At 38.3% G+C, this 70,133-nt stretch overlaps 5 protein-coding genes across 6 annotated transcripts in view; 4 read left to right on the top strand and 1 right to left on the bottom strand.

Annotated features, from left to right (window-relative positions):
- alpk3b (alpha-kinase 3b) overlaps window positions 1-4,753 on the top strand; it is a 10,290-nt gene extending 5,537 nt beyond the window's left edge. The window contains exons 5-13 of the mRNA XM_030722027.1: window positions 1-1,258; window positions 1,660-1,807; window positions 1,928-2,055; window positions 2,176-2,211; window positions 2,302-2,576; window positions 2,779-2,867; window positions 2,982-3,199; window positions 3,654-3,702; window positions 3,831-4,753. The exon at window positions 1-1,258 is cut by the window's left edge and continues 819 nt beyond it. Of these exons, the coding sequence (XP_030577887.1) occupies window positions 1-1,258; window positions 1,660-1,807; window positions 1,928-2,055; window positions 2,176-2,211; window positions 2,302-2,576; window positions 2,779-2,867; window positions 2,982-3,199; window positions 3,654-3,702; window positions 3,831-4,137 (2,508 nt within the window). The 3' untranslated portion in view covers window positions 4,138-4,753. The remainder of the gene's footprint in view (window positions 1,259-1,659; window positions 1,808-1,927; window positions 2,056-2,175; window positions 2,212-2,301; window positions 2,577-2,778; window positions 2,868-2,981; window positions 3,200-3,653; window positions 3,703-3,830) is intronic.
- Window positions 4,754-10,497: 5,744 nt separating this feature from the next.
- sec11a (SEC11 homolog A, signal peptidase complex subunit) lies at window positions 10,498-16,065 on the top strand. Its single transcript, XM_030721885.1, has 6 exons — window positions 10,498-10,688; window positions 11,097-11,206; window positions 12,483-12,632; window positions 13,288-13,407; window positions 15,464-15,521; window positions 15,635-16,065. Exons 1-6 carry the CDS (start codon window positions 10,638-10,640, stop codon window positions 15,683-15,685), a joined length of 540 nt encoding a protein of 179 aa, XP_030577745.1. The 5' UTR covers window positions 10,498-10,637; the 3' UTR covers window positions 15,686-16,065.
- A 1,983-nt stretch (window positions 16,066-18,048) lies between these two features.
- Window positions 18,049-18,937, top strand: nmbb (neuromedin Bb). The gene is made up of 3 exons (XM_030726364.1): window positions 18,049-18,256; window positions 18,436-18,623; window positions 18,722-18,937. Exons 1-3 carry the CDS (start codon window positions 18,091-18,093, stop codon window positions 18,773-18,775), a joined length of 408 nt encoding a protein of 135 aa, XP_030582224.1. The 5' UTR covers window positions 18,049-18,090; the 3' UTR covers window positions 18,776-18,937.
- An 8,483-nt stretch (window positions 18,938-27,420) lies between these two features.
- Window positions 27,421-32,830, top strand: LOC115775180 (tetraspanin-3-like). Of its 2 annotated transcripts, none has more exons than XM_030722732.1 (7): window positions 27,421-27,579; window positions 29,193-29,288; window positions 30,382-30,456; window positions 30,896-30,997; window positions 31,132-31,284; window positions 31,408-31,491; window positions 31,660-32,830. In XM_030722732.1, exons 1-7 carry the CDS (start codon window positions 27,517-27,519, stop codon window positions 31,750-31,752), a joined length of 666 nt encoding a protein of 221 aa, XP_030578592.1. In that variant the 5' UTR covers window positions 27,421-27,516; the 3' UTR covers window positions 31,753-32,830. The 2 variants fall into 2 exon arrangements, with proteins under 2 accessions (XP_030578592.1, XP_030578583.1); XM_030722723.1 differs by having other exon boundaries at window positions 27,424-27,579; window positions 29,097-29,288.
- Window positions 32,831-35,477: 2,647 nt separating this feature from the next.
- Window positions 35,478-42,702, bottom strand: pstpip1b (proline-serine-threonine phosphatase interacting protein 1b). Its single transcript, XM_030722712.1, has 15 exons — window positions 42,564-42,702; window positions 41,853-41,953; window positions 41,153-41,227; window positions 40,131-40,165; window positions 39,933-40,039; window positions 39,320-39,382; window positions 38,984-39,076; window positions 38,600-38,645; window positions 38,354-38,433; window positions 37,915-38,013; window positions 37,167-37,263; window positions 36,846-36,936; window positions 36,549-36,637; window positions 35,763-35,878; window positions 35,478-35,609 (listed from the first exon to the last, which is right to left on the bottom strand). Exons 1-15 carry the CDS (start codon window positions 42,594-42,596, stop codon window positions 35,478-35,480), a joined length of 1,257 nt encoding a protein of 418 aa, XP_030578572.1. The 5' UTR covers window positions 42,597-42,702.
- Between the last annotated feature and the right edge of the window lie 27,431 nt (window positions 42,703-70,133).

Below are 70,133 nucleotides of genomic sequence, written 5' to 3'. Positions count from 1 at the left end.
CTACACAATCAGAGTACAGCAACAGGGGCATGCCAGGAATTAGTGCACGACAGAAATCTGGAGGTGAAAAAGTCAATGCCTGACAGAGAAAATAAGAAGGGTATTGATGAAACTCCCCCCACAACCATAAAGGCAACACTTATGGAGGTTTATCATCAGCTTTATAAAACTGACCAGGAGCGATCTAAGACTCAAAGTGCAACATCACCACCTGTTCAGGTTTTGCAAAAGCCTCTTTTGATCCCACCCATTGCTATTATTGACAGTGGCACAAATGACGTCATAACAGGACTTCCCAGAAGTGATGAAAAATATAATGAATGTGTCATGGACATTGGCCAGGAAACCCAACCATCAACTCTGGCTCATCCAAAAAATTCCTCTGTTGTTGTTTCCCAACAAACAACCCCAAAACAAAATTTTCCCTCTTTGACTTCTGAAGGTGAAATGACCGATAGACTTTTAAATCTATCTGGAACTGCCAGTCAGGAATCTGGGCCTCCACTTACAACGACAGATATGAAGAATGGTGTTCAAGAGCCACAAATTGCTATTTTGGAGCGTTCCAAAGATGAACCTGTTCAAGGCAAAGGCATGCAATTCATGCAGAAGTCAACTCCAGAAATTAAACTCAGCAGCACAAATGAAAGGGATTTGACAACCATTTCTGATCAGTGCAAAATGGAAGATCAGTATATAAATACAAGTTCTTTGCAGAGTACAGGAACGCTTCCTCCTGAAACCGGATCTAACACACCAGGGAATAATCGTCCACTTACTCAAAAGGAGAGTTATATGGTTAAGGAAGGTTTGACATCAGACTCCGTAGCAAATCAAACTGCTGAACTTAGTCCATTATTAAAGAAAAGAAATTGTGTTTCTCCCATCCCTTCTGCTACCCCACAAGAGCTGGCCTCTGGGGCTCGCCGCAAAATCCTAACACCCAAGGCCAAACCCGAAGAGGCCACAGAGACCACAGAGGCCACATCACCAACTGATAATCAAACTCTGAAAAAGGAGGCGTCTATGCAGAGCAGCAAACTTTCCACAACTTCTGTGACCTTCTCTACATCTCCAAGCCTGTTGCGACAGTCATCTCTACTTCAGCCCACTGGTGAGCAAACCTCTCTTCTAGAAAGGCGTTCGCCCCTCTTGAGCAGAAAGAAGATGGCACCAGAAACACCCAGCCAGGTGGCTGCTGATGAGATTCAAACTGAGGTGAAACCTGTAGAGAAGGACAAGCATAACCCATTCAAAGGTAAAGAAAAAATACAGCCTAAATGTTGATTGAAGGCCTCTTTATCAGAATATATTTGTGTGAGACAAAAGAAAATATTTTACTTTTGCATCACCTGGTGGGAATATTAAATCACTGTGGAAGATAGCACCATCCTGTTGGTCATCAGAGAGATATGATTCGCAACCTCTTTTACTTTATATTTTTGCTGTTTCTAAAGCCAGTGTTTACTTTGTATGATGATATCTCAAAGTAAAACATTACTCCAAAAAGCTGAAATGTGGCTCTACACAGATGATTTGGGAAATCATTTATATTTGCTGTATATAGGCTGCTTCTTATTTATGAGAACATATAAAACTGGACACATACACAAAAACTGAAAGTGTGTGTGTTTTCATCATATTTTCTCTTCTCTCCAGCTCCTCAAGTTATCCGTAAGATTAGGGCTGAGACTTTTGCAGATGCCTCAGGACACTTGAAACTGTGGTGCCAGTTTTTCAATGTTCTCAGTGACTCGACTATTCAGTGGTCCAAAAACGAGGTGGAGATTGCTCAGGTTAAAAGAAAGTAAGTTCTCAGAGTGACTTTTTTTTTTTTTTTTAAATATATTGAATTTTCTTAACATGTACTGTAGATTTAGGTCTTCTTGAACATTTTTATGTTATTTTGTGTTCGTATGTCTTCAAGAGCAGGGGATGAAGCTCAGGTCAATCTTGCCATTCTTCAGGCATCATGCAAAGACTCTGGTGTTTATGGATGCTCAATCACAAATGAATACGGGACAGATTCCACAGACACTCTGCTCAGTGCAGAGAGTATGTTCTATTTTAAAATAAATTTGGCATAGCAGAAATATATAATAATCACAGTTTTTTCTGTGCATTACTTGACCATAGCATGAGTGCTTTTCTGTCTTCGCTCTCACTGTTTTGCAGTTTTGACTGGGTTGTCCCTGCGTGAGGACCTTGGGGGTAAGATGACGTTTCACATGTTAAGATCGCTGTTTATTTTTCCTGTGCTTTTCTTTTCTGACTATCAACCTTATAATCTTGTGAATGCAGTTGGGGAGGAAATCGAAATGACACCCCTAATATTCAGCAAGGGCGTGGCTGATTCTGGTGTCTGGGGCAACAAATTCTTTGGCCGCATAATGATGAAGGAATCTCGTATTGGAGATGGCTGTTCTCATAAAGTCTGGAGGGCAAAAGTCATCTATGGCCTGGAGCCTGTGTTTGAATCTGGTAACACATGTATCATCAAAGTACGCAATCCCATCGCTTATGGAGGCAAAGAGGAAAGCTGCCTTATAGATAGAAACCTGGACATCATGAAGCAGGTACGTAAGGAAGGGCTGATGTAATTTATTCATGCCTTCATAACTATGTCACTTAATAAACAGCAGTTCCTGTATTAAAGTGAATCAGGTGTCATTCCTGCCACCCTTATAGGATTACTGTGGTACTAATCCAGCTGAGATTGAATAACTGGTGTAGGCAGAGCTGATGTTCATTGGCAATTCTCCAATGTTCTACATACAGGAGTGTAAAATTCAGAACATGGCTCGGGAATACTGTAAAATCTTTGCTGCAGAGACGAGAGTTATAGAAAACTTTGGGCCTTCTCTTGAGTGAGTACACTCTGCTTACTCTTAAGTTATAATCCTTTTGAATATCTATCTACACAACAGGACCATTAAGCATCTCTTACACTTATCTACACTCTGACAATCTTTGTTAAACAGGGTGATTCCAGTCTATTTGATGTACAGACCAGCAAACGCTGTCCCATATGCCACAGTGGAGACGGATCTCACAGGAGTGTATCAGAAATTCTCTGACCTGAACTCTACACACGGAATAGACGTGAGGACCGGCTCTGAAATGGAGCAGAAGTGCTGTGCCCTGCAGCACTGGATCTTTCAGTGGACCAGTGGAAATCTGGTATTCACTCGGCTGGAAGGTAGGCTCAGACATGAAGCCAGAGTAATGTTAAGTTTATGTTTTTACTGTAGTTGTTCCTACAGTTAGGAATATACCTATAGTTTGGGACAGACAATAACCAGAGGCCACCTTCTCCACTTATGTCCTGGTTTATCCCACCCCACACATTTACCAATGTGCAGCATACCAAAGATCCAGTGAGCATAGGAAGCTCAAAATTGGTTGAAGAATGACAGGCTTTTTTACTTTATTTGTGCTCACAATAGTGAAAAGGATATTTCAGTTTCAACATTTTAATTTAAAGAGTAGAAATAGTATTCCAGAGACTTTCAGGTCCAGTGTGCACCATTTATTTTATGTTGTTATGGAAAATATTTATGTTTTTCTTTCACATTTCTAAAGCTATTTAAATTGTATGTCTTTCAATCTGAATATATTATGTGAACAACTAATTTTGGTGTGTCATTTTGCAGGTGTTGACACTAAGATCACCAATGTTGAAATTTCAGTCAAATCCACGGGGTTAGTATTATTTGAATTGCGTCATTTCTGTAAATTATGCTGTGAAAACCTCATTTTACAGGTAATTTACATTTATACGACTCACGTCTGTTACATTCAGTTTTGCTCTGTGTTGTGTGTTGCTGCAGGCATCAAGGTTTATCTATCGAAGCGAATCCCAAAGTTTTTGAGCAGTTTATCTCACAACACAAGTGTAACTACTTTTGTGGTCTGCTTGGCCTGAGGTCACTGAAGGTTATGGACTCTTTACTGACGCCAACAAAGCCAAAGAGCTCCAGGAGTCCCTTACTTCAACGCAAGATGGCTGCAGGCTCCTCCAGTCCTCAGACTGGCAGGAAAGCTGCTGGTAGTCCCAGATTGTCCAGGAAGACTGAGCAAGAAGGAAGCAAGACCCCCACAAAACAGAAAGCTGGTGATGCTCCCAAAGCGATTTAGATGGAATAGAATAAATATCTCTTAATGAGACTTGAGATATCATATATATTCACAGAAAACCCAGGAAGAGCTGAAAGATAGAAGCCTACTGGCACCTCATTCAAAAGTATAAATCTTACACAAACAGAAAGATGTTTATTAATGCTATAACTATTTAATGTTAACAGCTACCATTCCTTGCCATTTAATGTGGACTGATGCATTCATCTACTGTAGTGAATCCTAGGGCTTAAGCTGTCATGTACTAAGAAGTACAGTGCTTCCTGACTTTATGCTCTATTAATCAAGTACCATAGGTCACAGATTGCGGATGCCTTTCTCAGGTCAGTGTATCCATACCACATGAATATGAGACACTTTGGACTGAAGTGGCATTGTGTTGTATGCTGTCTATGTGTGATTCTCAACTTAATTCTTTTGAAGTTAAATGTATGAAGTCACCAAGAAAAACTTAAGCAGGATGTGCATTAAGCCAATCACACAAAGCAGGTTTTTAAGGCTGGGAGTAATCAGCCAATTTTCTCTTTCAGGAATGTATCAAGCCAAATGTAGCTTCACGTGACACTGTTGTACAGTGACTAACGGTGCTGTGCGTTTATATTGTAACCAGACATGTTTACTTGCTATTGTAATTTGCACTGCATTTTTAGAAATTGCACATTTGAATGCAAGTGGCTGTACAATAAAAGAAATGATCTTGTATGTTCTGAGACAATGTCTTAGAGCAAAATGTGTCTTTTAAATTTGGAGTGTCTGTCTTACAAATTTGCCTATTATGGAGTGGGCTGAGTAATAAAAGCCATCCCACTCAATCTGCCATCAACTTTCCCTTATTATCATATATGTATTTTATCTAGAAAGATTAATAAGATATCATTTTAGTGACTCTTAGTTATCAAAGTGCACTGTGATATCTGTATCATCATAACATGCAATTTTCAATCTCAGCTTGGGAACAACTGCAAATTTCTTAAGACAGTTTTTAACATTTAAAACACTACAGCATTATTCTTCCTACCTAAAGCAGAAAATGTATAAAATCAGTGTACTTTGGTCATAGTAAACTCTTGTCTTTCAAGTCACATTAGTGGAGCATCAATGTATAGGACATCTTGGACTGAGTAAGTCATCTAAAAACTGATGGGACAAAAATCCAAGACGAAAGACAAAAATATGCTTGGCAGCAGAAAGTGTTCAAATATGTGAGTCTATGCCGAGATCAGCTGTGTCGTAATGGTAATAGTTTTTCCTGTGTTAGAATCAAACACTGTGGCTGCTGTAAAAGAGGATAATGTTCAAATTCAGCCATTTAATAGCACTTAATTCAGCATTTAATAGATTACATTCTGTAATATCTGTGAAGGGCTCACACAAGCAGTGTGTGTTTACTACATGAAAGGCTAACTTCATCACCCTAATCATATTTGATTTTGTGAGTCATTGCTGATGTAAGTGGTGGTCTCGCACACAAGTGTGAACGGTGCTGGAAAGTTAAATTTCTTTTAAAAAAAAGTGTCATTGTCACCTCTGATGTTGTCTAGTAGCACAAGAGGGTTAGAGGTTCACACCAGAGGGGAGAGTTGACAGACTTTGGTGTGAAGTGGCTGATGCTTTTGTTATACATTTCATAATTCCTACACGCTACCATGCATCCACTGTGTACAACAGTACAAGAAGCCTTTTCATTGCATTTTTGATCTAATACCTTCCCATTAAGTGCAGCCTGGATTGTCCTAAAGATGCAAGTGGAAACAGATTTCCTGCCTGTTCATCTACTGTGTGCAACTAATTAATAGGTAACTTGTGGCTGGTTGGCTGTAATGTGTTTATACCATGGAAATGAACAAAAAGGCCTTTCATATTCTCATAAAAAAACAAAAAACAAACAACAACAAAAAACAGTAACTCTACAGAAGCATGAATAATGGCAATAAGAGACTTTTCAGAAGGCCTGGGAAAAGGAAACAATTTTAACACTGAGAACAAACCTTTATTTAATGTCAAATAGAACAAAACTGACTCACGTCATGGCCCATGAGTTTTACAGATTAATGAACTGCTAGCATGTGTCCGCATGACACTGAAGATGGTCTGTTCTATTCATTACTTTATTAATTTGGCATGAATGAAGTGTGACTGTGGCGTGGTAACAAGATCAGGAAGACATAACACTCCTGCCACCTACTGTTAGTTCAATCACTGTGCTCTTTGGCAAAAAGTCAGACAAATGAAAAGCGTGTTTACACTCGCAATTAAATTGTGTCTATTTTTAGCTTGACATTTAAATTGTGTCTCTTTTAAACCTGACCAATATTTTGGTGAATGCTTGACTTATCTGGGCTAAAATGATAAGTGTTTCTTAGTGTCATTGTCACATTTGTTTGACTTAAATACTGCTGATGACATTTTTATTCTACTTGAGAGGGTTAGCAATTTTTAAATACATTAAACAATCATACTTCTACCACAAAACTGAACGCTTAATGAAAAAAATAATATTTAAAATCAATATTGTTTTAGAATTTAAGTAAAATCATCTTAATTCTGGTAATGTTCTCTTTCTAAGAGCTCCATGAGTGTGTTTGTTCAGTGTCAGAAAATGACATATTACATTAATCCAACTGTTTCTTACAAGACATTTAAAAAGTGTGAGTGAGCTGGGGAAATTACAGAGAAAAGATGCACTGACACTGCTCTTCATGCTACACTGAGTAGCTCTGATAAAATGCAATAAAGAGTTAGATTACTAGGAGTCTCAACATTAATACTCATGATATGACACGTAAATGAGGGAATTCTTAGTCACAAAATGTAGAAATTGTACTTGCACATATAAGCCAAACGAAGTTCCGTTTCATTTAACAAGACATAATGTTGAGTTAATGTGAAGATCTTCCACTCAGCACCCAGATCCTTAGCCCGTTGCACTGTTGATTCTCACACCCTGGCTCATTATGTGGCAACATATAAAAATATAACGATCACAATGGACCTTATTTTCAATTGATGCTTTCAGCAGATAACACTGGCAGTAACATGTGAAAGGAGAAAATCTGCTCTGTACAGGCTGTACAAGGTTCTAAATGGGTTTAAAATAGAAAAACAGGATATAAGCAGAAGCAGAGGCTGGAAATTGTGGAAGTTAAACACCGCTCTCTCACAAAGCTGACTATTTGATTCTGACCTCACATTGTTGTGTCTGACTGACCTCAATTACCATTGCTGGGCCATGATGGGTGTGACCATTTAGGTAGATTATATGAAAAGGATCACATATTCCTAAATGCCACAGACTAGTTGGCATTTGAAAAAAGTTTTATCTCCAGTCCTCCAAAAGTCGCAGGCTGCCACTGGTCTCAATGGCATCGCTAAGTTAACTGCCAGTGGTGAGTAATTCTACCATATCACAGAAAGCTTTTGTTGACTGTGAAACAATACATTTCTGATGCATATCTCAAGTTATTTTCTCTCACAGGAGAACTTAAAGGCTAAATCTGAATAAAATCAGTGTTGTCTACGTACTATATGTTACAGACGAGAAAGCAGTGATGATACATAAAGCAGACACCCACCTCTTTTGACAACAAGGTGTCAAAAAGGTATATGCACAACACGATTCCTGGGATATCATGTAGAATCTAAGTTTTGCAGTGATATTCATATTCAGCAGGGGATGCTGGTAAACAGCTTGAGTGGATCTCCTAATTGTAATTTTCACAATATCACTCAGCACCCCTGCTATCTTTAATATGACTTGGAGAGCACAAGGCACCACCACTACAGCTGTCCTTTGCTTAAAAAAGGAGGACACACAGAAACCACAACATCCTCTGCACTGTAATTTCACCGTTTAATTGTTATGAGACCACAACGCAACCATTTGGAAGGAGAGTAAAGGCATTGCAGACAAACAGTGAAATTCAGTTCAGCATATGCTATTTACTGTAGTCTGTTTTGTCAGTTTGTACTTGCATTTAAACATAAATTCAAACAGAATTTGAGTAATATTGGTCTTTAAGGAATACACAAAAGTAGCTAGAGGTTATTATCTGTCAAACAGGCTTTAATAAATAACCAAACTCTGTAATGTGTGTGAACTTGACAGCTGCCTTTTTCCCACCTGCACTTGAAGGTTCGTGCAGTTTTTTTTTTTTTTGAAAGGTTACATTTCCTAATAATGCAACTTTAGGCCTCATGCTTGTATGACATCAGCCCTGTCACTAATGTGCATACATATCAGCTGACACTGTGTCACAGAAACCCAAAAGTGTTCTTCAAACACAAATCCAAATATACAGAACCTTATTTAGAAAAACAAACAAACAAAACAAAAACTGAACATATTGTGAAATTTAAAATGGACTTTGGAACAGCTGTGAAACAAAAACACAATGAAATTACTTTTTTCATGGGGGCTCAAACACACATGCCATATGTGCCACTAATCGTATCCACAGACTAAGTCAACAGCCAGGCAGTGTTAGTGGGTTTCATGTTTGTGTGCACTAATTATGTTATCACTTGCATGGTCAAATGCACTTCCTCTAGGAAATTAGATGCGGTCTATGATAGAAGAAAACGGTTAATAATTACTGCAATGATGTGCTATTGCAATTTTAATTAAGAGACACGTTATTTAAAGGTGTAGTGGAAAGTAAATGCAATTAGATTTACTGTTTAATTTGCAGAATAAACTTTAGCCACTTTTAAGGCAGCAATTAATATGTCATAAATTAGTAGTTTATGTGATTCTTTTATTGTTGGCTGTTTGGTTGATGACACACTCCCAGTCACAATAACTACATCACAATTTATAAGCTTTACTTCATCTGGCTCACAAGTGGAAACAGGATGGCTGCTGTTTGCACTGAACATTTAAAGCTGCACTCAGTAATGTCAGAGTAATGACTCAGGGACTGTAATGCAATCTGAGGTCAAGACATCACTACTTTGTAGTGCTTTTTCACAGATGAGCTCACTGTGTTGGTCTTTAAAACCAACACAAGTCTCACTGGTCTAACCGAATTTAAACAAACAACAGGAAATTGCTACTAAAAAAGTCTGATAAACTCAGTGACAAATACCTGCCTACAAACCAACTATCAGCCAATGTTGGTACATACTGTAACTGACAAAGAAAGCAGAACATTTGGGGTCTAAAGACTAGCCACGAACTGGTGGAAGAGGAAACAGCTAAAACATGCCAGTGAATATTGAAAATGAATTCCAAAGAAAAAATGAATCTGTACAAATCTCCACTAAAGGCAGGACACTGAGAAGGATTATTAACATTCAGTACTGTCATACCCTATATGGGCCAAAGTATTGGGCCACCTACATATTACACCTACAAGAGCTTTTCTGAGAACCAACTCTAAAATAGTCACCCTTTTTCAGCTATAATATCTTCTACTCTTTCGGGAAACCTTTCTGCAAGATTTTGTAGTGTGTTTGTGGGACTTTCTGCCCATTCATCCAGAAGAGCTTTTCTGAGGTCAGACACTGATGTTGGGTGAGAGGGCTTGACTCGCAATTTCCATTCTAGTTCATACGAAAGGTGTTCAATGGAGGCTGAGGTTAGAGCTCTGTGTTGGCCAGTCAAGTTCTTCCACACCAAACTAATCCAAACATGCCTTTACAGACCTTGCTTCGTGCACTGGGCCAGAGTCACGCTGAAACAGAAAAGGGTATTCCCTAATCTGCTGCCACAAAGTTGGAAGCATAGAATTGACCCTTCATTGGACTTAAGAGGCTCAGGTCAAAGCCCTGGAAAACAACCCCACAGCATTATTGAATTCATTTATTAAGAAGTGTGTCCCAGTAGTTTTGTCTGATGTTTCTGGCTATTTTTTTTAAACAATTTTAAAAGAAAAAGACTGGTACCACAAAACTATTGTGCCCATTGTTAGCAAGGGAAGAGCTAACACAAGATAATAAAGTGGCGCTTACTTTGGAGCACTTGCAATTTGGACAGTGTGTAGAGTTATAGTTCACACACTTTTCTTTCATTATTATTTAAACTAATTCATAATAAATACCAGCTTATCTATTTACTTATTATCTATCTGTGACATGTTCTCTATGAATAGATCTGCATCATAGATGGATTTCATTTAATTTAAAAAAAACGGGAAAAAAATGAATTTGTTTTTTTTTATCCTTTTCCAATACAGTGTTCATAATATATTACTTTATTATCAGGAGCATATTCTCCTTAAAATTCAACAGTAAACACTAATCAAAATCCTAGCAGACAGCTGCACACATCAGTGCGGTGTTTTTTTTTTTTTTTGGTTTTTTTTGGAAACCCCCCTCTGCTCGCGTTTCGTATCCTGAACTGACACCTCAACACAGCGCTCCCGTGTGGGTGGGACTTCCGGTGGAGCACACCCGGAAGATTCGGATGCAAGTTTCACTGCCCGACCGTGCATCCATATGGTCGTTATTGTAAACGTTTTAATGTGATTTAAGACTTTTTCTACACCGTAGTCTTGCAAAAAATGTTATCCTTAGACTTCCTCGACGATGTTCGTCGCATGAATAAGCGGCAGGTGGGTACCAGAGTGTTTGTTCACGCCTACGTCTTTGTATGGCAAGTGAGCTCATAGCTAACGAGGACTAGCCGCCGACCCAGTTTTTAACCGCTGCAGCCTGTCTGTTGTTAGCGACCTCAAAAGTATTTTATTTCATGCACATTTCTATTTTAAAGCTCGTTCTATGTGATGCAGCATGAAGATTCTCTTTAAACCGCGTGTAAAGAATAATCACTGACTTTAGGGTAGCTAGCGTTTCCTGGCTTTACATTATTGTCATGGCACCGCTAGCAAAAGTCAAACGGCAGATGTACCACTACTGCCTTCAGTGTTACAGTAGTTGGGGTAGTTTATACTGGTTATGCAGACAGTTTTATATTTTTAAAAGATTGTAACTCAAAGTGTTTTTTCTACTTTTGTTTGCAGCTCTACTATCAGGTGCTGAACTTTGGTATGATTGTTTCCTCTGCGCTGATGATCTGGAAGGGATTGATGGTTGTCACTGGTAGTGAGAGTCCTATTGTTGTTGTTCTCAGGTAAGTTGGTACTTTAAATCTTGTTCTGCTGTGCTGAGAATTTATTACTGTGAAAACTAGAGTGACTTCCTCTCTGTTCCTCGCGCCATGTTCCATATCGTCATGGCCTATGTAATTTTTAACGAAAGTGTTATTTTTGCCTAAATTATAATTATATTTTCAGTGTTTGGTTCAGTTTTTAGCATCTCTGAAAAACCTTTAAAAAAATGACTTGGGCCATTATTTTAAGAGGGTGACGATATGCAAATGAACTTTTGCAGATAATAAGCATCTATACCTTCCAAGGACATTAAAGCTTTATACATTAATAGTGGGTAAAGTTATGATTTATGGAATAAATATTAGAAGACCAAGAGATTAAAATAGTTTTTGTTACACACATCCTTCAGAAGCTGCATTTTGTCTTTGTGTTTTCATGCATTTGTGCTCGCCTGGCTGTGCAGGTGACCACTTTACCAAAGGCTAGAGTCCCAGCAGTGGGCTGGGTTCAAGTGCAGCCGAGACCATTTGTGTCAGTCCACCTTACTCGCTCCCCACTTTACTGTACAGTCAACACTGTGCTATCCCATAGGGGCAAAAAAGGTCATGGTTTTCCTTTCGACTTTGATTAGCATTTCCCTCTTTTTAATGCGAAGTTTTGTATAGTCATTGGAGTTAATGGCATACTCTTTATGAATTAAAAGAACTACAATGCTGTTTCATTATGGTTGTGAACCTGTGTAAAATTTAAATTACAAACAGAATGTAATGACTTGCAAATTGTTTAAACCCAGTATTTAACTGAAAATGAAAATTCTTAAACTATATGCTTGCTTAAATCTGATACCAGCAACAGGATTCAAAAGGTTGAGAGAAGGGCATGTTTACCACTCTGTGAATCGTTGCCTTCTGTTAAGTTTTTTTTTTTTTTTTTTGGAAATAAGGTTGTAAATTGGTAACTTTGACAAATATGCCTTTGAAATTTTTTGACCAAATACAGCATTATTTGTGCAAAGGTAGCAATGACTGTGATGAGACTCAAATTCTATGATGCCTCTGTAAGTAAGGTTTATTTTGACTTGGGTAATATTATTTTGTAACCCTATTAAATAATTGGTAGCTGGGGATGTCTTGATGCATTTTTAATATTATATAAACTGTGCAGTTTAAAGCTGTCATTTTAAAAGTCGTTGTTAATACTAATTTCAAACTTTTAAAAAATGGACTGGAAACATCCTGTTTAAATGATCTAAATGCTTCCAGCTAATTTTGCTAATGTGTGTCTGTTTTATTTCAGTGGAAGTATGGAGCCAGCTTTCCACAGAGGAGACCTCTTGTTCCTGACCAACCGGGTAGAGGATCCAATCAGAGTCGGAGAGATTGTTGTCTTCAGAATAGAAGGCAGAGAGATCCCAATTGTACACAGAGTACTAAAGATCCATGAAAAGTATGAGTGTATATTTTGCTAGTTTTATTTTCTATGATAAAGTTACATTTTCATTTCCATTCCCTTCTATTAAATAGGAAAAGGAAGTCTGCACACCAGCAAAAGGTCCTGGGTAATAAGTATAAATTTAATACAAAATCATGATGAGAGTGACATTTCGGGCCACAACTGCTGTTCCTCAGATGTGAAGATATTACAGGGAACGTGTTCTTTATATACGCCAACATCTCATTAGAGTCATGTGGTTGTGGATGCCTACCAACCAAACCATTTGCTGGTGTGCGGACTTCCTTTTCCTGATTGCTTGTTTTTTAGCCCAGCACCCAGTTTTCATAGTATTGGATTGTGCGTGTCCTCATCTCCATTCCCTTCTATTAAACCTGAATTTTGCCTTTTGATATTTTGACTGAAAAGCTTAAAGGGGCGGGGCATTCCAAAGTAGTAGAAAGTTTAAGCTGTGGCTGCAGCATGTGGTGGTCCAACACCTTACTACACTTTATATTGAATGACATTTGATTTGTTGCTAGTCTGTATTTAAAATAATGTTCTGAGAAGCCTCTGTTATATTACACACACAAATCCCCCCCCCACAGTGTTGAAAAAGGGGACTTGGAGCCACTGTGGTCTGAAAATCATGTTAATGCTTTGTTCACAGGGAAAATGGAGACATTAAGTTCTTGACCAAAGGGGACAACAATGCAGTGGATGACAGAGGGCTGTACAAGCAGGGTCAACACTGGCTGGAGAAAAAAGATGTGGTGGGACGAGCTCGGGGGTAAGTATTTTGGTTGGAAAAAAATGTGTAATGGTGCAGATATTGTAAAACATATTTGATACAGATAACTTGGAAGGTTTTGCTGAAGATGTATTTCCAGATTGAACTGTAAGTGTGAAAGTTAGAAAGTAACCTGTCTATGGGTACTTTAAAAAATGTATTGGCAATTTATCTTGCCAGTAAATTTCTCCTGATGTTGGACATAAAGGGAACACTTGAATGGAATGAAGTAATATAACTGTTTCTGAGACAAACTGTCAGTCATTTGGGAAAAGCAGCATTTTTTCCTCTTTGCTGTTAAGATTTGATATGCAGTGCTCAACAAAATTAGAGGGACACTTGATCATCACAGTATAACATGAAGTCAGTTAACTTCAGGGCCATAGAAGAGCATCAACCAGCAGCAGTACCAGTATCTGCTTCTTTGTTTGAGGATGAACAGAAGGTGCCAGAGCCCTACAAAATAACCCCTAGACCAAACTGCCAGACACAAACTCCATGAGCATGGCATTAGAACCCGTTTTCCTTTAGTGGCACTTCTACTCGTAGCCCAGCACCGTGCAGCTCGACTGACACTCTGATCTTGTCACAGATGAGAGGAGTGACATGTGTGAGATGGTCTGGAGGTGCTGTGGTGAATGTTACATTACCTTGCAACATCATCTAGAATAACCAGATTGGCAGTAGGTCAGCAACAGGCTGAAAAGGCATCCTTAGAGAATGCCAATTGAGCTGCGTAATGCTGGCTTTGAGCACAGGTCTGTTGCTGACAATTTGGTCACAAACATGTATGAGCATTCAGCTGGAAGTCATTTTGTAGTACTCTGGCAGTTTTCCACCAGTTCCTGTTCAGACAAAGGAGTAGATAATGGTCCTGCTTCTGGTTCATGCCTTTCTACAGCTCTGTTTAGCTCTCCGTGTCTAATGGCCCATCTCCCGGTGTCTTGTATACACTCTTGAGACTGTGGTGGAAGACTTCTTGTAATGTTTGCTCCAACATGGTACATACATGGATGTGCCATTCTAAAGAAGCTAGTCTACCTGTGCAACCTGAAAGGGCTGCAGATGCCATCTCATGCTGCAGTAGTGACACGGACACGAGCAAAAAACAAAAGCAACACTGGAGAAAAATCAGTTTGGTGGGATAAGGAGAACATAATGGTCTGTAGCTGCCACCTTGGAACGTTTCTGAGAGTTTCTGTGTTGTCATCTCTCCAGTGCATCTGCTGTTGCTTTCATTTGCATCTAAGCAGGAGAACTGAGTTCACAATGGTTTATGCTTCCTAACAGATTTATGTCCCTAAAGTTTAACTGACTTGTGTTACACTGCACTGATTAAATGTTCCACACATAGACTGTATTTAAAAAAAAAAAACTGACGTAGCTAACATAACATCCCATAACATATTGGTTAGTGAAGCCTCAAGCTAAGTGTTTTTCTCCCCATCAGAATGCACTTTTTAGGCTTTTTTTTTTTTTTTTTAATTGGTTTGTGAATCAGGTTGAATTCAAGATCAAAGGAAACTAATGTGCGGCAGATAATTAGTGTTTCCTTACCTAAACCCAGCCAGAGTAACAAATATATGCATATTTTACACACACACACACACACGCTACATCAGTGAACAATCCAGAACCGTACACGCAGGAAACTTATCAGGTCAAAAAAACATGGAATTGCATTCAAGGAAGCTGCAATGTTATTTCTCAGTCTTAATACTGAATGGGCCACTATGTTGAATATGCATTAACCTTCAGGGAGTCGAAGGTTTGCAGTATAATTACTTATACTAGTTATTCTTCAGATTCCTGTTGCTTCACTGTCAGCAAACTCCACCGGCATTAGAAGAACACAAGTAGCTTTCTAGTTGTCTGTTAACTTTGAAGGCAATACAGTCACAACAAGTATGGTGTAACTGCTTAAAACAGCGTTGTCAATCCAGTGTAACATTTACACTTCAATTGCGTAGTCCCCAATTCATTGGTGTTTTAGACATTTTGTTTATGGGGGCTACATTACAGTATGCATCAATAACATTTAACATCTCATTTCCAGGTTTGTGCCATACATCGGAATTGTCACCATCCTCATGAATGACTATCCCAAGTTTAAAGTAAGTCAGCTGCTCCTGTTGACGTGTCCCAAGTTGACAAGATTTCTCTGGTTTTTAGGCTTAAAAATAGGGAACATGATCTGATTTCTTCTTCCTGCGTTTTCATTCTGCAGTATGCCGTTCTCTTCATGCTGGGTCTATTCGTGTTGGTCCATCGGGAGTGAGGTGCTTCAAGCTTCAGCACTTGAGAAGGATAAACTACGTCCAGGAAACCTCAGTCATGCCTTTCAGAACAGAATTAAGTTAGAATTGTCAAACCCAACTGGCTTTTTGTACCATTTGTTTGAACATTTTGTAGAAATGTGGATAGGGTGTTTACATTTGAAATATCCAAGCTTTAAAAATATTTTTGTGAGGGAACTAGGTTAGATTTAGCTTGAAGTCTATCTTTATTTGTAATCTTCAGAATGTGAAATGACATTCTTAAAGTCGTTTCTTTCCTGTTAAATCATTGTCTTATGTGAAGAATATGTGAAGTATTTTATGACAACTGAATATGAATGAAAATTAAATATGAAATCTGGTTACCATCCCCTATGAATTATTTTAACCCTGTGACTGACTTTATTTTTGCCCTACCTCCTTGTTTAAATTAACGTCAAACATCAAATTTTTTTCTCATAAGGAAATTAGGCCATTTATTTGCTATTTGTTTGGGTACTTCAAGTATTTGAAAAATGAGTTTTTGTATTTCTGTTGCTGGTTGCCATTAAACTTTTCAAGTGTTGTTAGTAATGCTATATAATTTCTGTATTGCTTAACATGGAATTCATAAAGAACGTCCTCGAGTTTAGGTGATGAAAAACTTCAGTTTTTTCTTTTTTCTCCATTTTAATTCATCTGATTTTGTTTTGGGTTTTTTTGGTGAAACCAACACTGGGCACACTTTAATTTGGGTGAGCTGTGTCAGAGATAATTTGCTGCTAACGCATTTTGTTGCAAATTAAATGGTGTAATGGCTTGTTTGGTAAATTTCTATTTAAAGGTCACCGGAGCGGGGCAGGGTTTTTTTTTTTTCTGCCTCCACGTGGGTTGAGCTTTAATGAGTGCAGACGAGCTTTGTTGACAACATCAGCACACTTTAGTATTCTTGCAGTCAAATCCCAGAAATCCAGCTCTGACATAATCATACAGTGGAAGGTATAAGCTATAATTTTACTATGGATCCACTTGAAACTCTATTAATGCACTTGAACTCTGAGTGAAACTGATTGCATTTGCAGTTTTTCTTAGACCTGAAAGACCTTGACCTTGTTAGATGGGGCTTGCTGCTTCCATTTTGAGCCAAGCAAAAACGATTCAGTGACACTGGACTTCACAGGAGTTATGAAGTATGAAACTAAAGGAAGACTTCTTTTAAACTCTGCTTTTTAAATCAACCTTTGGTAATGTCTTGGTGTGGGCCTCAGTGAACAACGCAACCTGAAGTAACCCCAAGCACAGGTTAACCTGTGAAATTAATTTCAGACTTTGATGTATAAATCCATTGTTTTGACGTACTGTAAGGCAGCAGTGTTGTGCCCGTCTCATATCATTTAATTTGTGAACGTAGGGATGTCCTGATGGTCAGGCGGTTTTCTAATTAAGCTGACATTCAGCTGTGCCAATTTATGAAATCACAAGATTGTGTGCTAATGTGAAAGGTTATAAAAGAGCAAGATTAAAAACTGCAGCTCTTTCACTATACTTGCAACTTTAGCACCCTGAAGTGACAGAGAGGCCATCTGTCTTATCAGTTCTAAATTAGCAGAGGGAATCAGCAGGTTCTCCTATCCACGGAGGACTGACGGTGATCACAGTGGCATGTTGCAACTGGCCAAATGTCATGTTGCTCATTGCAAGGGGCTAGGCCTGGCCATGAGAAAGGGAGGGGGTGGAGGGACCTTAGCAGGAAATTATTATATGTACGATTATATGTGCTGGAAATGGAAGCATTAGCTACCCCCCCCCCCCCCCCCCCCCCCCCCCCCCGTGTCATTTTGTGGCTCTAACCACCCAATTTACACCAACAGTGCACATTTAAAAAAATATATATATATATCAGTGCTCGCTTATGACGCTTTTAGTAATAGTTAAAATATAGTCAACTGTTGTGCTATATGATATCACATAGATTAAAAATAAACTATAAGGTCATGATGATGCATCTGATTAAAACCTCCTAAAAAAAAACCTCCTCACTTTTCCTTGTTCTGTAACTTCTGAAAACAATATCCAATATGAATTTACACTTCAGTTTATCAACACACACTGAATATCTGTGCACTGGCATGTTGCTGCTCATAGCTGGTGTCTGCTCTGAGTTAAGAAGAATCGCGTGGCGCGCGAAATACCTACAACACGACACGCGGACCAGCAGAACCTGAACAGTGACTCAACTGTCTTCAATTTATGCAGGAAGCTGAATGGAAAAAAAAAAATATATATATATATATATATACGCAACATACAAAGAGCCCACCCCGGTCAGGAGAGCCTATAAAAGCTGGATACATCGGAGCAATCTACAACCAACCGGAGACACTTGGAAATTCGCGCGCTGGAGGACACTTCACCAGTCCACGCTGAGATGAGAGGGTTTACGCTGAATAACGTCTGCCAGTGCGGCTTATTTACATATCTTGTCTTATTTTCTTTCATGTCTTTCACCGCTGCAGTTAGTTTCGACCTAACTGAGCTTAGGAATAAAGTTGCAAAAATCAAAGTGAATCCAAGAGGCAATCTTTGGGCTACAGGTAAGGATATTTTTTACTGTAGATACATTGGTCTAATAAATCACTTTGGCTTCCACCTCATCTTTGTAAATATTTTTACATATAACAGGTTTCTCCTTCTTTTTCTTTTTAACGTTTTAATCGTGATGTGTTCTACTTATTTTAAGTAATTATTGATGGGCTTTTCTTTGGTTTGGAAGGACATTTCATGGGCAAGAAGAGTGTGGTGGATACCCCTCTTTTGCCTTCAAATGAGGACCGGGGTGCCGATGGGCTGGAAGTCACCCTTCCTGCAGAGCAGAGTGCGCTCGGGGAGCTTTTCCAAGAGTTTCTGCGGGTGGCGTTGCAGGCGCAGATGGATACACAAGAAAATCGCTCCAAAAATCAGGTGAAGAGGCTTTCCCTACGTTTCTTTACAAACAAAAAGAGCCCAAAAGGGTAATTCTGTTATTTTCTACTCCTAATTTTATGGATTTTCTGTTTCAGGAGGCGGACTTGTTGATGAAGATTTTAGAAAACTACATCCAAAGCAGAAAGTGATGTAGAGGATACAAACCTGACACGCATTAATACGGATCGAAGGTGACCTGGGCTCACGAGTTAAAATAAATAAGAATCGTGTACAGTCTCATACTCATCATGATTGTAATTTACTGTAACTGTCTTGCTCATTTGCAACACAGTTTTTTCCAGTTATTTTAATGGATCTATTTTACATGTTCTTGTCATTTGTTTAGTTATTTGTATTAAATAAAATAATGATTTGCACTGCTTTGACTTTGATGTGTGACTGATAAATTATAGATTTTTCATTATTATTACAGCACCCCCTCCTAAATAATGCATTAGTAAACCTAGGATGAAACACTGATTTTATTATATGTACACCACTGGTTTATACTTAAACCATAAGAATGGACAACACAGAAAAGATACAGACTGAAAATGCTTTAATGTCTGGGTACCTGTCAGCGAGATGAGTTTGACTCATTCTTTGCTTACATTTGTGGCCTAAAAGACACAGTTATCCAGACATGGATAAAGGTCTTATTTATAGGCCTATCATTAACAATTGAGTCAACATTTTTTTCTTGTAAAAAAAATGCATGTGTCTAAAATAACACTTATATAAATACAAATGTAGGAAGCTTACATAAATCATATTTCTTAGTTTCCTGAATATTTTGACACGAAATCAATATAATCTTTGTACTTTTTCTGTCCTTTGCATAAAGGGATGATCTGTTCTCTCGATCAATAGTAGTGGAGCGCAGTGAGATGGCCCATGCAGTTTCTTTGCCTTGGGCTATTCCATTGTATTGGATAGGCTATTTCAATATCTCTCCCACAATGCTTTGTCTGCTTCTTCATGTCACTTCAAGGTGTTGATTGTGCACCAAATCCAAATTGGTGAGAGGTGTGGGTAAAGGAAATCCTTATAAGCTCTAATACACTATTCGGGTAATGTTTTTGTGAGAGTTCTCTGGATTTCTGGTTAACTTTACAATCTGGGCTCAGTAAATGACACAGGAAAGATATGATTTCTATGATTTATGATATACCTTTTGTTTAAAAAGTGAAGAATAGTCTACAGTTATGCAAAAAACATAATCCAGTCTCTATGATGGTTATTGACAGTTTCTGTAGAATCTGTATTTGAATATGGGTAAGAGAAAGATTTTTAAAATCTTTTGTGCACTGTGCACTCATAATAAAGTTATTACATGAAAAGTGTGTTTACCTTTCAAAGATCCTCTTTGATGCAAAGAGGCAGAACTAGCATATACACTGGTGTTTAGGAAAGGCAGAGAGTGGAAAGACGCTAGTTTAGACTCAGACATTATCCCCAACTTTCTTGAAAAAGTAAAATCCATCATTTTCTTTTGTTGAGCTGAGATTAGTACTAGAAATAAGACGAGACTACAATGAAAATGTTTCTAAAAATGAAAAAAGTTTTACTTTTTTTAAATTAAAACTTTAAATATTCAAAATCAACTCTTCTCATTATTTCATGTTAATGCTCCAAATTGAAAAACAAAATTAAAGCCCAATATATTGGAAATATTGAGTGTCACTGAATTATATAAAGTAATGTGTAGCAGTATGAACCTTGGTAAACTGAATCTAAACTTATTCTGACTGGTGGTTCATAAACAACATAAGTACCATTTAATGCAATTCTGTTAGTGCAGAAACATAAGTTCACTGTATGGGAAGGATTCATGATTTATGTAATACTAAAAAGACTACAAACACAGGCTTTAGTTTGATCTATAGAGACAAAACTTCTTTTCTACAGTTACTGAATCTAATGACATAATTTTTCTCAAGCCAAACATTTTTTTTTTTTTTAAAGTGAGTAACCAATGTTTAACAAAACACATGAAAGGTGATTTGCAGGATTCTGAATGTATTGTGGATGTTGATGCTGGGCTGGATGGTCTGAGTATTTCAGAAACTGCTGATCTCCTTGAATATTTTTGCACATTTCTGGGGAATGGGCAGAATGGTAAGAAAAAAAAATGTATCCAGTTTTCTGGGTGAAAATGTTTTGTTGATTCCAGAGGTCAGAGGAGAATGGCCAGACTTCTTTGAGCTGATAGGAAGGAAACAGTAACTCAAATAAACACATTACAACCAAAATTTCCAGAAGAGCATCTCTGAATGCACAACACATAGAACCTTGAAGCAGATGAGCTACAGCAACAGAAGAACACGCTGGCATTCCAGTCAGCTAAAAACAGGAAACTGAGGCATCAGCATCATTTAAGCATAACAGTCTATCTGAGTATTGTTGCTGACCCTGTCTGTGTCTTTATGAGTACAACCTGCCCATCCAGCAGGATAATGTGTCATTGTCAAAGTTCAAATCAGTTCAAACTGGTTTCTTGAACGTGACAGTGAGTTCACTGTACTCACACTGGTGACTGTATTTCCACAGTCACTAGACCTCAATCCAATAGAGCACGTTGTGATGTTGTGGAAAGGGAGATTTGCATCATGGGTGTGTAGTCAACAAATCTGGACCAAAGTCTCTGAGGAATGTTTCCAGAACCTTGTTGAATCTGTCCCATGAAGAATTAAGGAAGTTCTGAAAGTAAAGAGAGGTCCAATCCAACCCAGTAAACAAGTTTTTTAATCCGAAAGAGCTAAATTAGCAAGCATGTACATATTATAAATATTGTAAATATGTTCCTTAAAAGCACTCCTGGTAGCTGCAGGGGTGGGAAGCCTTTCTCTTTAACAGCCTTTTCTCCTGTTTTGCTTAGGGATGCAGGTACAGTAAGAGGCCTATATTTCTTTCTGGGGTTTGTGGTGGTAGGTAAGTTAGTTTTGTTGTTGTTGTTGTTTCCCTAGTATGTTTTGATTATTTTTGGCCATGCCCACCTCAACACTGTTCTACCTGAAAAAGAGATATATGAACCAATCTGTTTGGACTGCAAATTTGCTGTAGCACTGGTCCTTCCTTGAGAGCTGGGGAGTCATATTTGCTCTGGTGTCCCTGGGCCAGGATGTAACAAGTACTTTTTTTGTTTTGTTTTACATTAGCAGGTAATATTTACCTAATTACATTTAAGTATACTAAAGAAGTAGAACTCAAATGCTTTGTTAATGTTTAAAAGTTCAGAATGCTTACTCAATATTTGACCTTATGGTTTGTTGTAATTGGGTACTTATGTATGAATTTTCATGCATTTACAAAATTATAAACTAAATTACATTATGGCATTCATTTCACATGCAGCAAGAGAGAAATATATTTTAAACCTATTTATATAAGGGAAGTAAATATAAAATGTTACATTATTGAAATGTTACCATTACAAGCTTCCCAAGAAGAATATTGGTATGAGAACCAATATATTTTGGGCCTTTCTTGGATAGTGTAACAGTGAACAGGTCAAACTCAAACCACAGGTCAGACTCAAACCCATGCCGCTGACTTTCTGCCCTGAGACATATGGTCACCTGCTCACATGGTGAACTAATCTGATGCTTAGAACCTGTGTGTTTATTTTAAGTAAGTATCCTGTATCATAAATATGTGTGGCTCCATGGTGTCATGGTTTACGCTAACAACCAAAAATTTTCCAGTTGGGTCTTGGAAAGAGACACAAAGCCCTTTGGGGTTGTGTCACAAAGGGCATCTGGTGTAAAAAAAAAAAAAAAAAAAAGAGAGAGAGAGAGAAAGAAAGAAAAGAAAAGAAAAGAAAGAAAAATCTGCCAAATCAAACACGTGAAAGAGCAGCTGAAAGTAGCTTTATTTTCAATTTAAAAATAATTGTATCAAAATTAAGCACGTTATTTTTTTAGATCTACCTTGATAATGTGTGAAGATGTGCCGGCCTCTTACTGATATGGAAATTCCACTGACATGCACAATTGACAAAGCACAGCAGTGAGAATAACAAAGCATTATCTGGATCTGGCTACAATTGTATTGTAATTGTGCAATATTCTATTAATATTCTATTGAGTGGTAAGATCCAGACTGCCGTAGGCTGTTGATATATTTTTTTTTTCTTTTTCTGTTTTCTTTTTTTTTTAGAAACTGGGTCATCAAAATTGACCCTCAAGCTTGTAACTTCACATATTTGTATTTGACATTAGAATCTGGAGCACACACTTATAATTACGTCTTTGTTCAGTACACAACAGCTGTTAGATCTTGGAATTTTCAGGTGCAGAATGTTGTATACAACTAGGTTAGTAGGCTAGAAAATTGGCTACAATTCAAAAAGAAAATAAGTCTGCACAATAGATTAAAGGAGAAAGAAAAGCACCAAAACACACTTTTAACACTTACATGAGGAAAATGAATTAAAAAAAAACATTTTCTCACGTGTTTCTTTTCATTTTATTTTGTTTAAAAGTGCAAACATGTGTCCTGTCACTTTGTAGCCATCACATAGAGTATTGTGAGAATTTCATCTTAAAGACAAATACTGTGCATTTTTTTTTTGTTTTTTGCATTTTTTTGAAGTTTGATGTAATATTAAAATAATTAGCAAGATGCTTAGTTTTGTCTTGTGCTACAGCCTACACAAATGAACAGCTCTGTATCTCTAACATCGCAGCAGAGTTCATGCTTGCCAAAGTAAAATAATTAAAACTGTTATTCCTCCACATATATGGTTTAATTTTTCAGTTTGATTGGCAATAATCTAGGTAAAGGTCATTAATTATCTTCCCCTAAGATAAACTAGTGTCAGCTATACAATAAATGAGATAGAACTAGGAAGAGGTAGAGAAGGATCTCTGAGAAAACCTAAGTGTGGACCATTCAAAAGTCTGTATCAGAAAGTTACACAAGTTTCTGATACATATATTATAGAATTTGATCTTTAACCTTTAGATGATGTTTAAATAGTAACAATAAGGCTATTAAATAACTTCAAATGACACAAAAAACTCGTACGACTCTAAAACTATTGGTGTCCTCATGTTGAAGGACAAATGTCTTTACATAAGAAGAGTTCCTGTAAGTATATTTTTTTTATAATGTTGGACAGTTTTGTCATAGTAATGCACACAGGAGAAGATGATCCAAAAGTAGGACACACAGAGGCAGAATCCAAATCTTTATTCAAAAGTAGGCAGCGGTCATATACAGACTGTCTAATCTCAGACTGTGTCAGACTAGCCTGCTGTGATGTTGGTTTGCCAGACAGTTTGACAAACAAACCAGTCTGTGATCAGACAAAAGGCAAAGTCCATGTCCTATTCCTATAGCCTTCAAGGCCATGGTGAGCTCCATTAGCTGATGAACGTCCCATGTCAGGCATTTATCAGTAGGAATAGGCCAGAACTTCCTTGGAGACAATGGGAAGGACATCACAAGGTTTTGGCATCAAATGGAAAATGCATTGTTAATCAGCATATCAGAGATACGGGTCAAGGTGAGCAGACAAAGTTAGAGAGGCAAGGTCGATACAGTTTGGATATGTGCAGAGGAGGGATATTGATACACTGAACAAGATGCAGCTGCTAGGCAGAAGGAAAAGAAGAAGACCACAGAAAAGGTTCATGGGTATAGTGAATAAGGACATGGAGAAGGTTGGCAGAAAAGGATGCTAGGGATAGCGTGATATGTAGGCAGATCTGCTTTGGTGAAGCTAAAGAGACCAGCTGAAAGAAGAAGAACAAGAGTGATCTGCCACTTGTTATTTATTTTGATTATTTTTATGTTTATGACGTATGGGATGACCTCATCTCAGTTTCTTTTAGAAAGGATGGTCCAGTGTATCTTATGCTAAAGGGGGTAATAAAGGAAGCGCTGAAGAACTTTTCCTCAGTATTTAGAGAATTTGACCAGCTTGTGTTAGGGCTGCCATGGAGATACTTCTTGGACACTTCACTCAGGAACCATCTCAAGCAAATTTGACTCTTTGACTACATCCAATTACCAGGAGGGAAAACTAACATCTGGTGGAACTGCAACTAACAGAAAAAAAAACAATCATTACAAAATAAAACAGGAAACAACATCAACCTACACCTAATGATCCAAAACTACAACAGCTACAACATTCTGTTATTAAAGCTTTGTTTTAAAAAAGATATCCCCACAAAGTAACTCAATCTGCATATGAGTTTTAATGATTTAGAATTATAATCTACAATGAGGTCCCAGTATGGACCTCCCTTTAAATTTGTACCCATGTACAGTTGTGCTCAAAAGTTTACCCTGGCAGAATTTTTGCTTTCCATACCCCAGTTCTTTATACTGTGTATTGCCCCTGCTAACATCAGTGATTACACGCAAATAGATCACAGGTGAGGATGTTACCTTTAGTAGCCATTCAAACCCATTTGTATCAACTTCTGTGCATGCTATCAGGCCAAAATCACCAGGGTATGTAAACTTTTGATCAGGGTCATTTGGGTAGTTTCTGTTGTCATAATGATTTAAAAAGAGAAAACACAGTTGTTTGACAATAAATGGTTTCACCCAACCACTAAGCATGAGTGGAAAGATGTTTTTTGTGTTATCATTCATATTCTCTGAAAAAGGCCAAGAAAGCAAAAATTCTGCCGGGGTATGTAAACCTTTGAGCACAACTGTAGATACAAATATACAATCTCACCTTTACACTGGGAGATAATGTGTTGTAAGAATATGACCCAATAGTTGTCTTTGTCTCTGCCTTTGATATGCTGTTTTTTCTTCCCTGTATATTTTCTTTTCTTTTCTTTTCTTTTCTTTTCTTTTCTTTTCTTTTCTTTTCTTTTCTTTTCTAATTGTGGCTTAAATAATAGCCACAGGCAAACCTGATGCATAATTCACATAGTAAATGTATGTTGTGTCAGAAGAGGCAGTCTCAGCTTATTCTGGAATTGGTAAATTCCACTGTTGTTAGTTTGAAAACCAAAAGCTGACAAAGACAAATTTTACAAGTGTTCATGCAATAAAGCCAAGGCTTTGGAGTCATTATTGATTGAGTGTTGCATCTAATTTCCAGCTGTGTAATCCATCTTGCACGCTTAGGAAATACGCAGGTCTCATAGGTGACATGTGTCTCTTACATTCATTTATGTTTGCCAAGAGACTGTGTGGGCACACTGTGCATGTTATTTTTTATTCAAGCCTGAGACTCTGAAAAATTTATGTAGTAGAAATAAGCATGATTATATGGTTGTAGGCTGTTCTTACCAACTGCTCACTCTTGATAAATCTTTGTCTCGTAACTTGTATGTAAAACTAGCAATGATGCACTGCCACCCTCTGGCATAAAAACACTTACTACACATCACTCACAGCTCAGTGCAGAATCTCCAGGTCAGCTTTTTAAGAGACTCAAAAGAAAAGGCTGATGAAAATAATGGAAAAAAAAAAAAATCCTAAATAAATAAATATCAGTCTATAGGGGTGGCACAGTGGTGGTTAGTACTGCTGCCTCCCCGCAAGAAGGTCCTGGGTTCAAATCCACCACCTGGCCAGGGCCTTTGTTCCCCCTGTGTCTGTATAAGTTCTCACCCTGTACTCTGGCTTCCTCCGCAGTCTAAAGACATGTAGTTAGGTTAATTGGTGATTCTAAATTGCCCATAGGTTAGAATTGTTGTCTGCCTGTGACAGACTGACCACCTGTCCAGGGTGTACCCTGCCGCTCATCCTACAGCAGCTGGGATAGGCTCAAGCCCCCTGTGACCCTGAATTGAATTAGGAGATGAAAATGGATGGATGCATTGGTATATATCTCCTTTATTTATCCAAGTTAAGGTCTCAGAGAGATTAAAAATCTCTAAGAGAGCAGCAGAAATTGCAGCAAAAATCAGGCAATATAGCAAGTAAATAAACAAATACAACTGGAATTCAATATAGGCAAGTGAACACAAAGATCTGAATGATATGCAATAACAGATTGTTACAAGATGAATTCAAAAGCGGTCACATTGACCAAGAGAACTATTCTATAAATCCTTTAAAATGGACTTAAACTCCCCCATCATAACCACTATTGACAATTTCAGGTCTTTTGTAGATTACTAAAGGAAACAGGCCAGCATATTTAAAAGCCCCTTTTCTGAACTCTGTTGTGACTCTAGGGACAAATACTTTTTAAATACTGTGAGAAGTTATTAGTTTTATTGTATATTTGTGTCATCATGAAAAAAAAAGCCGAATTCTTCAGTCATTTTTTAGTTAAGACAGTTAAGTCAGTTATTAATTTCACTTTTCCATGAGTGGCTCAATAGAAGATTTGTTATTGCATATTGCAAAGTAAACTTGTCCAGTTAATTTATTTATTTTTAACAGAGGAGACAGGTGAGGGTGAGCTGCAGATTTGAAGGTGAGTACTGATACTGCAATAAATAGCCCGATCAAAAACAAAGCAAGTTTTTGATGTGGTTTAAAGATAGGACTAAGCTTGAAGCCATGAGAGACAGTGAAGCAGCATGTGGGGGAAGAAAGAAGCACCCTACATGCAAATTTTGAATAACAAACATGCTGAATTACTTCTAAAATACAGTTAAAGCTGTTACACTTAACTGTAGGGCTGTGTTATAGCTCTATAACATAGTTGCTGTTTCAAATTATAGCCCAAATACATTTCAAACGTCCCAGAATTACCCAGTTTGTTTGTTTGTTTTGAATGACGACGTCACCAGAGCACGTGACCGTAAGCGTTTCCTTGCGGCTATTTTATTGGTCAAACCTAGAAGAATCTGCACAGTGGGGCAGGCCGAAGCCATTTTATTATTTTAACAGCAAAGGTGCAGGTGCATCAGTATTTTAATTTTTATACTAACCGTTTTTATTTTAGTGCTTAAACGAGATCATGGGCCAGTGTGGGATTACGTCATCTAAAACCGTCTTGGTTTTCCTCAATCTCATATTTTGGGTAAGAAAACGGCAGATGTTTGAACAATGTGCAGCAACCCAGTGAGGCCGGGGATGAAGACTGTTGGCAAACTGCGCCAGAGATGCGCTGCAGTTTGGCGATAAAACAGATGCTTTATGAAGCTGTAATTATGTTTAAGGGAGCACTGTGACTTTAGTATTCATTGTAAGCGCCACGGACGTTAACTGGAAAACCATTCAGGTAGTTAGCTGTAGCTGTAGCGTGTCTCTATAGCTGCCGCCCACAACTTGCAGCTATGACGTTATGCAGCAGCAGCTGAGTTAGCCTGCAGCGCTGTCTGAGCTACATCACATTAGTAAATAAAAAGCATAGCAGAACTATATTAAAACCTGTATAGCGTTATCAGAAACCATAAACAGAGCTCGAAACACTTTAATATAATCTCGCGCATGACTGAATAATGTAGAGATGTGAGGCCCAGGCTACACTGCATCTGTGTGCTTCATGTCTGTGAGCCTAAATCACCATTATTCATATGAAGCTTTGATTACACGACTTATGGGTCACTGATGTCATAGCTCTGAGTTCAAATGCATGATTTCTATTTAATTCACGTTGAGTTTATTTTATAAATAATAAATATATTTCCAGTGCATTCAAATAATATATTATTTTTATATGTTTAAAATTAAAATCCAAAAATGTTGGGTGGCATAATTGTCCCTAACTAAACTCAATGGGTTGAATAAGGGTAATTTTAAAAAAGACCAGACTAAGAAGACAATTAAATCTGGTGTTTAAATTATATATTAAATTATATTAAAATAAAATACTCCTGTATGCTTTATTTTATTTATTTGTAGTTAAAAAAAAAATCCAAATTCTAAATAACAATTTTAAAGCTGGTAAGGCCATTAAAAATAATTTTGTCTGGTGCAAACATAAACACTATAATTATGAAATTTAAAAAAATAACAGAAGACCCCACGGGAACTTAATGAGTGGCTGAAAAGGTTTGCAGCTCTGTAAATTCTGCTTATATGTTAGCTGTTACACTTTCAATATCATATTAGGAAAACACTAACTTATTAAAGAGATTGTTAGTTTGTTTAAGAATTAAATTTAGGCTTTACTATCAAAAGCAAAATTCCATACAAGTGTTCAGATAAAAGCCTGTTTAAATTGAAAATAATTGCAAAAAGTCAGGTGGTGCAACTGCAAAACATGTCACTTAATTAAATCAATAGAGTTGTGTAGACTGAAACCTGTCTTGGGTTTCTAAAATGCCTATTTTTCTTTTATTTAAAAGAGGATAGTTTATAGTATAAACTCCCACACAATTGAATAACTTATTTTAAACAAATGATTGATCAGGAGGCAAAAAATACATGTCATGTTAATGACCCATACATATTCACAGAGTTCTGTATTTCTATTTTTTTCAGTTCCCTCTGTCTTTGAGCTTTAAATTTAGATGATCTGCATGCGCTTGAAAAGCAAGTTCTTTCTCTCTGCTTGCCTCTGTCTGATGCCTTTTCCTTTGCTTCTTCCTGCAGGCTGCAGCTGGAATTTTATGCTACATAGGAGCTTATGTGTTTATCACATATGATGATTATGACCACTTCTTTGAAGATGTGTACACCTTGATTCCAGCTGTTGTAATCATTGCCGTCGGAACTCTTCTCTTCATCATTGGCTTGATTGGCTGCTGTGCAACAATACGTGAAAGCTCCTGTGGATTAGCAACGGTGAGCACTGCCTACTTTGACATGCACAAAACATTTCTGTAACAGTGTAGGAAACACAAGTAGGCAGTGCCAGGTAGGGTGGGCGATATAGCCTCAAAATTATGCTTGCAGGCAGCAGCATTCGTAAGTCTAAGTAAATGAACGGCATTTTCCATCGTTCTTTTCTAATGAGCTACCACCATGTAACCACATCAGTAATTTTCGTCCATCGTTTTCTCTTCCTGTCATATGAAGTGCAACTAGCAAGCGCTACGGTGGCAGTAAGTGGAATAATTTGTTTGGATTTGGGCAGCACATCAGCAGTTGCTAGTATCTCTTCCTGTGTAGTCTGGTTGTACTCGACAGTGTGTTTTTGCCTCAAATGGTGAAACAAGTTTGTTCTTTCCACCTTTTAGTGGGAACAGTTTTCTTGCATATTTTTTTTTTAAAGTACCAGGTTTTGTTGGAGGTTGTTGAAGGAGCTCCCTTTTTAGGTACTAAAGCATCATTGGAGGCTGACATGTGGCTTTTGCTCTCAGCTATGCCAGGACTATCACATAAAAATTTATACTGGTATTATTGCTGACGATATGATATGTTACAGCCCTAGTGCCGAGAAACAAATCTTAAATCATCAGCTCTATATTGCCCCCAAAACATGGTTCCCTTTTTTATGATCATTTCTCATGTTCACACTGGCCCTTTAATATACCTTCCTAGTTGTGATACCAGTATATTACATAAGGACACAAAAAAAGATTAAAATGTTGTGCTGAAGTTTCTGATTCCAAGTTAGACAGAAAAGGTTGAGAGCTTTTGTGGTCTTTTTAGTTAGAATTTAGTTCATTTAAAATGCAGATTAGGAAGATCACATTAATAATGCCTCATATTAGCTTTACGGAAATTTTTGTGTCCCCCACACTGACATTGAAACTAAAATAAGAAGCACACTTTCTATACTACTGCAATCATAGCCCTTTTCAGTTTTCATATAGGCACCTGCCTGTTGATTTTAAGTGAGAGTTTTAAGATTTAGAGAAAATGTTTTATGTTAGGTTATGATTTTTATTTTAGACCAATTTTACTATTAGTTTTCTGTCTGTCTGTTTTTCAGTTTGCTGCCATACTCCTGTTGGTATTTGTAACGGAGTGTGTGGTGGTCGTGCTCGGCTACATATACAGAGCGAAGGTAAACACTTTCACTCGTCTGCATAAGTGTTCTGGGCTATTAATGTGGACAGTGAAAAGATGAACATCTGTGTGTCTTGTACAATATAATATAAGTTTTGGGGTAATTAGACTAAGGTGCTCATAAGGATATCATGCATGTATTGAGTCAAATATGCAGAGCTACTCACTGCGGTGACCCCCTTGTGAACAAGGGAACAGACAAAAGTAGCTTGTGTGGAATTTACAGTTAAATATTTTATTACTGTGCACAACACAACTCCCTTGGCTATGATGAATTAATTTAGCTGCTCTCATTATTGTTGATCCCTTTGGGTCGGAGTGTTTCTCAGGCATCTATAATTAGTTTTATGATACTGTTATAAGACTTTCTTAGCGTTAACATGTTTAAATAGCTTTGAGTGAGCAGACAAATAACTGCAGCTGTGTTTTCATTTTAGGTAGAAGATGAGGTGAATCACTCCATCCAGAAGGTGTACAATGAATACAACGGCACTAACACTGATGCGCCTAGCCGAGCGATTGATTATGTGCAGAGGCAGGTGAGACCAAACTTCCACTGTGACAAATAATTTTGCCCGCTAAAACTGGGAAAAGTGTGGCCGTTACATGACTTTTTATGCTTAGCAATCATTTCAAATTGCAATCAAAGATTTTCACTCTCCATTCTTCCTAGCTTCACTGCTGCGGCATTCACAACTACTCTGACTGGAAGAACACCCGCTGGTTTAAAGAATCCAAGAACAACAGCGTCCCCGTCAGCTGCTGTCAGCCCAACATCAGCAACTGCACAGGCGTGCTCACTCGACCAGCAGATCTTTACCAAGAGGTATACACAGCAAGTGTAGCTGCCGTGGTTAAATCATCAGTACAGACTAAACTGTTTTCCAGCTCGTGCAGATTGTGTTTATAGCTACAAAATTTATGTGATGATTTTTATCTTTCGTCTTAGGGATGTGAAGCTCTTGTTGTGAAGAAATTAAAGGAGATTATGATGTATGTCATATGGGCTGCATTAACTTTTGCATCTATACAGGTAAGGAATATGAATTTATTTTACAATCCAGCATATATTCTGTAGTTTGTTCCAATATTTCTGTTAAATTGGGAAGCAGCTGATGATTAGTTGGGCTGTTTGATCAGATTTACATGGAGTTTGCTGAAGGGAAAATTGACTTCACGGTTTTGTGCTGTCTGCCTGCAGATGCTGGGCATGCTCTGTGCTTGCGTGGTGCTGTGCAGGAGGAGTCACGACCCAGCTTATGAGCTGCTGGTCACAACCAACAGCTATGCATGAAGAATGCAGCCAGCCAACAAAGCACTAAGAAATTCAACAGGAGCATCACCGGACATGTCCACAGTAGATATCAGCTGTAGTTATATAAGCTCAAGCACGCCTTGCACAATTCATGATGAAGTAGCGAACACTGACATTTTGGGTGGGTGGGGGCTTCAAGGGAAAACCATTTATTTATTGACATGCTTTCCAAGTTCCTGTTACTTTTAAATGTTTATTCTTTTGTTACAAATACTGAAATATTTTCAAAAGCCAAAGCTGTATATGGCTAATTGACTTTTGATCATTGATGTGCAATTTTTTTTTCCTTTTAATTGTGGCTTCATAAAATGAGTGTAAATCCCCAATAAGGATGATGAGGGGCTTACATGTGAAAATAAGATTGGGAGTGTTGTATGGAAACTTTTTCTTTGTGTGCTACTTTGCACTACAGTTGGAACTCTGGAGATATTTAGTGGTTGTTAAACTGTATAAGCTATACTAAAAAAGAACATGTACTCTATGACCAAGACCTGGGTTTGACCAGACAAATCCTTTTGTCGTAGTACAGAGCCGAGGTTTTGATCTTAGCTGTTACATGAATGCAGTCTAGTGTTTAAGATTTGCAGAATAAGAATAATGAATGTTTGTTTGTTTTTTATGTGTTGGAGCAGCTCTGTATCTCATTCTCAAAGCCATGTTTGGTTAACAAGTTGTTCATGTTCACAGATATTCAGATTGTAAATTTCCAAATCAGGCTTCACTAACGAGATATAAATTGTGAATTAACTATTTGGTCTCCAGTGCCATTAGTAGGAGTATTATCAGTGTTACCTAAAGATTTATATATGTAGATTCAGTCTGTTACAGTCACAGAATTCCTTGTTTAGTTTGATTTGTTAAGTATAAACCTGATTTAAAAAAAACAACAACAAAAAAAAATACTTTTTTGTACCTTGTAGTGAATGCGTGCACCCTTTTAATATTTTTAAGCTGTTGAGTTGACCCCATATTTAGCTAGTTCCACTGAAAAAACATGACAAAATAAATTTTAATGATTGAAGAACAAGCAGGAGACAAATAAACTCTTACACCTCAACTGGATTGTTTAAATTTGTTTTTTTCACATTATGTTACATGACAGTAAATATACTACCATCCAAACCAGACACAAAGTACTTAGACAAGTAATAATTGGCTATTTCATCAGGCACGTGGAAATGTATAAAACATTTTTAAACATGCCGTCATTTGACAAGCAAAAAAAATTGTTTATTCTAGTTCATCAATAGGCGCTACGATTGTAGCGGATGGTCAATGCAAGGGTTATGGAAAATACTTTTATGAACAGGAGATATAAATAATGAGGTACTACAGTCATATGAAAAGGAAAGTTTTTGCAGGACTTTATGCAGTCCTGTGAAAAACTAAGTACATCCTTACTGTTTCCATAGGAATTAAGAGTGTAAGTAGCAGCCAGGTGCTGCTAATCTAATGCTGAGTGATTATCAGCAAGTGTGGCCACCTCTGTTAAGTTTGCTGATCTGGAGCATTTAGGTGTGTTGTGTTAATGCCACAGTCTTCCCAGGAATGGGCATCCTGGCAAATTCATCCTCAGAGAAACTGCAAAAACCCAAAGGCTACATCTCCACAACATCATTTAGCATGTTAAATGTTAAAGCTCCTGACAGTACAATTAGAAAAACACTGAACAGGTATGGCTTGTTCGGAAGGGTTGCCAGGAATAAAAGAACATGGCTTAGGTTTGCAAAAATTCCTCTAGAATGCTGTTCGAAGTGGAGATGTTTGGCCATAATCCACAGTGGCTAGTTTAGTTAAAACCAAACAGCATGTCAACACAAAAACCTCATGTAATTGTCAAGCATGGTGGTGGAGTGGTGATGACTTGTGTTTGTTTTGCAGCCATAGGAGCTGGGCACATTGCAGTCATTGAGTTGACCATGAGCTCCTCTGTATACCAGAGTATACTAGAGTAAAATATGAGGTCATCTGTCCAACAGCTAAATCTTGGCCAAAATCAGGTCATGAAACAGGACAATGATCCAAACACACCAGTAAATCTGCAACAGAATGACTGAAAAAAAAAAAAAAGAATGTGTTGCAATCACCCAAAGTACAGACCTCAGTATGACTGAAATGCTGTGGCAAGAGCTTAAGAAAGCTGTGCATGAATTAATGCCCACAAGCCTCAGAACTGAACTGAAGCAAAGTTGTAAAGAAGAGTGGGTCAGAATTCCTCTACGACAGTGTGAGACACTGATAAAGTCATGTGAAAGTGATTACCTTAAGTTATAAGCTGCTGAATCATGGAGTGCACTCAGTTCTTCAAGGCTGCATAGAGTCCTATGGAAACTTTCTTTTTCACATGACTGAATATCCAGCCCTCTATGTTTACCAGCTCACATGCACCAAGTACACTGATAATTTGAAAGACTGTTGCATTGTTTATTCAGATATAAAATTAAACAAAGAAGGACAGACATATGCTTCTATGCTGTAGAGAAAGGTACTCGGCTGCTTAACCACTGCAGTCACTCATGTTTTATTACATCAAATATGGTACTCATGTCCGTTAGTCTTGCTCTGTTTTCTTCCCATTTGAGATGAATGCAGCTATGTGTGTCTCATTTGATGACAGCTCACTTGAATTTATGTTTTGGATAAAAAAAACAAACAAACAAAACGATGTGATGCTACAGTGCTTAGGTTGCACTGGTGCAGTACTAGTTTTCTATTATTAGAACATAAACACACAGATTCATGTTGAAAATATGGTAAATTGACTATGTAGGTAGATAGTTAATCAAGTACAGGAACTAAAGATTAGAAAAATCCCTAGAACAGGATTTGATTATCCAAACTGGTGTAAACAATGAAGCAGATGTAAGCTGGTGAAGGAACTTTTTATCTTCTATGAACTGCTCAGATGATCTGCTGCCAAATATGATGTTACATTTTCAGTTCAGATTTAGACAATCTATAAGTTTTTGATGTCAGCCAATACTGTAAAGAGCACTTGGAAAAAAGCCTGGCAAAAAATATGTGTGTGCATTTGTAGGCGGTGTTGTGTGTGGCATGTGTTCATTTTGGTTTGTGTCCTTGGAAGCTTGCCAGTTTTTATGCATGTGAAACATATATTTTGATGTGAGGACACAACTACTGTGTGTTTACACAATCACACTGTGATAGGGACTCACCACCTTTTCTTGTTTTTTTTTTTGTTTTTTTTTTTAAGGGGGGGGGGCGCATAATGTGACTGCGTTTCATGATGACACTTGGTTTAAGGCAGTGGTTCTCAAACCTTTTTCTCATGATCTATATCAAGACATAAAACCCCCACACTCCACACCCTACAGTTGTTATCAATTATATTAACAATAAAAAAGGGACGCGCATAAAATTTGACTTAAATAAAGTTGCACATCATCAGTGCAATAGCATCTGCAAATTCTTGTTAAATTAAAAAAGCCTCATAGTCATTCACCTCAGTTTCCCTTTATATTTTTCACCTGGTTGTCCGCTGCACCCCACCTGCTGTGGCTCTGCACCCCACCAGTGGGGCCTGCCCACAGTTTGAGAGTCACTGGTTTAAGATAAGGATTAGGGTTAAGGCCAGGCAAGTGAGGATTATAGTTGAGTTTGCAGTTATTTTTCAGGAAATTAATGTAAATAAATTTGATGTTCACTGAAGTGTAAGAAAAATAACTGTGTGTGTGTTTACATGTTTAAATTTTGCCTAGATAGTTTCCTGGCACCACTCCAGTCAGCCCACTCCTCTCCACCATCCACCACCCATTTGGTTCTTGTTCCAGCACCCGAACCACATCCCCTCGGCTCACAGATAGCTCATCTTCTTCCTGAACAGTCAACGAAAAGAAGGCAAACCAGATATTACCTAAATAGCGCATTCTTTTAACACAATCTACAACTTTCTTTTGTTCTTTCTTTGATCAGCTTGGTTGATGTTCAGTTTCATCTTACTTAGGTGTTAAAATGATAATGGAAATCACCTGTGCAGTGTATTGATAAAGCACAACATAGAAGGCTTCATCAGCTGGAAGTGTGGCCAATGGTGCCTCTTGGTGAATATATGGAAGGGGTGTATATCCTTCACTGGAAATCTCAACTAAAGAAAAATTAAAGTAAGAATTTTGTTTTGTTATCAGCTGTATATTTCAAACAGACAGGACCAACAATAGTTCAAACACAAAGAGTTTTTTTTTACATTCAACTGCTCTCTATAAGGCCAAAGGTGACTACTCTCATCCACCCACCCGAGTTCTGCTTTAAATAGAACAAAGTTTCACACTCATATTAAAATGCCTACATTACTCATGTATTGTAACTGAAATTTGTTTCTTGTACAGTTTATTTTTTTATCAGCTGTACGGCCTGCAAATAAAATAAGGAACCTAATACGGTAGATGATACAGTTTTACACATTTGGCACATAAATGACTGATTGGAAAAGATATTAGTAAAAATATTAGCCTGTCTTCAAGTGCACTATAGCATTTATGTCTGATTGAGTCTCATTTAAGTTCTTTATTACTTTGAAGTGTACTTTCCTTCTTTATTATATGTAATTCTTGTTTCTAATTTGTATTGTGAAATATTTAAAAATAATTCACTGCTGTGCCAAATATGAACCCATATTGAAACTCCCTACAGTATATTATTAGAACACCCAACTATTAATACAACCTTAAAAAATATAGCAAAACCTACAAAATACTGTACATTAAGTTCTGCTCATAGTACAACAATATAACTGAGTGAGTGGCTGCAGTGCTTACAGTCTTCAGTGGATGACAGTGTAGATCGCGGGCTGAGAGGACCGTCCATGTTAATGCTCAAAGAGTTTCCGAGCAGGGGGTCAGAGCACCTCCAGATCAAGAAAGATATTTATGATACAAATGTTGACTCTTGGAGATTCAGCGAGCAAAAGTCCAAATTTGTAACATTACAAATAACAACTAAACTAGAGCTGATGGTGAATAAAGAACAGACATTTTCACTTTCGAGTACAGTGTATATTCACAGTTGCAGTATGTCTCTTCTTGATTCTTCTTTGCATATTACTTGTGTCTCACCTCTTTGTCACATCTTCTCCTGTAAAATGAGCTTGGCCATTGTTGTCCCTGACTGTCCCCATCTTGTAATAGCTTTCAAACACTACGGGCTCTGTAAGAAGAAAAGAGAAAGCTGCTCATTTGAAAAATGAGGTCAAGTGTGACTTTCTGCCTGTGTGACAACTGAAAGAGAAAGGGTAGAGGTTGAGCAGCACTCTCTCTATATATATCCTGTTATTTTGTAGTAGAACATTTCTCACTTCAACTTTGTACTTACAACTAAATAGAACAATCTTTTTCCAGTAAATACAAATGCCTGGTTGGCCCACTGTGAAAGCTCACCTGGTGGCTTTGATCCAGTGCCTTTCATTTCTATGAAACAGTCGTTGTCTTTGGTAATGTCACACTCTTCCAGAAACTTCCTCACCTCCTCGTAACACTGAGAGAAAATCAGGAAATTACCTAAATTTTGAATTTAAATTACATTTTTTTCCATGGTTAGAGACTTTAATTATTGGCTTTAATATTACCATACATAAAGCATAACTAATTGGTTAGGTTTAGAGAAAAATCATGGATTAGGTCTAAATACAATCTTTTAATGCTGCCTTAGTCTCGCAAAGCCTGAAAGACATTCTTCTTCCATGTCCCAGTTGTTCATACTTAAAATGGATTAGGAAGACATTATGTCCACTAAACTATTTGATAAAATGGTGTATTTACTGATTGTAATTACTTTCAAGAAGGAGTCCGTGCTACATGAGCCTGCTAACATGTTCTAAGTGACAACTTAAATGCATCAATTCAAGTTTGACAATTGAAGGCTCACTGAACTAAAATGCGATCAGAAAGAACGCCAAAGAGTGGCACAACTAAGCTGCACCATTGTTACATTTCTGAGTGATAAGATCTCATTAAAAGGATATTTGGGAATGAAATTTGAACCTGTGCTTGTTCTAACACCAAGTGAGTACGAATGGTGCTAACACTGTAGTGGTCACATAACCATGTTGGGTTTTTTTTTTTATGATATTAGCAAGAACTGGTTTGGGTATGTTAAATATTAAGAAAATAAATTAAACTACCACACCTCATCAACTTTGACACATTGCATGGAGAAATGATTGCAGTGGTCCCAGAGAGAACACCTGAGCATGCTGATGCGATCTCCCTCCAGTTGCTGGAACACCTGAAATTTCCAAATGAATGCTGTATTATTGCCTTAATGTTTGCAAAGCTCATTATTGCTTGTTTTTCCATCTTTTTACTTGTACTGCTCTCCTTAGCTGCCTCGCTCTGCGTACAGTAAAATCAACACAGAAGTTTGCATGCCAAAAAAAAAAAAGGGGAACTCTTGTGTGATGGATGGTTTTTTCCATTTTTGGCTCTCTCGAAGCGTACTTCCGCAACGGTCAGCAGCAGGAAGGTTTTCACACTTTTTCACTGGGTTAAAGGGGTTGTGGTACAAAGTGCTCGCTGTGGTTATAATACCTTATTCTAGAAGGTAACATCATAATATTCCGTTGTACCTCACATGTACTTTTGTGTGTTTCCTCCCAGTCCTGACGAACAGCTTCTAGTTGAACAATGTTGTTAAAATACACCTTCTCTGTGAGAACAGAGAAGATTACAGTTAACAAATGAAACACTGGTAATGAACACTGTGCAGTCTCTTCATTAGTTTTTCCGTTAGGTATTCTAAACAAATAAGTGCACAATGAATACGACAAACTAAAAAAATGTATGCAGGTTAAAAATAGAATGTGGGTTCATACCGGCTTCACTGGCTGTCTGTCTGCATTGCTTTATCCTGTGACGCACCTATGAATCAAATATTGCACAGGAAGCTGCATTCAGTGAGTTATGCAAGTCAGAGACACTGAAATATAAATAGGTTGTATATAGGAGATGAAAGAAAAAATGAAACATCTCACAGCAGCACACAAGCAAACTTCAGTTCTGCTTTGCAAACTGTTGCACAACTGCAGAAAAGTCCCATCATTACTGCTGCACTGCTAACAGCTGTAAACTGGTAGTTCATGAACAGAACTGACTCAGTGGGCGTTTGTGCAGCGTGGGTTACATTTCTAAAGGAAAACAAAAGTTTGTATTTTGATGCTCTTTCTCTCTTAGGGAGGCAGCTCATGTATTCATTTGACCTTTTCAGGGTTTTTGGATGTAGCATTTGTTTTCTCAGCAACCTGCTCCACCTCGTCGGCCTCCCTGCACTTCAACTCATAATTCTTCTTTGACTGAGAAAAAAGAGAAACAGAAATTACAAGTTACATTTCCCATAAAGCAACAGGAAGAACACTTTTTGTAAATGATGCAAAAAAAAAAAAAAAATTCTAATGCTTTGTACCTTTTTGTGGTTGCTAGAACATAAATCACAAATAGCTTTTTTAATGTGTTTTAATCTCCACGTTTACCACAAAACCACCCCGGTATCATGTTTCAGGTCATTTATAAATGGTAACGGTGGCAGCATTTCCTACCTCCATGGTCTTCTTGAAAAAAGAAACCATTTTCTTTTGAACCTTCTCCATGATGCTTTCAAACTAGAGACAAAAGGTTGAAATTAAAATATTTAGCAGTTGCTGGTATTGCTTCAATACACACCTGACACGATTTTCCTTCAATAATAATAATTTTTAAAAAACTGTATTTTTACTTTTAATATAACAAAAGTCTTGATGTAACTTCCAGAAAAACAGAATTAATCTTTACTCAAAACCTGAATTGTTTGTTCTAGAAACTGCTGGTTTCCCCATATCAGTTACTGCCACAGCATTTGCACTCAGTGTCTGTAAAGTGATTTAAATGGCTTTAAGATTAAGTCAAAGCTTCTGTAACACAGTGATTTTCAAAACAGGATTTATTGCATGACTCTTGCACTGGGTTGCAGTACATTGAATGTACTTGTACACAACTGTCTCTATTAAAACTGGTAATCATTTGCAGCTATTAAGCACTTGGACTATTAGTCATATTAGCTGTGCAATAATAATAAGATTAATAAGTAATATTACCCTCAGAAAATTCAAACCTTATGCATCTGTTTTTGTGTTTAATAAGTCAGTTGTTAAGCAACACACATTTCCCAAATACCTTCTTCCTCTGCTCTTTCTGACGTTCTCTGAAAGTCTCAATCTTTTTCACCTCCTCTTTCAATATATCAGATAGTTGGATGTGAAAGTTTCCAATGTGCTCAATTTCTGCAACCAAAAACATTCAAACAGTAAAATGAATCATTTGATTTATAATCACACATTTGGCTGTAACGTCCCACTGAACACATAGACTTACGAGTTTTCAGTTGCTCAAACGATGCCCTCAAAGTGCTGAAAAAAAAAGCCCAACACAGATTTATACTCAAAATAATTCAGCATGCCCGCAGTTTTTGATTCTTTTACAGAGAGGTAGATTAACCTTTTCACACTAAAAACAACACCAAGCCCTTATAGACCTGTAACATGTGCTTAATGTTTAACCAGCTGCCAAGACAGCAGACTGCCATGCAGACTTTGCACCTTAACTTTGTTAAAAAAAAAGAAACGAAAATCTTTCTAGCTTTACTTCACTAAAACGAGTCTTTTACTGGAGGCTCTGTGTTTCCTTTTTTGTTATTCTTAGAATATGTTGAGCTCTGTAAAAGATTTCTGAGAGCAGGCAACAGGAAACTGACAACAAGTAATGACCTACTGTACACTGAGCGAGGGGCTCATGCTCACTACACACACACACACACACACACACACACACACACACACGCACACACACAATGCCTCTTTTCTGTGTCTAACTTTCTGTCTCTCACACACAAACGTGGTTCCTCTAAAAGAATGTGGCAGACTACAGGTTTATATTTACTTTTCCTAGTCAGTGCCACAGTTTTAAAATGCGCCCTCTAAAACCTCTAAATGTATATGGCCAAATTGACATATATATTATTTAGTTGTGCAGTCTATACAATACATAATACTGACCTCAGAACAAATATAGTCCGGCCTGTTAAGGTTCAACACACAGGCACATCATGTACATTGTATATAGTGTTATTATTAGTAGTATTGTTATTATTATTATTAAGGTTAATCTTGTTTGTTGTTTTTATATATATATATATATATATATATATATATATATATATATATATATATATATATATATATATATATATATATATATATTCTTAATAGTGTAAATTATTATATTTATATTTATTATAACTGCGGCTGCTGTTACACCCAAATTTCCCCTCTGTGGGACAATAAAGGCTGTTTCTTCTTCTTCTTCTATATTTTGAATATAAAGCAAGGTTTTTTCACCTGATCTCCATGTGTCCTCCAGCTTTGCGAGCAATGGTCACCAGTTCCTTTCCATACTTTTCCTCTGCTAGTGCCCTGTGGAGTATAAATAAATAAATAAATCACTCTGGATCCCAGAATTTCAGTTTTTTTTACTATTTAGCTCTAAAACTGAACTGCCTTATATAGTTTTGACATTTTGACTTGCATATACCAACTTTTGCACTTTTAACCTTTTTGCCTCTAAAGCCTCAGAGATTTTGTTCTTTTACCTGAAGGATCACTGACTGTAGTTATTATCATTTACTATACTTCACCGATAACAGCTTAGTGTTAATGCTTAATATTTTTATATTTCAAGACTGAATAAAGAACTATCATCTAAAAAAAATTGATAAATTCTGACATCTGATGTTATTGAGTCATGGGCCTGCTTCAATGCAGGTACTGTATGACTAACCACATGTGGTGTTTAATGAGTGAAATGACAACTAGATACTAATTTCTTTCTCAAATTTATGATTCAAGTCGGTAGTCATTGAGTGATGCAAATTATAAGTTTTATAATTACATTTCCCTTTATGGGATTTGCTATATTATACTCTGTGCATCATGGTGTAAACTGCAGACCATGGAAAGAAATGCATGACTGTGATAAAAAATCATAAATCCCACAACTTTGAAAGTTCATTTTGATTGTTCAGTTACAAACTGATCCAACCTCATCTTCAAAAGCTCCTCCATGTCTTTGCACATTTGCCTTCCATCTCGTAACCTTTGGATCACAGTTTCATATCCAATGTGACACGTGAAATCAGACCCCTGCATTAAGAAGCCATAGAAAAGAAAAATGCTGCAATAAAAAGCATTTCTCAAAAAGCATTGCAACATGTTCTGGACTCACTTAAAATGCAGAACTAGCACTTGTGGATGTCAAAAATATTTGTATGAGACACGGAAGCCTAGATCGTCACATAAAGCTTCAAGTGTACAAGGTGGCAATTTAACACATTAAAGGGGCTTTACGGTTATGATAATGGTACAACTCATGATATTATGCTTCTTATTTTAAGTGTTTTGTTTTTTTTAAGTTATAAGGCATGACTTAACACCCCCCACCCCACCCCACACACACACACACACTGCTGTGTGTCTAAACTGGTACAAACTCTAGTCCCTTGCAGTTTACCTGATTTGGCAACAATGATGGAAATGTGAGCAGATTTTAACTTACAGATAACAGTTAGGAGTTAAAATATACCATATACACCAGCGACAGCTGTCTGTAATAAAATGTTTCTCAGGTTCCTAAAGCTGTCTGTTCAATATAAAGAAGAATTTGACTACAGTTTAAATGCTATACCAATGGCCTTTCAATTTTCTGTAAGAACAAACAAGCAAGTAGAGCATGAGACCACAAAAACAGACTTACCCAGAAAGCATCTTTAAACATCAAAGAGGCCATCTTATTTTTTAACTTCCTTGAACCGGACACAACTCTAGTTTAGACCTCACTTGCAGGGCATTTCTTCAAAATCAATAGCTTACCAACAACCTCATGTGGCTCAAACATCAGTGAGTCATTTTGAATGAGGAAGCGCTTTTGTCCCGTGATGTCACTGACCACAGTCAGCTCAACCCATGTGTGAAACAGCAACTCTTTCACAGTCATGTGAAGGATAAGATTTTATGTCTCATCTAAAGGTTGTGTCAGAGCACAGCATTTAGATGTACCTTCCTAGGTAAAGATGTCAGTACGTATCTGTATTTGATATGCTTTGTTACCTTGTTTTTTGTGTTGCACTGTTGTGGTCATCAACACTGAAACTCACACAGGCAGGCAGTATGTTTAAGCGACATGCGCTGTGAGTAATACTGTGACTGAAGGATGACGGTTTGCAAGTAGCACTTAAAGTAAAGCATAATTGTCTTATCTTAATCATACTGAAATGACACTTCATCCATAATGTTAAAAATATATATTATATAAATATTGCAGATGGTTTATGTCTGTGTAGATTGTCTGTCATCCAGGTCATAGTAGTCTCTGGAGCTTGAAAAAAGGCGACTGGACTTCTTTTTGTTTCTTGAAGACGTTTCACCTCTCATCCGAAAGGCTTCTTCAGTTCTCGACCAAATGGTGGAGAGACCCAGGTATTTAAACCCCTGTGGGCGTAGTCCCTTGGAGGTGGTTATGACCCTCTATTGTTCATGTGCGTAAACACATGTGCCAAGGTGTGAAAGGAGGCGTGGGTCATTTCAATCAGTGGTTTCAGTTGAAACCAATTTAGGACTTCGCTCCATTGTTTCCTGTGGCCTATTGAGGTCACTGGAACAAAGGTGTGAATGGGGGTTGAGACGTCTGGGAAGGGAGCTCAGGACAGCACTGTAAGCGGGGGAAAGTTGGTGACGTAATCCACCTCCTCTATTCAATGATGGTTGTTCACAGTGGACATAGATGGCTTCTTTCACTCCTCTTTCAAACCATCTGTCTTCCCTGTCCAAAATGTGAACATTGGCATCCTCAAAAGAGTGCCCTTTTTCCTTCAGATGCAGATGTACAGCTAAATCTTGTCCTGTCGAGGTGGCTCTTCTATGTTGTGCCATTCATTTGTGAAGAGGCTGTTTGGTTTCTCCAATGTAGAGGTCCGAGCACTCTTCACTGCGCTGGACAGCATACACTACATTGTTGATCTTGTGTTTGGAGGGTTTGTCCTTGGGATGAACCAGTTTTTACCTTAGGGTGTGACTTGGTTTGAAGTATACTGGGATGTCAGGCTTGGAGAAAATTCTTCTGAGTTTCTCTGACAAGCCTGCCACATATGGGATGACAATGTTCTTCCTCTTGTATTCTTATTCTCTGTAGTTTGTGTTTGGCCTTCATTCCTGTGCATCTTGGCTGATTTGAAGAAAGCCCATTTGGGGTAACCGCATGTTTTGAGGGCTTTCTTAATATGTGTGTGTTCCTTTTGTTTCCCTTTTGCTTTAGAGGGAACACTTTCCGCCTGGTGTTGTAGGGTTCTGATCACCCAAAGTTTGTGTTCCAGAGGGTGGTGGGAGTCAAAGAGGAGATACTGGTCTGTGTGTGTGAGCTTCCGGTAAACTTCAATGTTGAGGCTTCCATCTTCCATCGATAAGCACTGCACACGATTTATGTTCATCATAATAATCTTTTGTCATTTGGCCTCTAAAAACTGTTGTTCTCATGTGCATTCCAGTGATTACCACAAGAGGGAGACAAAAGTCTTTGTAAAACATCAAGCCTTGCACTGGCTCAGAAAAAGGAGTCTACCATAAAGGGATCAAACCCACTTGAATCAACAGTTCCTAAATGTTAATGGGGGGAGGGCAGGGCAGGGTGGGGGTTGGGGGTTGGGAGGGGTCTGCCATAAAATTCAAAATCTCTCAGTCCAGTTGTGATGAATACAAATCTGTGCCTCAGGCATCTCCAAGGGAAGACACAGACACGTGAATGAACACATAGAAGCTTATTATTGATTTTCAAAGTGAGAAGAAGGACAGATTGTGGTGTCTCTCACCACTCGCTCAATGAGATGTGTGAAAATCTTTGGCTTTCTCACAATGCTGGAGGATCATTCTGTCACACACCGAACAACATGCTAAAGGGACTGTATAAATCAATATGTCCAACTCAGAATAATGGGCCTTTATTTATTTTATTGTTTTTATTTATGTACTTTTTCAAATTATAAAGCCCTTTAATTCAGTTCAATTCAATTCAGTCCAGCAGCATAGGTCTATTGCAGAATAACTAAGGAAGGGTTCAGGGTCACCCGATCCAGACCTAACTATAAGCTTGATCAAAAAGGAAAGTTTTAAGCCTAATCTTAAAAATAATAATAATGCATTAGACTTATATAGCACTTTTCAAGATACTCAAAGAAGCTTTACAATTTCATGCACTATTCATTCACACCTCAATCATACTTGGTGGTGGTAAGCTACTAATGTAGCCACAGCTGCCCTGGGGCAGTCTGACAGAGGTGTGGCTGCCAATTCGCACCTGCAGCCCCTCCAACCACCACCAAACACACAACCACATTCAAGCAAGGTGGGTTAAGTGTCTTGCCCAGGGACGCAACAACAGCACGCACTCAGACGAGGACTCAAACCAGCGACCCTCTGGTTGCGAGGTGAGCACCTACCCACTGCAACCCACCACAAATGAAGTGTGATAATGTGGTGATAAAAATAATGATGAAAAGCCAATATGAGAGAAACATGCTCCCTCTCTCTTGTCCCTGTCAGTACTCTAGCTGCAGCATTTTGTATCAGCTGAAGGCTTTTCAGGGAGTTTTAGAGCAACCTGATAATAATGAATTATAATAGTCCAGCCTAGAATTAATAAATGCACAAACTAGTTTTTCACCATCACTCTGAGAAAGGATTTTTCAGATTATAGAGATAGTGCAGAAATGCAAGAAAGCAGTCCTATGTGTACTGAAGGACATATCCTGATCAAAAACTGATCCAAGATTCCTCACAGTGTTACTGGAGGCCAAAGTAATGCCATCCAGAGTAAGCATCTGGTTTCACACTATGTTTCAAAAATTCTGACAATGCTTCTGAATTTGGAAGCAGGAAATTAGAGGTCACCAGGGGTGTGGTGGCAATCGGGAGGTTTCCCGAACCGGCAGGTGATCGGAACTTCTTTTTTTTTAACGCAATTAAGCACAGCAGTGTTCGCCACCACAGGTGCAGACAGTGATGGTCTGTCGGAGCTGGCTCTTCATCAGGAGGGGCTACAAACACTGGTGGTTCTAGGGGCAGGGCCACAGGGGCATTGGTCCCATCTGAAATCTGATTGGCCTTCTTGTAGTGCCCCTGTCCTGTCACTCATATGTCATTTGTCCGAGAGCGATGATTCCATGCCGAAAACACCAGTAGCGCTAATGAGCCAAATAGGAATATCCAGCGTGAATAAAGCTTACAGAAGAAGAAAAAGAAGCCAAAGCATTAGACATGACTGAATTTGAGAGACGGTCCAGTTCCCATCAGAAAAACCAAAGAATAATGCTGATTTAGAGGAGCAAAATGTACAATGCAGTCATGTGGGTAACTACATTGTGTATGTTTGTGAGAGACAGATGTTTTGAACTGACAGTATTTGTGAAAAAGTAAAGCTTTTAAAAATGAATAATCAGTGGTGGCACCGGGGAGGGGGGGGGGGGGGGTGCTAGGGGGTGCTAGGGGGTGCTATAGCTCCCCCTGGAAAAGTAATAGCACCCTCGTAGCGCCCCCAAGAAAATAGCTTGTGTCTGTGTGTGTGTTGAGAACTGAAAGAACAAATGATCCTTCATAGCACCCTCAGTAAAATGCTTAGCGCCCCCCCATCACCTGCAGAAAAATATTTCTGGAGCCGCCACTGTCTCACATGCTGTGTGTGTTTGAGTGTATTTTGTCTATGTACAGTAAAAATGCATGTAAAATTGGTAAGGAGATTTTCCTGTGTAAGTTTTTTTAATTAAGTGTATGAATATGTTGTGACTGGTGAAATGTATATACCTTACCAAAACAGGGGATTGTCTGCAAGGATGTTGGACAAATACTTGGTCGCTCTGTGAATACTGTGGCCCCTTGATGGCCCCTTACTCAAAAAAATCTTAGATCCGCCACTGGCTACAAACATAACAGACCAGCCAGCACACCATAGGAGAAGTGAAGGGCGAGACACCAGCTATGTTTGTTTGTTATTTCACAAAAGAAATTACTTGTACCTTTAGATATGGAATTATGTTAATTTCTGATTAATGAATATACCATATAACGATGATGCACTATGTCAGATATGAGACAGTCTCCAATACTGGGCATTCACTAAGAAAAAAAAGCCAATAAATAGCCATAAAATAGCAGATAGGTACTTTTTGCATCTCCTCATTATTTACTGCAAGTATTTTTTTTTTATTGTATAAAGTCTGTCTCTGTTCAGTCTGTTACCTATACTTACATATAGAAAATTCTTACTCAGGAAATGCTGTTTTCTTTTTTATTCTGATGATTTATCAAAAGCCTATCACTGGAGTGGCCATCGTTGGGTTCAAGAGGAGAGTAATAATTCAGTTTTCCCACTTGGAAAGCCAAAACATCTACCAGTTAGAGCGAAAATAATTCTTCCAGGCCAGGGCTTACAAGTTTTCACATCATGATGTCTGAGTCCATCATGCTTGGCCTTCGTTGTGACCCCGTTTGAGGCCTCAAATGGAGGGACAAGCCCTGGGAATCAGCTGTGCTTCCAGGGGCTGAACACAAGCCCACACACACACACACACACACACACACACACACACACACACACACACACACACACACACACACACACACACACACACACACACACACACTTCCTACCCTTCTCTCACTTGTTTTCTCTCTCTCCCTCACACTCTCCAGAGTGGCAGTTATTGAACTGTGACAAACGAGCCGTGTCAGACCAGCCCCCCTACCTGGGGGATTGGCTAAATGACCTTTCCATTACCCAACCACTGCTGTATTCCCCCTCCATAGATAGAGTTACACACAGCCGCACAGCCCATTTGCCAAGACCAGTGTCACCAGCTCTACCATGAACCATTCCATCCTTCCATGCATTCTACACACATTTGGTTTTATTTTATTTTATTGTATGAACTTCTGGATCAATCCAGTTGCAACACCTGCAAAAATTCTATATTGATTTTGTGTGTCTTTTTTGCATTTAGTAGTGATCTTGAGAGTGTGTACATGCTGAGAGATGAATATATGATGCTAGAAACCGCTTCTGCTTGGTTGCTTGGATTTGGGCATATATGTAACTTATCTGTGCTTCTCTCTGTGCTTTTGAGCCTCTAGCTTGCAGAGTGGTGTGTGACTTAACTGGTTTTCACACATTCTCCATCCTCCATCTTTCTAATCCCCTGCTGACCATTGGCACTAGCCCTGAATCTCACCAGATACAAAACAAGTATAGCGAATGGAGAAGGGGGAGGGTGTGAGAGGAGTTGAGTAGAAAGGTTAAAAGTGGATGAGGAGTGTGGCGAGAGATGGAAAAGGATAAGCAAAAGTAATGTGAGGAAGGAGAGCAAGTAAAGATGAAAGAGGAAGCAGGATCCGAAGGAATGACAGAAGGTAAATGAGAGATGACTAAGAGACAAAGAAAAAAGAAGCTTTGGCTAGAGCAGGACAAAGCTAAGTTTTAAGTAAATTTCTGCTGTCTGTTGGATAGGAATGGAATGAAGTGAGTCCTTGGCCACATTAGTGGAAACCTGTCAGGAAGCTGACAGATGGGGGGCTAATGATGTGTAGGCGCAAGGGCAGGGCCTGTAGTTGCTAGTGAGATGATCTGTAGTGGCTGTCATAATACAGCTGAAAACTAACAGCTGAAGGAGGCGGAGGAGAATGAGAAGAGGAGGAAGAGGAGTGAAAAGAGAAGAATCACACTAACCCCAGAGAGTGAGCAGAGGCCTTTCTCACCTTTGATCTACGTCTGTCTTTGAATGAAACATTTATTAGCTGTCTTAATCCTCAGTATTACTGCTGAGAACTCCAGCTTTAATCAGTTTGATCCTCTTGTGTTCTTTATTCCCTGATGTGCTTCCCCGAACACTGAGATAAACGCAGCATGGACATACACACATACATGCACATGTGGATTTTTTTTTTTTGCATAAATATTTGATTAGCATTGAAGTCACATAATGTGATCATTAGCATGTGTCTGTTTTTTTGATAGCTTTAAAATATGAAACAATGAGTGCACCTGGATAGATGTATACCATATTAATGAAGAAAAATGTGTACGTGTTGGGAAAGGAATAGTGTGTAAGGGCATGCATATATATATATATATATAACTGTCCATTTGAGGTGATGTGTACTGGTGCTGACACCTGTATGACGGGTGCGTGCCACAAACTGCACCTTGTTCCTCTCTTGTTTGCCCATATGGTCCCTTCAACTGGGTTTTGGTGTTACACTAATTTGTCCAGTGGCCATTTTGTCCACTAGGACACACCATGCCCTCCTCACCTGCCTCCATGCCCTCCACTTTTTCATCTTTTTTTTTTTTTTTTGCCTACTTCTCCACTCCTTTCACCTCAGTTTTTCCACCCCCATTCCGATGTCCTCCCTGCTTCTCTCACCTCCCTCAAGCTCTCCTCTTCTTTCTCACTCCATTCCTCTTACGTTTTCTTCCATCCAGCCTCTACATATTTCTCATGCTATAGTCTCTCCAGACCTTTCAGTACCCCATGCTTCTTGTTTGTGCATGCAGGTGTATGTACTTGCACATTCCTGTACTTTTGCTTTTACAGTATGTGTTTGCACTGTGCATCCACATGTGTCCGTGTGTGTTGTGAATCCAGAAAGGGAACACTGCTAATTTGCTAAGTGGTTTAATCCATCTGACAGAGGACAGAGATTCTGCTTGGCTTCACTGCTCTAATCAAGGGGAATCAAAGTCGGCCCAGATGGTGGCCAACACAGGTGGCCACTCTGTCTTGACCTCCCATCTTTGCTTTGTTGATCCTGTTCAAAGAGGCTGCGGATAGATTTTTTTTTAGAGTTCAGCTATGTGTGTTTGCATGCTTGTAAGACTGTGTCCGTTTAGTGGAAGAAAATGGACTGCATGTGTGCGCATGTGCATGTCTGCACTTCTCCTTTGTCTGTGTTTGTTTGAAAGGTTTAAAGGGCTATAAAGTGAAAAGCACCCTGTTATTTGACAAACTGATTAAAGGTATCAGGTTTGTTTTCTTTGACATGGACTGTGTACATTCTACCTGAAGCTGTCAGCCGCTGTCTTAGTTCTTTAATTATTACTCCACAAGATAATGTAAGACATTTCAAATAAACTAAATTTATTGAAAGTGGGTGATACCATAGAGACAAGTCATTTAGGTTATGCCTACCGGGGGAATGGGAAATTCATTGTGCTCCATTGACTTTATTATGGAAGCTTGTTTCTGCCACTGGAAAAAAAAAATGCCAGGTAGAGCTAAATCAAGTTATTATCTTAAAATTTCAGCTTATTATGTCACAGTTTAAAATAAGGTATCTCAAAATTTTGACTTGCTCACTCAAACTTCTTGCTAAATTGAAATTTTCAGATGTGTAACCTGAAATTTCAACTTGTGGATGCCCCCCTTTTTTTTTTTTCCCTTGGCAAAAATAAACTTCCATACATTATTTGTGTTAAGCCTTGTCACTGTTTATTCAATATTTTAGCAAACACATGATAAATGCCTGAAAGCTGCAGTGTAGTGGGATGCACTGCTATACGACTACAAAATCCAGAACAATGTTTTTATGAATGTCTTAATTAAGCCTTTCTAAGCTTACTATCACATAGCTAGTACAGGTTCATACAGAGGGCCCTAAAACACTTTGACAAAGTGAAATCTAATATTTATATCCAGTTAGTGACATTTTGTTAGGACCCCACATCTCACTTTTATATTGTGGAGTGGGCAGTTTACTCTTGTAGTGTGTGTGGTTTTCAGAGTTGTAGTCTGCAGCCTAATGTAGATGGAGCAGTGTTTACCTCATATTATTTTATTTAAAAAATAATAATATTTTGAAAATATTTGTAAAAAACCAAGCTGTTAAAGGACACACGGGCACAGGTGTACTGTTCAAAAAGTGTTTATTTTATTTTATTTTATTTTATTTTATTTTATTTATTTATTTTATTTTTTTGTTTGCTTTGTTAATACTCAAGAATGAAATTAAGTAATTTTAAGAAATAAGCAGGACCCATAAACGAGATCAGCTAATCAGAACAATACTTCGTAAAACAGGGACATAACAAACCAGAGAGCTTGAATTAGAAAACTATATACTAGCAGTGCAAACCATTATAAATGCAAAGGGGGATACCCACATGGACTACAACTAAACTCAATACAAAGAAACTCCACCCCTCCCCCGTGTTCTAACAGCAGTTGGTTTGGTCCATTTGTTTAGGACCCTGTATTTCAACCATCTTCAGTCTCAGCTTCCTCTTTTGTCTAACCAGAAAGCACACAAGTAACTCAAAAATCAGAGAAGTGGAAATCACCAGTATAGCGTCATAAAATGTGTTAAAACAAATCAACCAATTCAAATCAAACAATTAACTAAACCAAACTAATTGTGTACTTTGTAACAACAGCAACAAAAATTACCTTAAATGTAGTAGTGATGGGAAAGCATGAAAAACATAAGCATGTATGTGTGATTTATGTGTTAAGTATAGAGTGAATATTCCTAAAATATTTTAGTATGTGTGTATGAACATCACAATAGTGCAGTTCTATCAGTTTCAACTTGTGAAAACCAAAAGCACTGAGATTTTACATGTATTTATTTCATAACTATAAATACCAATACCTTTTCAACCACTCAGATGCTGCACACCTGTAGGTAGATTTCTGCTATCTATGACAATGGAATGCAAAAATATGTTTTATTTGTCATTAGTAGATTTTTATTTGTTATTTTATTTTTAAATAGTTTTTTGTTCTGCACTGTCATATGTGACTGAAAGCCAGGTTGTCTTTTACACCTGTCAAAGCATGCAGTAGCGATTCCTTGGGGCAATGCGCATTTAGAACAGCAGGTGGGGCTGTTGAATTTTTCAAGTTTATAGTTTTCAGTGTTTCTTGCCTCATGCATCTATCCATCCATATTCCTTTTGTTTTCCATTCAGTTTCAGCTACGAAAGCAGGATCTCCTCTTCTGCGCATCCACCATAAACAGGGAAGAATTTATTCTTAAATAAATTCTAGCATCATCCTTCTTTAATCTTTATCCAAATGGTGTATCAGTAAAGTATTGCTGTTTCTCTCTCCTTTCTTCTAGATTGAGATGGTTTGTATTTACTCCTGTTTAGGATTGTAACACTTTTTTTTTTTAAACTACCGCTGTTAAATTTACCCAGACATTTAGAAGTATTCTTTGTGAACCTTCTGAGGAAATCAGACACTATAGAGTGAATTGCAGGCATTATTTAATACCTACAAAGTTTCACACAGTTTTTCAAATTCTTTGGAATTTAAATAGGTACTTAACAGTCCTAGATGAAACACTGATGGCTCTGCAGTCATTAATGTGCCACTAATGCATTCTAGTTTTTTTTTCTGTGTGAGAAATGAGACAAAAACCATGTATTTTTGGTCATGCCTGTGAAAATATAAATACATACAATAATTATGCAATAAAATATGTATTCAGGTGTAGGATTTCTATAAAAGGTGCATTAGCAGCTTTGTCTGGCAGTGTTGTTGTTGTTTTGCAGTGCTATTTGTGTTGTTGATGATCCACTGGCAAAACTGAGGGCAGTACAGATTGCATTTACCAGCATCAGAAAGAGGGAAAGATGAAGGCACAGCTGACCAGGTGAGGATCAAAGCTGTTTAGCTCACTCTCCTTTATCTCGGGCTAATGTGTATTGCCGTCCTCTATCCAGTTTGCTAAGCTTGCAAAAAGTAACACCTAATGAATAATTAATCCTTTGTATGACCTGATTGTAATGTTATAAGTACTATAGTCTTTAATGTACTGTATGTTTAGTAGGGATGTACAGAATAAGAGAGTCTTTGTAGTCACTGATCAAAAATTCAGCTGTTCTTTTTAGGTTTGTTATCTTTTCTAAAGTTGTTCACATTGATTAAAATATCAAAATAACAAAATGGCAAACAATAATAGTATTAATGTACCCAGACCATAATTTACCATGGTCAGTGCTTTTCCTTTTAAGTTTCAAATCAAGTATGGAGACACATCTTAATTTTTGCCTGTGCTGTACCCCTCAACCATGCTCAGTGATATTAATTCAGGTGGGTTTTGTATAATTTTGCTGACAAAAGGACAGAAACAAACACCCAGAGAAACACACACACACACACACGCACACACACACACGCACCACTGGTGGTGAAAGGCCTCAGCAGAGGTACCAGTGAAACCACTACTGTGCATTGTTTTATATACAGTTTAAAAGACTGTGGAATTTGTGCTGTAGATATGAATGTATTGTTATTTTTTAAATTTAGTTTACGGGAGTTTGTACTGGCTCTTTTTTCCCCACAAACTTGAACGTTTCAGGCTCAGAGAGCTTTTTCTGCAAACTGTTCTCTCCCAGGTACTGTACATACTCTTAGAACCATCTGGGGGGGAAAAATATCAAATATTCAATATATATATCTTTATTTCCACACAATGAATTACTGTTAGGGTGAGTGTGGCTCCATCCAGGCGTGTTTGTTTATGCAAGCAGGCAGGCAGGCCCAGGTATCGCAGTTACAGTGGTGTTGTGCTATGCGGTGGTGTGCATGATTATCGACCAGCATGTCATGCAGGATAAGGCCCAGTGTGCCTCTGTTGACTGCTTTGCGGTCAGCACTGCAGGGAGCAGGATTGTGGTTAGCCTACAGACAGCCAAGGCTGTGTAAGAAGATCATCTGTGTGAGCGAGCGTGTGTTTGTCTTCTACTACTGCCGCTGGACCCTTCCTCTGTTGTCTTCTTGCTTTGTATCTTCTACTCCATCGTAATTTTTCTCACCGCTTGTCTTGCTTCTGTTTGATTTTCCTTTTTGTCATCTTTTCGCTATTGTTTTACTCCCTGCCAAACCATTTACACAGATACTTAAAGCACACATGCACTTTCACTGTTGAACATTTGGGAATTGCTTAAGGCTTCAAACAAGCCACCAGTACTAATGGCCCTGCTGCCCGAGAGTCTATGCTTGTACCAGAGCATATAATTTAATATGTGGTAACCATTTTAGCCAATCATCTCACAGCTCAACCGACTGAATAGTCAGAAAAATATAAAATATGTTAATGGAGCTTTGTCTTCTTCTTCCTTCTTCCTTTGTTTGTTACTTTTTGTCATATTTGTTAATCCTATTTTCTTTTTCTTCCATCCTGTCATGCACGTACACACCACACACATTCCACACTGACTGCAGATGCGTGCAGGATTTGGGCCCTGTGGCTGGAGCTAATGGATGGCTCCCATAAATGGCAAGAGGTTTGCACAGGATAAGCAGTGATGGAGTTTTTGCTATGCTCTGATTCTCCCCTGTCCTGATGATACCACCGTTCCAGAGAGAGCTTCATAAATTCTTCATGGGGCCAAGCACCAAACACAAACAATATCTGACGGAGATTTGCCACAGGCATGCTCCGAGCACCCTAAACATCCTCTTTCTCTGTCCTCCCTCAGTATGTTTTGCAAGCTTGAGCGGCTTCGATACAGCCACGGTGAAATAGGGACATCTCATCCAACATCAAGTCGATTGTCTGATGTGATGTATTTAACGTTTACTGTGCCTGGTTCTTGTCATGACACACTGAGCTATTGATTGTAGTTTTGTTAATGTACTTAGACTTTTGCAAGAATGTTCACAACACAATTGACACCAAAAGCTCAGATATTCTCTTGGCTGACTGGAGGGAAGCTACAGATGTGTGAGCATTCATCTCTTTTTTTTTTGGAAACTATGGATATTTACTGCAGAAAGAAATTTACACAGAACATTTCTGTTGCCTATTCACCACACACTTCTGAACAAGTGACCTGGTTTCTATAAACCCAAAATAAAGAAATAAAAAATGTAAATAAAGACACAATGCATTGATTTGCAAATCCCATTAACCCATGTTTTATTCATAATAGAACACAGAAAATATATCAAATGTTTAAGTTAAGAAAATCTACCCTTTTAAGGAAAATATTGGATAATTTTGATTTTGATGGCAGCAACATGTCTCAAAAAAAGTTGGGAGAGGGCAACAAAAGGCTGGAAAGGTAAGTGGTACTAAAAAGTAACAGCTGGAGGAACATTTGAAACAAACTGGGTTAATTGGCAACAGGTCAGTAACATGATTGGGTATAAAAAGAGCATCTTAGAGAGGCAGAGTTTCACCAATCTGCAAAAATATGCATCTACAAATTGTGGAACAATTTCAGAATAATGTTCCTCAATATAAAATTGTGAAGACTTTGAATATCTCATATGGCATCATTTACAGTGCATAACATCATCAAAAGATTCAGATGATCTGGAGAAATCTCTGCGTGCAAGGGACAAAGCCAGAAATCAATATTGGATTCCTGTGATTTTCGGGCCCTATATTGAAAGAAAAGGGATGCTTCTGTCATGAAAATCACTGCACAGGCTCAGGAACATTTCCAGAAATCACTGATCATCATGCCATCCACAAATGCAGGCTAAAGCTCTATCGTGCAAATAAGAAGCCATATGCAAACATGATCCAGAAATGCTGCTGTCTTTTCTGGGCCAAAACTCATTTAAAAATGGACTGAGGCAAAGTGGAAAGCTGTTGTGTGGTCAGACAAATTGAAATCTGAAATTCCTTTTGGAAAACATGGATGTAGAATCCTCTGGACTTCAAGAGGAGAGGGATTATCTGACTTGTTTTCAGCTCGCAGTTTAAAAGCTTGCATCTCTGATGGTATGAGGGTGCATTAGTGTCTATGGAATGGACATTTGCAAATCTGGAAAGGCACCATCACTGCTAAAGTATATACAGAGGTTTTAGATCAAGGTATCACATGTATTTCAGGGAAAACTTTGCACATTTTAGCAAGACAATGCTAAATCTCATACTGCAGCTACAACAACAACATGGCTTCATAGAAGAAGAGCCCAGCTGCTGAACTGACCTGCCTGCAGTCCAGACCTCTCACCAATTGTTGAAAACATTTGGCGCATCATGGAAAATATGGCAAGGGTGACGCAGGACTGTTGAGTAGCTAGAATCTTACATCACACAAGAATGGCACAACATTCTTCTCCTAAACATCCAACAGCTCTCCTCAGTTCCCAGATGTTTACGGACATTTGTTAAAAGAAGGATACACGGAGGTAAATGTGCTCCTGAGCCAACGTTTTGAGATGTGTTGCTACCATCAAATTTAAAATGACCTTATTTTTCCTTAAAAAGGTACATCTTCTCAGCTTAATAATTGACATGTTTTCTACATTCTATTATGAATAAAATATGACTTTATGAGACTTGCAGGTCATTCATTGGATTCTGTTTTTATTTACATTTTACATAACATCCCAACTTTTTTGGAATTGGGGTTGTAAACTGACCTGCAATACAGTTGCATAATAGTCTGCATGTCTGTAGACAAAACCTTGTTCATGTCCTTATGTTAATCTGTATTTAGAATTGTTATTTTGATGAGACAAAATAATATTAATATATTGTGAACCTCTAGTTTTAAATCATCTGTATTTTAGCGGCATCAGCAAAACTATCAGCTAAGCTCAGTTATGCTTCTGTCTATATATCTTCCACTGACATGCACATCATGATTAATGAATTTGTTTGAATAACTCCAGGACCCCTTAAACCCAGAGCATGAATGCCTAATTAGCTTTTATCAAATGCTCTCACTTACCTTGTCTTGATTTATGTCACTTCATACATTATAGGACAAGAGGTACTTCGCGCTGTCTTGCAAATGAATGCTATTTGAGTAATTTGTTGCAAAATACATCAGCACCTCCCTGCAGCAAACTCATTAAAATTCTGATTCAGATGAGAAAATTTTGTCTCCTTATGCTTTGATTGTGCAGATGAGCTCAGACAACATATGTTTTAGTTATAGTAACAATAAATATCGTCATGCCAGCAATTGTCTCATGATGAAAGATAGTAACAGTATTGATTTTAACTCTCTTTGGTGATTTCACTCATCTGTCTCTGCAGCTGATACTAATGATGAGGAGTGCGGTGAGATCAGATGTGTTGCTCATTCATTTTCTTGGATGAAGTGGCCATTTCTTTACATGGCTGTCCAGAGAGCTATTAGTCACTCAGGACACTCACTGTTAAATTCTGTGGGTTTTTATATTTCAGATTTGAAAAGTTTGGGACTTAGAGCAATTTTGCAGAGGGCCAGAAGAAAGCAGAATAAAATTTACAATTTATTTTCATATTTTAAAAGGCAAAACCAGAACATCAGCCAGCCTTTATTGTACTATACTTGCCATAACATCAAGAAGAGTCTGCTTAGGAAATACACGCACATTTGTGCGTGCGCACACACACACACACACTTGCATTTTGCTTGGGCCTGTAGCTGCCAGGGCCTCCATTCCTTGTCAGCATTGCTCTTCATTTATTACATGATGAGTGCTTACCGGTTCGGCCCTCTTTCCTCTGTTAACCAGCATTCTTAATATGGAGCGGTGGTGGCACAGACATCTTTCACTAGTCGACTTGTCATTAACTAAAAGCATTGTGGAGCTTTACTTCCAATTACCACTCCTCTTACAGCTCACATAAATCACGCATTGTCGTCTTTCAGGAGTTGCAGTCTTGTCTGGTTTTCTCTTTCTTTCTCCAGCCCACCACAGTCTCTGTTTCTGCTCTACAGCGGACTTCATTCACCTGCATGCTCTTTGGAGGTTGATGCACCATCATTATGAGCAGTAACTTTACCTCTAAACTTGTTCCCCTTTATATTGAGTGCAAACTGTGCTTTGATTGCAGAAGGTTTAGGCCAGACCAACAACAGAGACCTCTCATCGTTTAAGCTGTTATGATCTTTTAATGGTCTTCTATTACTTTATCGTTATGCTAAAAGCCACCAGTCACTGCTGTGGCCTCTCACTTTGATATCACTTTCATTAAGAAGAGGCCAGGATCATTTGTAGTGGCACTGAAGTCATTTGTTGGGGGTTTGTGGATGTGTGTGTGCTTTTGTGTTTATAAAGCAGACTAGCTGAGGTGCAGTGTATTTTTATCTGGATCATCGATCTGTTTCAGCCTCCCCTCCTCTCCTTCTGGGTGTAGAAGCCTTGACCTTCAGTGTGGGAGGTATCAATGAGCCATGTGACCTCCGCTCTGGGCCAGTGCTACTCCAAAATTTGCTACACACACAGTCACACGCACCTGCTTGCACATGCAAAAATACTTATGCATCACGGATAAAATAACAGTAAAAAATGGCAGTAAAATGTTGGTTATAATGGCATAAACGTCTCCATCTACTTCAGCAGACAGTTACCACTATTGCTGCAGATGCAGACTTTGTCTGTATTTATCTATCTACCTACCTACCTGCACAAGGAAACACACACACACAGGGTCAGGGTCCCGAAACACAAGATTTCTGTTGTCTTTGTTTGTCGTCAGCACCTTCTCAGGCGGTTGAGGTTTCGCCTTCTCCGGAATCAGTCAAGCGCTGCAAGGGGGTCCGTCTATGTGTGTTTGCGTAGCAGAGTCTGTATAAGGTATATTGTGTCCGTGTGTGTGTGTGTTGAGGAGGAGGTGGAGGGCTCAGTAGCTGCAGGGGCCTGTATTGATGTCCGCTGCTTCCCCCCCCGAGGCCCCGCTCTGTGGGATAGTGTGTCAGTAGGACAAAGGCATGGCGCCATCCGTCCTGCTCTACGGGCCAGTAACTAGAATTAATTACAAACCAATCGAATCTGCTGCAGCCAATTGGTAAACTAATTGGTAATTTCAGCTGCCCATCTAGCCATGGATGGGCATCTAGCTGTGGCCACTGGTGCTGGCGTTCTGGGTGGAAGCTCCTTAGATGGACTTTTGTAGTCTGTTAGCTGCACCCAGACAAAGCAAACCTTTTAGCTTTAGGCCAAGCCAAGAGCTCTATTAGTGAGTGTTACTGAAATAACTAATGACAGCTTTGGTTCACTCCTGGTTCGCTTTCTGCATATTAGAATTTCTGTGCAAATATTTGTCACAAACATTTGCTTACATATTTTTGGTAAAGACGGACAGATTTTTTTAACATAATATTTTTTTTTGGGGGGGGGGGTTCTGTTTGTTTGTTTTGTTTAGTTTTTGTGAGCAAACTAAAACAATCTCAAAACAAGAAACTAAAAAGATGGCTGGATATGCATATAAACCTACAGTAAGTCTGGAATATTCTGAACATTTTGAAAAACACTGGCCACTCTCAAAGGAGTGATATAATAGAAATGATCAAAACATACTAATGGTTCAAATGGGAAATACTGGTCCTTCTTTTGGACAGTCTTCTTTCAAAGGCATTTCAGAGGGCCTTGATAGTATATGTTTTACTTACCTCTGCTTGTCCAGATAACTGTAGAATAAAACTGGTATAAATGTCAGATTTAATTTTTAATAAAGTTACAGCCTGAAGTTTGAATGGTGGGTAATGTGTGGGCTTTCAGAAACTGTCGATCATACTGACCTCTTTGTGACAAAATATGCCCTTTGTAATTGGGGGAACTAACTGTTTCAAATTGGTCCAAACCTCTCTAAGTCACATCTTATTTAAGCAAAGAGCACCAGTCAGGACATGCTCCAGTGGCCCTCATCTGTCCCAGCTTCTTGTTGCTTGTGTTGTAGAAGTGGTCGACACAAGCTTCAGGTTACAGCACACTCTGACGTGGCCTGATGATAGGGCACATGATAGAACTACTGCTCCCACTGATTCCATCTAGACATTCCGCACAAATAACCCCATTAGCTGGAATGGATGCCCCAGTTCTTTTGGCCCATTCAAGAATTTCTCAGTTCTGGGATAAAAAAAAGTATACCCTGTCTTACCTTATTTCTATAGCCTCACTAATAGGTACGAATGGTGCGTTGACATCATAGGAGATGAAGGTGTTCAGGACAGGTAGTAATTTCTTAAAATAGTCCGACAGTCCTTGTGGTTTTCTCCTGGTGACGCTATTTCTCACTCAAATGTCAGCCCTGCCTTTGATTGACTGAGAAAAGTCCCCAAAAAGGACAGTTGTCTGTGTTTCAGTCAGCCGTCAACATGTCTGGGTCTTGCCGTTTGGGAGGAAGTGCATGAGGGAGGATGAAAGGCATGTCAAGGTGCCAGGTTTCTGGAGGAACATCAATCTCCCAATTAGGCCTGAAATAACCTGGCCTGGCCTGACACTTCCTGTGTGCCTGAGCATGAGAGAACGAAAAAAGAGAGGGAGTACAGGATCCAAACGGGAAAGTGTGAGGGATGAAAAATGAAACTGAAAGGAGGAGCGAGAAAGGAGCCCTGGACCTGTCTGTAAAATGGAACAAGTGAGTTTGTATTATAAGGGAGTCCCTGAAATACAAATATCTAGTCTGCTCCAGTGCAGATTTTCTGAAATGCTAAAATTTCAGAGGAGTAGCTTTCTTAAAATAAATTTATGAGAAAATTTTGGCTATTTGTAAATCATTGTCAATAGTACACATCTCTTGTGGTTTCTAGATTAAGTTCTTGGTTGATGTTTTAGTAAGTTTTCATTTATTTTTGACTTTAAACTTACAGATAACACTTGGTTTTCCTCTGCCTAACCTAGTAGACAGCATCAGGGCAGTTCCAGAAAAAGGGCAACTCAGTTACTTCTCAGCAGCACTTAAAAACAGATGGGTGTGGCTTGACACCGACTGGTCAAACCTAGAACACCAGCAGATGTTGACGTGAACGTTGGCATCAACACAACAAACCCTAATACTGCAACCATTTAGGTTTCCTCTATTGGGGTCATCGACTTGGTCTCACAGATCCTTAGATGAGCATGCCAAAACAACACATGTTAGGCAGAACTGACATTGTGTGCGTGTGTCTGATCCAAACTGTCATAAAATTCTGAATTACAAGTGACGGATTTTCAAACAGTCCCACTAGCATTAAATCCAGCATAGTAATCTTCAGCGTCAAAGACACATAACACTTCTAAGTTTGGCAGAGAATTGTGGATTAGTGTGCGTTCTCAGTAATCATGGTGAGAATCTGATTGAGTAGTCAAATATATTGCTTTAAAGTGCCTATTTTCTGCAATAGATCAATGACAATTTTGGACATGATTCAAAATGTATGTCAGCCTTCTTATCTGAGAGGTGAAGAATTACTACTTCAACTTTTTACTTGTGGTTTTATCACTTCTTTAACAATGGCAACAACAATCCAACAAGACACTGAAGTCTTGGTACCAGTCACCATGTTAAAAAAAACACATGCTCACACACACACATACACACGTGCACACACGACCTCTGTAACGTCTGCCATAAACACAGGTGGTCAATGGGCTAAGCAGTATTTCAAGGTAATCCACCAGTTTATTGGCTTAAACAGAATGACCAGTACACCCATAAATTGATTAAGACATAAAAGTGCATGCTTTTAAGTAGGCGCTCCCTCCCCCAATTTGTGCTTTCAGCACAGACTGTACATTGATTACCTTACTAGTCCTTTGCATGGGTTCTAGTCTTTTTGTTTCCCACAAGAGTAATAACTCAGTTTACTGATGTAGAAATGCATTTTACATGAGCTGTTTTACAGTATTACAAAGATTCCCAGTGGGGTGAGTTAATAACAGAGCTCCGCTCACCATCACAGATACTAGTCATACATTTCAGCAAAGATTTCTATTAATAATAACTGCTCTTCAAAGCAAAGATCTATCCTGAGCAATATATATGGCCTTTGGCTCTTTGATCTTGAGACGTCTGTGAATTTAACTGTTTCCCACCGTTAAAAAACAAAATAATGTCAGATCGTGAATCCCTTGATTTACAGCGTTCAGCAACGCAAGAAAATGTGACCTGACCTACACTAAATTTTTCAAAATTAGTGTCCACAGGAATGTCATGAAGGTAAGCTGGTTTTACCGAGATCACATGTTAGAGTTTCTGGCCTGTAAAGACTTGTGTTCTCACATCAAAAGCTTCTGTTCAGAGCAAAACAGCTGAGTTCAGTTTTAGGGTGGATTTTCTCAGAGTAGAAGTGAGATCAAGAGTTTCCACAGATTAAGTTAACACTGCTGATCTGTGCAGGATAAACAGGAATCGCAAACCTTATTAGAGGCACATTCCCTTCTCAGATACCCAGTCTGCACTGTTAGGATCTCCCAGTTAGGCCAGTGAAACAAGATGGATGATCAATGACTTGTCTGAAAATCATTTGTTTAATCTTATTTGTAGGGATTTTCTCTCCTTCAGCAACGGAAACGGTGGATGGCTGGGAGAGAAAAACTGTGGTTGGAGTCTGCTGAAACATTGGTTCAATATGGACATTATTCTGAAACTTGACACCACAGGAAATAGATATTGATCATGATTACCATTTACTCACTGTGTGGCTGCATGAGAGGCAAAGCAAGACCTACCAAGATGTTAATAGAGATGGCACCATGGACTCTTAGTCCTCTAGCAGACAGTTGTCTTTAAAAATTAAGTTCAATGATAACAAAAACCATGAAAAGACCTAAACCAACAATAAAAAGATTCTACCAACGATTATAATCTCTGTAAAGTAAAACCTAAAGCCTAAAGTAAAACAAATTGTCCCTAAAGATTTATTTTAAAATAGGATCTTTGGTAAGTTGTCTGTTATGTTTAGTCACATCCACGGTTCTTCCCTTCAGTTAGGTGCCTTTTTATGCTTGAATGATTTGTAGGTCAGTGTTGAGTGGCTTAAACAAATAAAAAACATTCCTCTGTAAATGGTGAGGTACAAGGACTATACAGAAAGTCTGGTTCCTTGGAAGAGAAATATAAATAAGGGGTCACTCAAGACTTTTTGCACAATACTATACACTATAACCTGATATGCACCTCCATAGAAATGTAACTACATATCATGTCGACGCAGCACACACGGGTACAAATGTTGGCCATGGCATCGACCACTTGCATAAGCTACATCATAGGCGGTACACGGATTTGTAACAGAAGTTCAAATTAAGCTATAGTCTTATGGTAGTTGGGGTATAGCTTAATTTAGTGTAGTGCTTCCACTTTAGGAGTGTTAAATGTCTGCAAGAGGCCCAACACGGTTAGTGGCATAAGTCATAGCAACCTGACCTGAAACTACAGTTCACAAATATGAATATAATTTTATCCCTGTGAAGCCTGAATCATGAAATAATGGCCAGAAAATTACATTTTTTTTAAAATGAAGTGTTTATTCTGACATAAAAATATGTATATGTGTATATATATATATATATATATATATATATATATATATATATATATATATATATATATATATATATATATATATATATATACATACACATATGTGTGTATGTGTATGAGTTTTAATTTGCATCATTTTTGCTACATTTAGCATTTTTGTGCAATTTATTGCTCAAACTTTATCAGAATTTAAAAAACATATAAAACACAGCATTTTTAACCCATTGAACTTTGGGCTTCCTTTGAAATTTTCATAATTGGCAAAATATCCTTGAAAAATCACTTGTGGGTTACTGATTGGCAGCAGCCATTTCGGACGTCTCAATTGAAGGCCCTCTGGTGCATGAATTACTGATCTCTGGTGGATTATCTGTGCACTGCATGTGTCTGATTGCATACGTCTGTTTAATCAGGAAAAAAAATATCAAACTGATGATGTAGAGGATTCAAAATCTCATGTGTCAAATACACAGATACTAAAAATTAGGAACCAAAAACACTGAGTTAGGTTATAGAACAGATGATGTTTTCCACATGTTTGAAAGCTTCATTTTCTAGCTAGCTTTGGTTGCCCTTAGAGACTTTTGTGCAAGTATAGTACCAATCAAAAGTTTGGACACAGTCGCCCATTCATTTGAATGGTGTGTCCAAACTTTTGACTGCTACTGTATGAGGCAACAGCTCATATTTAAATCCATAAATGCCAAAGTGACGCTGACTAAAAAGACAATCACAGACAAATAGATCACATTTCATTACTATTTCACCCATATAAATGAGATCAGGCTGAATAGGCAGCAAATATTAGGAGCCGGTTTAAAATGATCTTTATGCTTTCGAAAAGCTATTTTTCTGCTACATGCAATTAGCCATATCCTCTTCTTCTCTAAGCTATTTATGAATCTTGTTTCTTCTGGTTTTTACATTATTCAGATCCTCAAAATCTAAAACTGGGCCTTTCAGTTTCTGTTAGTGTCATTTTTTTTTTCTTTATCAGGCTGCTGAACATACCTGTGATGTTGAAAAATTCATCGGAGGAGCCAAATGCACCAACTAGTCATGCATGTAAAAAGAACAGGTTAATGCCCTTTCAGAGTAGTCCAGCTACCCACGATAACAACTAGACTGGTTTCCTAGGGGTAATATTTCATGAAAGCTCTCCTCTCATACATCTATATTTTTGAATTGAAGGTGCTTCATTCGTTGAGTGTATCACCTCCGATTTTGGCAGCCCTTCATTAAAGTTTAATCAACAAGTTTCACTAAGTAATGTTTTTTTAGGTAGATACCCTATAGAGATCCACATAGTCCCATTTAATTGATTTCCACCAGCATTGATTTGGACAGCAGATGAACAGGCTGTACAAGATGGGAATATGAAGAAGAAGTCAGAGAATTTAAGAGGATCAGTCTCAGTAAATATCATACTGTAATACTACTATAAACTGTAAGAAATGTAGACTTTATGGAGGGTGGTGTGTGAGGAAAGACAGAAAGTGTGTGTGTGTGTGTGTGTGTGTTTCAAGAGACACAGAGAGAAGATGATATCAATAGAAAAGATCAATACGGTATAAGAAAGTGTTTGTCCTGTTTGGGTTGTTCATTAGTCTCATGTCTCCTTGTGAAAGATGAGTGTTTCTCACAATGTGTTGTGTAGAATGTGTAAGTAAGTACATTTTATTTATATAGCACATTTAAAACCAAAGTGCTTTACACTAAAATAAAATAGAAAAAAACGGCTTACTAAAAACAAAAATTATGCTTCATGGATTCACAATTTTTTACATGAAATAACCCAAAAGCAACCAATCCTCTAATCAAAGTTCCAGAAATTTGCAGTTTACAAAAGCTTGACAGAATAGTCTTCAGTTCAGATTTAAAAACAGTCACAGTTGATGCTTGCCTGAGGTCACTCAGGAGGTCATTCCAGACTCTTGGTGCAACAGCAACAGCAAACAGGTAGCAACAGCAAAGGCACAGCAGACCTTAATGATCTTGAGAGAGTGTTTGGACACAGTAGATCTACCACATACACAAGTGCAAGACCATTTAAGGATTAAAACACAAACAGTGCCACTTTATACTGGATTCTGTAATGCACAGGGAGCCAGTGCAAGGCTGCTAACACTGGAGTAATGTGATCTCTCTCTTTTTTTCCCAGTCAGTAATCTGGCTGCAGCATTTTGAACTAATTGTAAACGGGCAAGAGATGATTGACTAAGTCCAGTATACAGTGCACTGCAGTAGTCCAGTTTAGATGTAACAAAGGCTTGCATAACCCTTTCCAGATCAGAAGGTTTTAAAATGGTTTTTAGTCTGGAGATTGTTCTGCGCTGGAAGAACCTACTCTTGACCACTGCTTTTGTTTGTTTGTTTGTTTGTTTGTTTGTTTGTTTGTTTGTTTGTTTGCATTTATGTGTTGTTTTGTGTGGAATTTGCAGGTTCTGTGGGGGTTCTGTCCAGGTACTCCGGCTTCCTCCCACAGTCTAAAGACATGCAGTTTGTGTAGTTAGGTTAATTGGTGATTCTAAATTGCCCATAGGTGTGAATGTGTGTGCGAATGGTTGTCTGTCTTTCTGTGTTAGCCCTGCGACAGACTGGTGACCGGTCTGGGGTGTACCCTGCCTCTCACCCTACGGTAACTGGGATAGATTCCATTCCCTGACCATACTCAGCACTGTGAAACCTGACTGAAAGCTCTCATAGATATTGTTCTTATCTAGAAAGGATGACAGTTGAATGCAAACAGCTTTTTCTAAAGCTTTAGCCAAACAATGGCAGTTTTGATATAGTTCAATAATTACTCAGAACATCCACTTCCAAATTTTGCTTCATTAGGAATGACTGGACTACTGCATGGTTAAAACACACAGGAACTATACCACAGGCTAGGCTCACGTTTATAATTCTGAGAACATCACAACTTATTAAAAGTTTCCTTAATTAACCAAGATGGAAGAACGTCTGTAACAGAATTGGAACACTTCATATGAGAGACCAAGTCATACAATTTGGAAAAAGAAACAGGTTCACAATCCTCAAAGGTGGTAATAACTGGCTGATAAGCAAAGGGATTTGCTCCAGAAAATGAAATATTTGCTCTGTTTTCAACCTTACTATGAAAGTCCTCAAATTTCTCACGTTTTTTTTTTTTAAAGACGCTTCAGGACTTTTTCTTGCATCAATACTTAAAAATGAGATTATCATATCAAAGAAAAACTTTGATTTATATTGATTTCTTTTTTTTTTTTTTTTTTTTAAATCAAGTCTGGAAAACATGTCTTTGCGGATCCAACCCTGTCTTGAAATCTAACCAGGCAAGATTTAAAAATTTTAATAACTCTTGAAGCTCATCCTTCCTCCCTCTACACTCAGCTCTCCTGCATTCTTTGGTGTTTATCTCAAGAATACATCTGGATAGATGTTTCCCAGGACATTTAAATGTGGACTACAATATAGACTAGACCCATTTGTACACATCTATCAGTGCTGAAGCTACTTTGAAACAACTATAGCATCTGCACCTGTGCTTACAGCTCTATAAAGCTTAATAAGCTACAAAGAACGATGCATGGGTGTGCTGTTATTTTCCTGTGACAGCCAAACCACTATTACAACTTTTGCATTCACCATGTGAAACACACTGACAAAAAGTATTTTTCTGGCAGAATATCACTGGAAAAGAAGCTGTAGTAAAATGGTAAATAAATATATTTCTGAGCATTATAAAATTGTCATTTTTTATTTTTGCTATCCAACTTTGATCCTTTATATCCAATAATGTTTTGAAAGTTTAATATGGTTTAATATGGTTATCCTTTATTATCCTTATTATCTGTATGTCTGTGGGGCCCATAGTAAGAAGTCTGTCTGGCATGAGTCTTGGTTGTTCATGCTCATTTCTGGCTCAACTCAGAAAGAAGCTATTATGCATCCCCTATGTGGCCAATATTTTGAAACCAATCATAAGTCTGAGTACCTTATGGAAGACTACAAGGCACAGTTTTGCTAAATCATAATTCAGTGCAATTATTTCAGAGGCTGTTCCTTTACATTCTCTATGAAATGATTTTTGAATTATCCTGATATTTCCTGTTTTCAACAAGTCTAACAGTATGTAACGCACTTTTACTGGAATATTGCTGTACTACCCAAAGTGTACTGGCTTTGTTTTCACAGTGAATGCAGGACAAAGTACAGTGTTCTCCTCTGCTTTAAATGTATTAGTTAAAGCTCCTGGACAACAAGATGAAAGCAAGTGATTTAAAACTGCCGTGTTTTGATGCTGCTGAATTAAGTTTTTTTATTTTTTATTTTTACTTTATTGCATAAGTGGTTCCACAATAGTCACTATTACCACAATCACCAGGGAAACAGTGCTTTGTAATAGCACTGTTTTAGCTTGCTGTGGCTAACTACAGAGCTTAAATGATAACGTCTTTTAAACTGTATGGTAAATGTAGACTTACAATGTCATGAAACATATATAAGCAAACTCCCAAGCTGCCACTCAGCAGACCCCTTAGCACGGGGCTGCTGAGATATTTTAGACTGAGCAGGGTGAGAGATGAGATTGAGGTGGTGTGGGGATTGAGTTTACTCCCTCAGGAGACTGTGACGCCTAAACAAATTCGATAACCTAACCTTGTTACCCCCAAGTTGCATGGCACTGGCCCCCATAATACCCCTCCGTTTTCAAAAGAATAGCTTAGGTGCACAGGAGAGACAAGCTGTGCATTATTTACACACTGATGTGCATGCATGTGTACACAATGAATGACACAAGTGCACGCATACACATGCGCATGGAGTATAATGAATGAGTGGTTGTGGATGGATAGCTATGTGCACTTAGTGTCGGGTGCAGCTAGTCTCAGCCGTAGATGATGAATTGACAGCAGCATGTAGTAGAGGCTGGCAGGCCTGAGAGGAGAGGAGAGGAGAGGAGAGGAGAGGAGAGGAGAGGAGAGGAGAGGAGAGGAGAGGAGAGGAGAGGAGAGGAGAGGAGAGGAGAGGAGAGGAGAGGAGAGGAGAGGAGAGGAGAGGAGAGGAGAGGAGAGGAGAGGAGAGGCTGTAAAAATGGAGCAGTGTACTCACAAGTAAGCTGTGCAGGAGAGCTGAGGAGAGAAGGTGATTGCGGGGAAAGATTTAGAAGAGAAGAGAGAGGAGTGAGGGAGGACTCCGTGGGGAAGGTGATGAAGCATGCAGCTCAGGTTTCCTGTCTCTGATGTAAGGCCAGCCTGGATCGATGGCTCCACTGGGGCCTTGCCAGCACACTCCAACCTGCCTGCTCTCTACAACTCTCGCTCGTGCCCTCTTTTTGTTTCCATCCTTATCTCTTTTTCTTTTTCTCTTGATTTTGTCATCTGTCTCTCTCTCCACAACTCTCTCAGTCTGTCTCCCCCTCCATCTGGTCTCAGTCACTACAGCTGCCTTGCAGATCACTGGCTATTGCTTTGTCACATTAGCAGACATGCCACCCTAGACATAACACATTTTTCACTCAGGGAACTGCAACACACTGCTTCACATGAACTCTGGAAAATGCCAGGTGAATCAGCCTGGGACCTTGTCTGATGTAGTCCCTTCTCACAATGCAGCACAAAGTTAGGAGATTTTTCATAGGCTTTGGTTTAAGAAAGGGTCATACCTGTGCAAAAGCGTGCAGGAGGCAGGGTACAGAATGATGACTTGCTAGCTGTGAATCCACCAAAATTTTGCCTTTGCTATTCTCACATCAGTACAAATAGTAGCAATCAGATATCACACAGACCTTTTACCAGGAAGCTGGCATCTCCTTTTAATGTCTGATCCAACTGCTCTGCACAACATCTACGCGAGATGATGTCTCGAAAAGGTCAGGGCTGCAGTGCAGAAAATGCCTTTAAATCTAATACTTAAAATGTTGCCTAACATCCTGTATGGGATATTGCTGACTACTAAGTTAGCATTCAAAACACACACAGTTATAACTGCAGGATAGCTGATGCATTTTTGTATTATGCGTTGTTTTGGCTAGGATAATCAATAGTTCCTTCTCACAATCCATATGTTCTATATAAGTTAGTTATTTTATACAACTGGGAAAAGCTATCAGTTACAAACTGCTTTACTGATAATTCTGGCAAATGCATTTTTATATTGACTGCATTTAATGTACTTCTTGGACATTAGAGTGCACTTTGGTAAGAAAAAAATACCTTTATATCTTATGTGTCATTGTTCAATTGTCTGGCCAATTTAAGGTCTAATGGGAGTTGTTCGACTTGGCTGATTAACAAAACAGCTTCGTTTTTTTTTTCAGGCTCAGTCACTCATTGTCTGGTTTCCCATTTTAGCCTATTTATGACATGGACTATGACACTAACACAATTTACCGACCAATCTGATTTTTGACTAGTGAAAGTAATTACAAAGAGATATGTAGTGTTGTTTTGTATATATAATTAGACAAAGGGATTTCACATGAAATTGCCATATGCACATCTAAAATAGGTAAGGTAAAAACACCCCCTTTGACTTTTTAAACTGGTGATTCTGGTGTAACACAAGCAGTGTTGTGGCAAACATAGCCTTCATAGGGTTAAAATAAAACAAGAAACACTTGGGCCACATATGACTGCCTGCCATTTGTATTGAGACAAATGGCTTTTTAATAGCCTTCTGGGATTGATACTAATCTAAGGAAGCTGGTCAGGCTCTTTCTCTCAGTGTGGGCTATAACTCCAGATTAGGTGGCAACAAGGACAGACAGCCCAGCAATTCTGAAACTCTCCAGCAAGTCTCAGGAATGCCACCTAAACAATAGCTGCTCATTACTCAAAGATAGGAGTTAGACAGGGACTGTTTCCTACCCAACATATATCCATAGTGTTGTAAAATTATACAGAGTTTCAGCAGATGAAAGACCACACACACCTAAATATCAATAACAAAATAAATTTTTTTACTCGATTCAAATAAGAAAAATTAAGTTCTATGGAAGATGTTTTTTTAATCACCTTTGCTCAAACCAGGTATTTGATTAAATGTTTTGTGAGCCAGTTATATATTTTCAGTGCTCCCGACATCAGCA

The sequence above is a fragment of the Archocentrus centrarchus genome, chromosome 3 (genome assembly GCF_007364275.1).
Source record: "Archocentrus centrarchus isolate MPI-CPG fArcCen1 chromosome 3, fArcCen1, whole genome shotgun sequence".
NCBI lineage: Eukaryota > Metazoa > Chordata > Actinopteri > Cichliformes > Cichlidae > Archocentrus > Archocentrus centrarchus.
Note: the sequence above shows the minus strand (reverse complement) of the source record. Positions and strands in the feature narration are given on the sequence as shown.

Excerpts from the sequence above, each read along its gene's own strand:
- sec11a (XM_030721885.1), top strand. The coding sequence starts at position 10,638 with ATGTTATCCTTAGACTTCCTCGACGATGTTCGTCGCATGAATAAGCGG. Across the intron at positions 10,689-11,096 it reads GTCGCATGAATAAGCGGCAG|CTCTACTATCAGGTGCTGAA; the intron begins GTGGGTACCAGA and ends TTTTGTTTGCAG. Across the intron at positions 13,408-15,463 it reads GTGGTGGGACGAGCTCGGGG|GTTTGTGCCATACATCGGAA; the intron begins GTAAGTATTTTG and ends TCTCATTTCCAG.
- nmbb (XM_030726364.1), top strand. The coding sequence starts at position 18,091 with ATGAGAGGGTTTACGCTGAATAACGTCTGCCAGTGCGGCTTATTTACA. Across the intron at positions 18,257-18,435 it reads AGGCAATCTTTGGGCTACAG|GACATTTCATGGGCAAGAAG; the intron begins GTAAGGATATTT and ends TTGGTTTGGAAG. Across the intron at positions 18,624-18,721 it reads AAAATCGCTCCAAAAATCAG|GAGGCGGACTTGTTGATGAA; the intron begins GTGAAGAGGCTT and ends TTTCTGTTTCAG.
- LOC115775180 (XM_030722723.1), top strand. The coding sequence starts at position 27,517 with ATGGGCCAGTGTGGGATTACGTCATCTAAAACCGTCTTGGTTTTCCTC. Across the intron at positions 27,580-29,096 it reads TCCTCAATCTCATATTTTGG|GCTGCAGCTGGAATTTTATG; the intron begins GTAAGAAAACGG and ends TTCTTCCTGCAG. Across the intron at positions 30,457-30,895 it reads GCTACATATACAGAGCGAAG|GTAGAAGATGAGGTGAATCA; the intron begins GTAAACACTTTC and ends TTTTCATTTTAG.
- pstpip1b (XM_030722712.1), bottom strand. The coding sequence starts at position 42,596 with ATGGCCTCTTTGATGTTTAAAGATGCTTTCTGG. Across the intron at positions 39,383-39,932 it reads AGAAAGAGCAGAGGAAGAAG|TTTGAAAGCATCATGGAGAA; the intron begins GTATTTGGGAAA and ends TTTTGTCTCTAG. Across the intron at positions 36,638-36,845 it reads GGAGAAGATGTGACAAAGAG|GTGCTCTGACCCCCTGCTCG; the intron begins GTGAGACACAAG and ends CTTGATCTGGAG.